A 72089-nucleotide genomic window follows, 5' to 3' on the forward strand; every position below is an offset into this window, starting at 1 on the left:
GGCAGTGGGCAGTGTTTTACCTTGGGTACCTAGAACCAGCCTGGCCTCCCGTAAAGCCGAAGACTTCTGCTGAATTTGTAGGCTGGAAAATGGAACCCAGGATAAAGGGTGCAGTCTGAGGCTTTGGGGCATGGTGTAAGGTGTGCTAGCAGGCAATGGATGGTGTATTATCTTGGGTTATTAGAAACAGCCTGACCTCCAGTAAAACATCAAGAGTTGTGGCAAACTCAGGAACCAGCATGTAGACTTATCATCATCCAAAAACCCGATGCCAAAATGCCAGTATAAGGACACAATCAACATCAGAAAGGGCAACATGGTACCACTGGAGCCCAGCTATCTTACAATAGCAAGACCTAAACATTCCAAGCCAGGGGAAGCATAAGAAAATGACCTCAAAATCAAATTTATGAAGATGATAGCAGTCGCTAAAGAGGAAATTTTTAAAAATCCCTCAAGTAAATTGAAGAAAAGACAAATAAAAATTGGATGAAATAAATAAATCTCATAAATAATGCCAAGAAAATTAACAAAAAACCCAGATGAATGAAACCATTCAAGACATGAAAATGGAAATAGAATCAAAAAAGAAACACAACAGCAGGGAAATCTGGAAATAGAAAATCTGGGGAAGTAAACAGGAACTACATATGTAAGCATCACAAACAGAATATAAGAGATGGAAGAGAGAATCTCAGACATAGTGGAAATAATAGAGGAAATAGATTAATCAGTCAGTCAAGAAAATGTTAAGTCTAAAACATTCTGAACACAAAACATCCAGGAAATCTGGGGTACTATGAAAGTGCCAAACCTAAGAATCATACAGTTGAATATCCTGCCCTGCACAGCATACACACTGAAAATGGTAGCTACAAAAACTACTGAGAGTAGGGCTAGTGAAATGGCTCATGAGTTAAGGGTGCTTGTGATGTAGAAGAGGACCTGTGTTCAGTTCCTGTCACCCATGTGTGATTGCTCACAACCAACTTTAATTCCATTTCCAGAGGATCTAATGCATATGTGAACATACAAATATACATGCACATTGATATAATTAAAACTGATATGTTGAAATTTTTCTGAAAATAAAAACCTGATCTGAGAAGGAAAAAATGATGTAGTAAAGATCAGTAATAACTCCTTGGTGTGTACCTAAAGGTATCTAATACTGAAAGCTGATAATACTTGCACACACATGTCGATTGCCACTGTGTTCACAGTATCCAAGACAGGGAACCAGGCTAGATGCCTGTCAACACATGAGTGAGTTAAGAAATGTGGTGTACATATCTCACATGGATTTTTATGCAGCCATAAAGAATAATGAAGTGATGCCATTTGAAGGATAGTGGATAGCACTGGGGGTCATCAAGATAAATAAAATAAGTTAGGAAAAGAAAGATAAATATGACAATTTCTTCGATATGCATAATCTAGATTTAAATGTGAGTGGATGTTTGTGTGTGTGTGTGTGTGTGACATGAAATGTATATTTACTTTCTTATGGTGAATTCACCCAATCTGTCTTTATGTGTTTTTGTTATAAAAGCAGAAGAAATGGGAGAAGTTTGGGGATAGGAACTGAGTTCTGTGGTAAGAAAGAGGAACAGAGAAGATAGTAGGGGAGGAGATATAAGCAAGGGACAGTATGTATGTATGAAAATATCATGGTGCCATTATTTTATACACTAAAAATATCTTAATGTCAAAAAAGAAAAAACTCAGATGTATAAAACACACACAACAGAAAGACAGAAATTGTCAAAATCTTACTGTATTAAACTGATCTAAAAATAAGTAACAATACTTTTTATTCCAAAAAAGCAATACTTTGTGGAACAAAAAAGTATAAATGCTCAAACTGGTGAAGCTCTAAACAAAACCAGGCCCATAAGACCATAATTCTGTAAGTAATTCTAATAAATACAGTAGTTCAGCAAAATAGACCTAAAAGGATCATTTATTTGACCTGTCATTGGTACCATATTGGGATCAACAGATGAATGCACTTATCTTCTGAAAAGGAGTCACACAACTTATGTACACACTACCAATCTTATATATGGTTTCCATTTACTGTGATAAAACCCCATGACCAAAAGCTCATTGAGGTAAGAGCTTATTTGGATGACATATCTTACATATCCCTGGTCACAATCCCCTGAGGGAAGCCAAGGCAGAAATTTGAAGGCAGGAATAGCAGCAGATGCAATGAAAATTCACCACATACTGGATTGTTCCTCATGCCTTGCTCAGCCTACTTTCTTGTACAATTTAGGATGACCTGCTGAGAAGTGGTGACACCCACAGCGGTCTAGGCCATCCTACATCAACCATGAATTAAAACAATGGCCAACAGACTTGCCTAGGGGTAATGATGTGGAAGAGTTTTCTCAGTTGAGTGTACCACTTCCCAAATGGCTATAGCTTGTTTCAAACTGAAAAACCAAAAACCAAACCAAAACAAAGCACAAGTAGGATACTATGCCATATGTTCTTTTTGCATTTTCATACTGTGACTGTGAGATACATCTGTGTGTGTGTGCGTGTGTGTGTGTGCGCGTGTGTGTGTGCGTGTGTGTGTGTGTATGTGTGTGTGTGTGTGTGTGTGTGTGTGTGTGTGTACCTGCCTGCCAGCCTGCCTGTCTGTCTGTTATTTGATAAAGGGACTCACTAAGTATCCTCCAACTTGTGCACATCCTGCTTCAGCTTCAATGTCCCAAGCGTTAAGGATACAGGAACTGTGAGAACCTGAAGATGGAATTTTATTTGAAGTCTCTTTAATCCAAGTAGCCTTCCATGAAAGCAGCAGAGAAGGGTTTTCAAAGGCCATGGGACTTAAAAATTTTATGCACTCTAAATCAAATGCAAGAATACGGATGCAACATGAAATCATTATGTTTAGCAAAATAAGTCAGATTCAGAAAGATAAACACTGCATATTTTTATATGTGTAAAATATATTTAAAAGTAATATTTTAGATTTTTATTAACTTTTTAAGTTAGCATACTATGTATTGTGTTTCATTATAACATCTGTACACATATGTGTCAATCTGTATATGTCTGTGAGAGAGAGTAAGGGATGATATGTGTGTTTTGTTTTGTGTGTGTGTGTGTGTGTGTGTGTGTGTGTGTGTGTAAGAGAGAGAAAACTAGAAAAAAGTCATTGGAAGGAAAGTAGAAATCTTCTTAATATAAGAATTTTTAATTGGAAAGAAATTTTATATATGTGTACATTGTATTTGGGTCATATTCAATGCTCCCTCATTTCCCTAACCTCTCAGAAGAACAGTAACCTTGAAACATCTTCATAAACCTCTTCCAGGACTCAGAAACAACACAAAAGAGGACCCAGTGAAAAGAATGTAAGATCCAGACTATGGGGAAGAGTGTTGAGAAAGTCTGGTTTCTAAACATGACATGACTATTATGCAAATAAACTCACAATGGCTGTGATTACCTAGTAAATCAATAAACATGAATATGCAACTGTATCCATGGTGTGCTGAAGACTAACAGTCCTTTTTCACATGTATTCTCATGATTGGTTGATATAGTTAGATAAAGTGGTAAGACTTGGGTCCAAATATTTTAGGCAATTTTAATTGGTAGTGTTATCTTAATTTTTCTGCTATTGTTATATATATTTTAAAAGTCAACTTGCCATAATCCAGAATCACTTCAAAATAGAGTCTGACAGAGAATTGGTCTAAATCACAAAGATTTGGTCTATGAGCATGTCTGGGGAAATTTTACCTGTTTAGTTTAATTGGTGTGAGAAGACCTTCCCACTATTTAAAGAATAAGAGAATTCCCTAAGTGGGATATCCTGAACTGTTTAAAAGTGAAGAAAACAAGCTGAACATAAGCATGAACTAATTAGTCTCTGTTTTTTAACTGTGGATTAATGTGACCAGTTGCCTGTCTCTAGGGAATATCTCTGTGACTCACTCACAATGATGGAACTGTGAGTCAAATAAACATTGTTTTAATTAAAAATATAGTAAAAGTGGTTAAATAAAATTGTGTTGATGTACACGAATATTCCCAGCATTTGGCAGGCTGAAGGGGAAGAAACTTGAGTGTAAGGCCAGTCTGTGCTTAATAAACTGGATGGAAACTGAACTGCATAATAAAGCCTGCCAGAAAAAAATTAAAAAGAAATTTAAGGTGAAAAAGAATCAGAAATTTGAGCACTGAAAGACATGCTTTGAGGAAAACCTTCATAAATGTCAGAAATAGAAAATGAAGGACTCTTCTGTCTCTCCTAAGACTCCAGTCAGGATCAATTGAGAACTAAATATTTCAAGAAGGAACTGTTCTTTTGCCTTTGGATTAACAGATACAGAAATATGTGGTCAGGTTATCAGAACTCACCATCCTGTGCATTCTACTCTATCACAAATATCTATTGTTTTGAACACACAGACAGGAAGCTAAGTGGGCTGAGGCCATATTAACATCATGGCCACACAGGACACCACATTCTTGCCTCTCAGTGAGTCCTGAAATGAAAGTAAGTTAGCAAGTAAAACAGGGCTCCCACAAAAGCTAGACCTGCTATTAGCACCAAGACTATCTAACTGTAGTAGCATCCAAGGATATAGAGTGATCTCCTTAGTGTTCTGCTGTAGTTGCTGAACCTGGGTCTTGAGCGGTGGGGTTTGGTTGTCTCTATTCAACCTATGACATACCGTCTGGGATTCATAGTGACCACTGGGATTCTGGAAAGAAAGTATTGAGAGCAAAAAACTTAAGAGTGGTTCTCAAGACTGTGCTTATTTTGGAAATAAATGCTGATGGATATACAGATCAATATGAGAGCTAGACCTAGATAAAAAAAAGGATACACACACAAAAATAGATGACCTATAGAAGAAAGATAACTGATAAATAAATAATGGAGAGATTTATAAATAAATACATAAATGAATGAATGGCAGGTTTGTTGATAGACTGAAGATAATAGATAAAACATGATCAATTAATAAATAACTATATAGGTAGGTAGACAGAGACCATAGATGGACAGTGTTTCAATCCATAAGCCATCTCCCTAATATCCAAGTAATTACTTTTAAAACTAGTCACTGTGGACACACTGAGCCATTTATGGTGAAGAAGAAATACCAGGAAGCTATTGCTGATGTTTCGGCATTTCTAAAGGTAAAGGATGGAAACTGTGTTTAGTTTCTTCATGACCACCATGGCACAGTGACCTTAAGTGTGCAACAGTGGCACATGTATCTTAGTGGCAGATCACAGCTGTCTAACTGGACTCAAGTTTTGCTCAAACACACGGGAATGTGGCCTGGTTCTGGAAATCTACCCAACTATCTGGAGCTAGTGAGGCCTTTGACCTTGGAAAAATCTACAACTGCCACTTTACTAAATAAGCTAATTCCTAATTGCATTCCGAATATCTTAATATTTTTCTTTATACCCACGGATAAATCTAGCTCCAACTCAAAAAAAACCTTTGATTAGTCTCAAAAAACATCATTATAAAAGTAGAAATAAATACAAATATAGAGAACATGTGATTGTATGTTGTACACCTCCAGCAGATCCATTTATAACAGATTTCATGCAACTAAGGCCGAGTGAACATCTTGTAGGAAGGAGTGGATGAGTTGTGAGAACCAGAGGAAAAGGAAGAAATGAAGTTTGCTGTGAGATTGCACTTCCTAGGAATGTGTTCAACACTAAAATTATATACACATAAGTAACATCATACAGGTTAATCAGATTATGGTTTAGATTTAGGAATATGTGTGTGCATCTGTGTGTGTGCAGATACATAGATGTAATTAAAGATAAAACTATATTTGAGAAAACAAAATAGCTATACAGGAAAGACTGAGAGCAGCAAAAGCAAGAGAAATGATAGAATTTTAATTTATTTGGAAAAAATTGTCAACAAAATTTTTAAGTTTAAAAATGTAGAGAAATATATAAAAAGCATAACAATGTAATAAAATATAGAAAATAATTAATATTACATATACATAGTACATTCCCAGAGTGAGTGTAGTGAGTTATTCCTGTTTCAAAATCCCATTTCCTTGCAATGTCTTTCAGGTTCTTGTCCTCTGACAGATTCTTCTAGAAATACATCACTACAATATTGATGTTTCTCATCTAGGTTCACTGTTGTGTATTTAATATGTCCTATGGAATTGGAGAATAAGTGCTATGGGATGCCTTTCGGTATGCAATGAATATGTGGAGTCTCCCTTTGGATAATAAATAAAGCTCTTGGCCACTGGCCAGAAAGCTTACAGTAGGGTGGGAAATCCATGCAGAGACACAAAGAGAAGAAGGGCAGAATCGGGGGCGGTGGGGAGAGACAACAGCCTGTTGCCCAATGAGCAACAAGATGCCAGCAGACCACGAATGCCATGGTTGTGTGGCAACATGTAGATTAATAGGAATGGGTTAATTTAAGATGAAAGAGTAAGCTAGCGAGAAGCCTGACCCATAGGCCATATAGTTTGTAAATAATATAAGCCTCTGTGTGTTTACTTGGGACCAAGAAGCTGCAGGACATGGGTGGGAGAGATGTCTCCCAACTGTGAGGCTGGGCAGGACTGGAGAAACTTTCAGCTACATTTGTCACCCAACATGGTAGCAAGAATTTCTACCTAAACCCTGAGAAAGCTTTTTTAAAAAGATTCTAAAAGAGAGCTAAAAGCAGCTTCCTAGTTGTATCTCTCAGGCAAGCCATGATACAGAGATGCTGCAGCTTGCAGGCTTGAGCTACAGAATGGTGGGTTCTCCATGTGTGGGCTTAACCTACAGCATGGCACATTCCTGCTGCAGTACAGAGGGGTGTTTCCAAGCCATGTAGTGTACTACATAGTGGTTTTAGCTTTTGCTAGTACAGAAAAAATGGTTCCTGGGCTACATGCTGCTGGATGGAGGCATAGACCCACTGCTTCCCAGAGTCAGCAGTGAGCATGGTTCCCCCAGAGCTGGCAGTAAACATACCTGTCCCATGTTAAGAAGCTGAGATGGTTGGAGCCAGCAGCCAGCTCCTGCTTCTGTCCTAGCCACACTCCAGTTTAAACCAATGGTCAAAAATTATTACAGATTCACAATAAGACAGATGCAGATGGAATAAAACTCTAAACAGTTTACAGTATGTGTAGAAATGTATGTAGGCTTGGAAGAGTGAGGAAAAAGAATATAGACAGTTATATAATGAAATAGTTTTAAAAAATAAAATCTTTAAAGAAACAATCAGAATAATATGAAAGTTAAGCCACATAAAGATGGAAATTACACAAAGAATCTGGATAAAACATTATTATATTGTTTTGAGGATTTATAACTAGAGAGAGATATTTGATTGTAAAGGCTACTCAGTTAAACCCATATGTATATTTTAAATATATCTTGACTTCAAAATTCATATCTAAGAATATGTTGCTTTGGAAAAGAGGTTCTGATTTTGTTTCCACAGAAGATGAGAAACTATGAATTACTTCCAGGCTAAAATACTTTGATCAAACAAGACCCCTTGAAAGGTTGATACAGCCTCACAGACTACTATAGTCAAGATTTAACTATAATTTTTAAGTATTTCAGGATCCCCATAAGATTGCCAACTCCCCCAACCAGCAGCAAGTAGTATGAGAAGCTATGCCTAAATTCACAAAATACTGTTTATAAATGTTTATTTTTATTTAAAGGGGGTTGATTTTAATGCAGTCTCTTTCTAAAGAAAAAGAAGAGGATATAGATATGATAGGATGAAAGGGTAGATTTTTCAATCTACTTTTAAAGAGCAAACACTTATTTGAAATGTTTTACATTGCTATGGATTTTGGTTTATTGATACAAATTTAAAGTTGACCTTGTTATACTATAGATATATTTTACTCTTGTTTAAGGTGTTATGTTTATGCAACTCATTTAAAATTGTAATCTATTATTAAAAATACAGAATAATTAGTCATTTATGATAACAAAACTTACAATCATGTTAGTTAAGTTTTCTAGATATATAGAGATATATTATCAATTAGGTAGATAATATTCAAACACTTCAAAGACCTACAGAATATGGCATTTAAAATGTTTTAAGAACTTAGACTTTTCTGGACAGTGAGACACATCTGCTACTGGAAGCACCAATTACCTCAAAGAAAATCATGGGCACCAAAGAAACTAATTATGTATGGAGTTTGCTTTCTTTGTGGCAAAAGTTATTCACTGGGCAAAAAAATTCTCTTTCATTGACTGCTTGATAGGATGATATATAAACTGGACATGCAGGACACATAGGAAGGTGACCACTGAACTTTGCAAGTTAAGATTCCTGCTTTCAAACTTTCCCAGAATGGGCACAACAGTCATTAAAATTTCTTGTTTCACTGGAAGATATGCCAGAGACTCTAGGACTATAGGATGAAAATAGATGCCCCAACATTACAGAGGAACTTTGGATGACTGTCCACACAGCCAGATGTCTCTGTCATTTCTAGAATTTTGGAAGTTGCTGACAATGCACTTCCTGTTTTCTTAGGTAATATATCCTTCTGGGGTCGTTGATGGAGTTGAAGATTAGAAAGTTATAATTATAGTTTTCCTTAGTCATGTTAAAGATAAATTACATATGAAACTTTAGACTCACAAAAATAGGATAGATGATAGAATATTTTCTTTAATTTTGCCAAATACAAATAGACTAGATATTGTAACTGTAATTCTTGCTTGGTAACGGTTTTGTTATATGTAATTTTACTATGTTAAAGTTAAAAACTTGCCTTTTGATTAGACAGAAAAGAAGAAGCTTCATGAGATCTTTCTGTGTGCTGTAAATATGTGTAGCTCCCATTGGATAATAAATAAAGCTGTTTTGGTCTATGGCAAGAAAGCTTGCAGCCAGGTATGAAATCCAAGGAGAGATACAGAGAGATGAAGGGTGGAGTGGGGGGAGATACCAGACTGCTGCCCAAGGAACAATAAGATGCCAGCAGACCAGTAATGTCACTGCCATGTGGCAACATGTAGATTAATCAAAACGGGTTCATTTAAGATGAGAGTTAACTAACCAGAAGCATGACCATAGCCCATACAGTTGGTAATAATATAAGTCTCTCTGTGTTTACTTGTGACCAAGTAGCTATAGGACACAGGTGGGAGAGATTTGTCCTGACCCCAGGGCCAGGCAGGACTGGAGAATCTTCCAGCTACAAATAAGTCCTACAGAGTCAGGAACCAACCTTGTAATATAATAATGCCTGAGAATGCAAAGCAACACGTCAAATTGTACATATTAAACATTCTAAGGTATTTCTATGTCAACCATTCAACATTGAAGTGAAAAAACACAGCACAAGAAACATGTATCTGCGGATTTGGGCTAAATTATAGCAAGAAGGATCACTCAGAGATCAAAAATATCTTCTGCACTTGCAGAGGACCCAGTGTTGGCTTCTAATGTCTACACAAGAGGATGTTGGGTTTAACCCAGTTGTGGTCAAGGTAAATGCTGTGTGTGGGTGAAGAGTTGAAGTGTGAAAAATTTCCAAGAAGCTATGGTCCTCCAAGGCCATGGTAAAAGGTTGAGCAATTATGAACCCTCATATGTGAACATACACCATTAATCCAAGCAACTGGGTGATACTATTAGGTAAACTTTGGAATTCAAAGACAACCTGGCCTACAAAGTGCATTTCAGGATAGCCAGGGTTGCACAGAAACACTTTTGGAAAAATATCAATAAACATGGGGGTGAGGACGGATGTGCTCTGTTGGTAAGCTTTCCTTGCTGTGGTCAGGTAAATTCTTCAAGCCTCTCACAACATCCTGTATGCTTTATTCTGGCTCTGCCTCTTGTCAGCTGAAGGAATACCATGTTGTCTGCTCTCCTAAACCTTGTGTGCACTGGTGAGTAATGCTGGGAATGAAGGGTGTGGAATAACAAGGTAGAAATATCATCCTAGGAGGCCGGATCTGCCTACAGCAGAAACACTGGCATCCATGTTTATATTAGAACATGAGTTCATCTTAACTACGTAAACTCTGATTCTAATGTACAGAGGTCCAACAGAAATAAGGATGTCAGATGGCCAGGCTACTGAAAAAGAAAGATGAGTTCAACATGAGTTTTCCTTTCCAGGCCTCTTCCTAGTCCTCAGGACATTGGCCCAAGCAGGTGAGTCCATTTTTAACATTGAGATACTATCCTTTGCAATAGATAGGTTTCATTCTAACAGGAGAGCAGGCAACATAGGGTGTTGGCTGGTGGCTTCTGTGAGTGACTTGTTGGTGAGCCTTCTGAATTGTGAAGTTAGGACTCTGAACCCTGTCCATCAGCTCTCTCCCAGATTGTCCCAGACACAGCCCTTGGCTGAGTCAGGCATCAACGTATATTGGATAAACTTTTAATTTCTGGTTGTTCAACACAGAGTTTCTCTGTGTTGCCCTGACTCTCCTAGGATTTACTTTGTAGACCAGGCTACCCATGAACTCAGATATTCACGTGCCTCTGCCTCTCAAGTGGTGCAGTTAAAAGTGTAGACCACAACAACTGGTGGATAATCAATTTTTGAAATAAAAAATATCTTCCTTTATTACAATCTCACCTGACCACCTTAAAATGTATTAAGATTTTGATGTTATAATTTATGACTTCTTACATATATGTGTCACCAGACAAATCATTTGGGGTTTTTTTTCTTTAGACATCTACACTACAGATAATATTTGTGTACTACCAGCAAACTATTGTAACATCTTATTTTGGATTGCTTTTAGCAAGCTATTTTACTTTTTCTATATGAAGATATTTTTCATGTAACTCATAACTAGCCTTTTCTTTCAGCTTGAGGAATTCCACAGACTTTCCTGAGCTTATTGTGATGAACATCTGTCTGCTGCAGTTTCTCTGATAAAAATCTTTATATACTTCATCTCTGAAGGAGATTGTTGTAAACATTTATAGACAGAGTTATTTATTTCCACTCATCTGGTCATCCTGGTCTCCTGTGTCTTCTAGGTATTTGCTCAGAAGCCTGACATTAGCTGTCCTGGAAGTCAACCATGTTCTTTCCCTCTTTCATCATTCTGATGTCAGGATCTCTTACGATAATTATATGCTCAGTGATCTTGATGATTTGATTTGAAATTGTTTCATGTCATCTAACGATCTTGTACCTGACCATTTTCAATTTTTTTCATGTCCTAAGAGTGTTGTACAATATTTTCTCTAAATAAATTTTTTCTCCTTACTTTTCTAAGCTTTATTTTGTTGTCTTTATGTAAATATTTTATAATTTTTTGTGAATTTCATAAAATATTTAATATTGTTCATCATCCTCCCTAAACTCAATGTTCCTTTCCCCTTTCTTGAATTTTAATAACTTATAATTTGGTATTAGTATGGTTTCAAATTTTCTGTTCATTCTCTCATGGCATTTTTATTCAGTTTCTGTATTTACATGTCAAATCACATAATGCCTGATCAAAACTTGCTCATTCTCCTATTTTATAATCAATGATACTATTGAAATATTCTCTTAACTCTTTAAAATTTACATTTATTTGGTAAGTCTCTCTCTCTCTCTCTCTCTCTCTCTCTCTCTCTCTCTCTCTCTCTCTCTCTCTCTCTCTCTGTGTGTGTGTGTGTGTGTGTGTGTGTGTACATGTACATGCACCATGGCACAAGTGTGGAGGTATAGGAAAACCTGCTAGAATCAATTTTCTCTTCTCACCATGTGAGTCCTGGCAATGGTTTTCAGAGTGTCAAGCTTGGCAGAAAGAGCCGTTACCCACTTAGACATCAAACTGGCCCATATATTCTTCTAATTCTGTAGATGATTCATTTCTCTATGGGGGTGGTTTCCAAAAATTTTTATGTTGCTTGATGCTTCATTTCAAAAATTCATAACATTTTCTACCCACAGTGTTTTTTTAATAGTTACATTGCACCTTTTTAAGATAAAAGATGTTTTTCTTTGTAAATGTAATATATTGGAGACTTCCATACATGACTATTATATTTACATCATTTCCACCCTTTGACATATATCCAAAAAACTTGACATTCTATGCCATGGATGCTTCTCAGTCATGTTTTTTGCTGTTCTATTTTCAGAAGCCAGGAAAAGGAAACAACCTGGTGTCTTTCAGCTGATGAATGGATAATGAAATTGTGACACATGTACACTGTCGAATACTATTTGGTAGTAAATAGCAATGCCATTAGCAGTGAAATAGACAGAAGTAGAAAATGTCACACTGACCAAGGCAACCCAGACACAGAAAAACAAATGTCATATTCTCTCTTTTGTCTGTGGCTGATAGCTCTAAAGCTTTATTCATGTATGTTTTTTCGTAATAACTGACAGAGATTTTTTTATTCCTCTCTCATATATTATATTATGACTACAGTTTCTCTTGCTTCCGCTTATGCAGCCCTCTACACACACACACACACACACACACACACACACACACACACACACACACACACACACACACATGCATGCTTCTCATCTTCTCCAGATCCACCCCTCCTTCATTTCCCTTCAGAAAAGAGCAAGCTTCCCTGGGATATCAACAGAGGAAAGCATAACAAGTAACACTAAGCCTAGGCACATATACTTGTATCAATGCTGGACAAAGAAACCCAATAGGAGGAACAGGGTCCCAAATGTAGGTATAAAAATCACAGATAGCACCAAATCCCAATTATGGGAGTCCCAGAAGAACACCAAGCTACACAACCATATCATATATGCATAGGACCTAGCTTAGATCCATATAGTTTCCCTGATAGACTCTTCAGTCTCTGTAACTGAAGGCCATGAGCCCATCCTTGCTGAATCCTTGGGTCATGTTCTGGTGATGCCTTTGACCACTTTGGCTCCTACAATCCTTCCTTCCTCCTCTTATTTGGGCTTCCTGGAGCACTGCCTAATGTTTGGCTGTGGATCTCTGCATTTGATGCTATCTGTTGACAGCATATGGTTTGATGTTGAGGTCTTTGATCCACTTGGACTTTAGTTTTGTGAAGGAGGATAGATGTGCATCTATTTGCATTCTTCTACATGTAAACATGCAGGTAGATCCACATCATTTGTTGAATATGTTTTCTTTTTTCTATTGTATATTTCTGTCTTCTTTATCAAAAATCCGGTATCCTTAGCTTTGCAGATTGATATTTTGGGTCTTAAATTTGATTCTATTTATCACCCTTTCTGTTTTTAAGCCAATACAGTTTGGATTTTCTTACTATAGTTATGTAGTACAGCTTGAAATCAAGTATAGTGATACCTCTAGAAGTTCTTTTATTGTTCAATATTGTTTTAGCTATCCTGGTTTATTATTTTTCCATATGAAGTTGACTATTATCCTTTCAAGGTATGTAAAGAATTTTGTTGGAATTTTGAAGGGAATTACAAGGAATTTGTCGATTGTTTTTGTACTGTGGCCATATTTAACATGTAAATCCTACTGATTTGTGAGTATGGGAGATTATTTCATACTCAATATCAAATGATATTTATTTGTTTCCTTATAAAAATACTTGAGGTTATTGACATACAAGACTTTCACTTACTTGGTTGGAGTTATTCAAAAGATAAATTATATTATTTGTGGCTATTGTGAAGTTTATTGTGTCTCTGATTTCTTTCTCAGCCAGTTTATCATTTGTATATATGAGGACCAATGACTTTTTTTAAAAATAATCTTGTATTTTGACATTTAGATGAAGGTATCTTTTGGGTATAGGTGTTTCCTGGTAGAATATTTTGGGATTGCTTTTGTATACTATAATTTCATCTGCCAATGAGGATACTTTGACTTCTTCCTTTCCAGTTTATACACTAGATCTCCTTCAGTTCTCTTATTCCTGCACTCAGAACTTGAAGTACTAAATTGCATAAATACAGAGAAAGTGGACAGCTTTGTGTTTTTCCTGATTTTAGTGCAATTGCTTTGGGTTTCTCACCTTATAATTTGATGTTGACTAAAGGCCTTCTGCATACTGCTTTTGTTATATTTATGTATATTACTTGAATCCCTGATATCTCTTTAACATGAAGCTATGCTAGATTATTTTCAAAGGCTTTTTCATCATCTAATTAGAAAATTATGTGGGTTTCTTTTTCTTTCAGATGGTATATGGTGCATTACATTGACAGACTTTCATATGTTGAAACACACGTACATCTCTGTGATGGAGCCTATTTTATCATGGTGGATGATCTTTTTGATGTGTCCTTGGATGCATTTTGCAAGTCTTTAATTGAATATTTTTGCATTGATATTCATGAGGGAGATTGGTCTGTAATTGTATTTTTATTGAATCTGTGTTTGGTTTGGGTATCAGAGTGACTGTGGTCTCATAAAACGTTTCTAGAAATAATTTGAAGAATATTGGCATTAGCTCTTCATAAGTCTGGAAGAATTCTTCCCTAGAATCAACTGGCTCCGTAATTTCTTCTTTGGGAAACTTTCATTCACAGCTTCTGTTTCCTTAGTGGTTATAGTGTTATTTAAATTGTTTGTCTAGTCTTAATTTAAATTTGGAAAGTGGTAGCTATTGAGAAAATTTTCCATTTCTTTTAGATTTTCCAATTTTGTGGATTACAGGTTTTGATTTTTCTCTTTTTTAAAGGAATTTTTTATTCACTTTACATACAAACCACTGATCCCCCTTCTCTTCCCTCCTCCCACCCCTCCACAATTCCTCTCTAATCTACCCCCATTTCCTCCTCCAACAAGGTATGGCTTCCCATGGGGAGGCATTAGAGCTTTCTACATACATATAGTAGAGGCAGGTCCAAGCCCCCCCCCCTGCATCAAGGCTGTACAAGGTGTCCCACCATAGGTAGTTGGCAATAAAAAGCCAGCTAAGACAGTTGTGTAGCTTGATCCATCCCTAGATTACAGGTCTTTAAAGTATGGCCTAGTGATGCTTTTGGTATCTTTGGTGTCTGTTGTTATGTCCTACTTTTCATTTCTGAATATGTTAATTTGGATATTCTCTCTCTGCCTTTTTGTTAGTTTGAATAAGGCATTGTCCACCCTGTTGATTGTCTCAAAGAACCAACTCTTTGTTTTATTGATTCTTTATATTGTTCTCTTTGTTTCTCTTTTATTGATTTCTGCCCTCAGTTTATTTCCTCCTGCCTTGGGTGTGTTTGCTTCTTTTTGTTCTAAAGCTTTCAGGTGTGCTGTTAAGTTGCTAATATGAGATCATTTCAATTTATTTATGTAAGCATTTAGTGTTACGAACTTTTAGCACTGATCTCATTGTGTCCCATAAGTTTTGGTATGTTGTGCATTAATTTTCAATGAATTCTATAATGTTATTAATTTCTTTCTTATTTCTGTCTTAACCCAGTTTTCATTCAGTAGAGTGTTCTTAAGTTTTGATGAGTTTGTAGGCCTTCTTTTGTTTCTGTTTCCTAGAATTCCAGCTTCAATCTGTAGTGGTCTGTTATGATACAGGGGTTATTTCAATTTTCTTGTATCTGGTGAGACTTGTTCTGTGACTGTGTATGTGGTCAATTTTAGAAAAAAATTTCATGAGGTACTGAGAAGAAGGTATAATCTTCTGCATTTGGGTGATATGTTTTGTAGATAGCTATTAGTTTCATTTGGGATGTCATGTCTGTTAGCTCCAGTAATTTTCTGTTTATTTTTTTTTCTGGATGACCTATTGGTAAGAGTGGAGAATTGAAGTCTCCAACTATTAATGTGTTTGGGCCCATATGTGATGTAAGCTTTAGTAATGTTTCTTTTGAAAATGTAGTCGTCCTTGTGTTTGGGTCATAGATGTAAAGAATTGAAACTTTATCTTCATTGATTTTTCCATTGGTTATTTTTGTGGTTGTAGTGGTAGTGTTTCTCTCTCTTTCTCTTTCTTTCTCTGAGTGTGTGTATGGATGGCCATCTATATGAGCATGCGTGTTCTTCCATTATTTGCTTTTGCTAGTGTGAGATTATTTATTTCCTGTTTTTACAAAGGTATAGTTGATCTCATTGGGTTGGAGCTGTCTTTCTAGTTTCTGATGTAAGATTGGATCTGTAGACAGATATTGTTTGAATTTGACTTTATCACGGAGTATCTTGTTTTTCCACTTATGGTAAAAAAAAATCCAGTTTTTCTAGATGGTAGGGCAAGAAGGGGAGGCAGCATGTTGAGTCTGTGAGAACTGAACCTATTGAGTTGGAGAGTTACACATGCTGGAGGGCAGCCTATCTTTCTTCTTGTTGTTATGTCCTTAACCTGATCTTCTGACTGTTCTGGCCTGTCCATGAGCAGGAGATATCTGCCTAGGTTTTGTTGGTGGTTTCTTATACTTCTGTAACTTAATTAAAAACTCTGGCAATTATTCATCATGGGGTTTATAGGTCTCCCTTTTTTTGTGTTTACTTCTTGGGCCTCACCATTGTTCTCTGTAATGTTTTACTTCTCTAATTTTTACGCTTATGCTCTTATATGTGGATAGCAGTACACTAGTAATAAGGAACTCCTCTGCCATGTAGAGGAGTTCACTGTTGGTAAACAGACCTTTGCTATTTAGTATAACTGAGGATAGTAGTCAGGTCATCTGGTTGCAACCATGGATGACCTTGGTGTCAGCTTCTACAGTTTGGTATCATTCCTGTGTTGGAGATAAGCTGCTGTTGCTGGATGTACTTCCTGGCTGTTTAAGAGGCATGAAAACACTCTGCAATCAGGGACAGTCTCTGGCTAGGGTCTATGATGGCTGCTGTGTGGCCAGTGTTGCAAGATGTCCACCATGGCTAACTGATAGTATAGCTTGGAGTCTACATGGTCTTCACTACAGAGACCAGCTATTGTCACATTCCTCAGGAATATCCACCAAATAGATATAGATAAATGACTAAGATTCATGGGCTGGCCATCATGTGTCCAAATCCATTCTAAATACAAGTAAACAAGTTATTGAGCTATGCTGTACTCCAAATGTTTCACATGGAAGGAGCCTTGCAATGATGAAGTAACTATATGCCAGCCTGCAACTTGTCACTCTTAATGTAGAAACATGAGACTGTTTAACCTCTGTGAATGAAAATATGTATGAAAGTTCATAAGGGACAAAGTAATTCAAAAAATTTCCCCCTAAGTATATATGTATATGTGTGTATACATATACACATACACACACACACACACACACACACACACACACACACACACACACACACACACACATATATATATATATATATATATATATATATATATATATATATATATATATATAATAACTGTGCTGTCACTCTGGGGCAAAGGTGTCCTGACTATTTGAGGAGTCAGTCGACACCTTGAGCTACTAAGACATCTCTGACAACTGGAAACCTTGAGCTGCTGGACAGCTCAGCCCTGGAGGTATCCCGGATACCTCAAGATGCTAAGACAGCTCCAACGGCTGGAGCTGCAATAAGACAGCTCAGCACTAGATGAGGTGGTATTCTGAATGCTCAGGAGAGTCAGGCCTGGAACTGCTTCAACAGGGAAGGGTATCCTGACTGTTTGAAAGAGTCAGGTTATACCTGCTGTGGTGAGGGATGGTCTCCCCGTAGGATAGAGAATTCCGTTCCTCTCCTAGCGAGCTGCTAAAGGTGAGCCTTGCTCAGCCCCCACTTAAGGGGGCTTCTTAGCAGAGCTCCACTTCTTTGCTTCTTTTCCTTCACTCTGCAAAAGGCGAAACCCCTGCAGAAATGTAGCAATCTCCTCTGGCTCTAGCAAAATGTGTTATTTTTCAGCTCCCCTTGCTCAGCCCCCTGAGGGACATCTCAGCAAGTTTCTTCTGTTCAGCTCCCCCTTGCTCAGTACCCAGAGAGACATTTCAGCAAGGTTTTTTCCTACTCAGTCCACTGTGGGATAACTTACCAATCTTCTTCTCTGTGCTGATGAATGAAGATCTTCACACCCAAAACTCTTTTGAGGAAGACATTAATTTGAGAAGGAGGAGTCCAGGAGAGGGGCTGCCTCTACCAGGGTGGAGTGGATACTCTACACCTGACCAAGCAGGGTGATTTATATAGGATCTCTTGGGTGTGGAGTCAACCAGGGATTGGTTAGTTTTTTTTGCTCATGGATTAGTTAGTCTTGTGGGTTAGGGGTGAAGATGGCCCTGATTTCAGGGCAAACTGTGTTTCTTTCTCTGGTCTTTATTTGCATTTTGACTCAATTCTAAGGCCAAGGCATATTTCTTTCACTGGCTCTGATTCTAGGGAACAAGAGTGTTTCTTTGGCACTGGTTTCAGAGTCAAGGCTTGTTTCTTGGGTTCTGGGTTTGGGAATAAAATGTTTCTTTTCTCTGGATCAAGTCCCAAACCCATGCTGTGTTTCTCTTTCTGGTTCTGGGTTCCAGGGTCAGGGTGGGTTTCTTTAGCCAGCCCCTTTTTCCTACAGAAATTTTCAATTCTTTGGTCCAATGGGCTATCTCTCCATCACCCACAAGTTTTAGAATGATCACAATGTACTTCTTATCTGAGTATTGGTAGATTTCTAGAGTTGGTGAATCAAGAGCATTTCTTTTCTGCTTCCTTGGTGGCATCAATTCTGATCTATCATCTCATTCTCATTAGCCTTTTCCTCTACACTTATTGTGTAATTTCTCTTTAGATTACAATATATTCACAATGAAATCTACTTCATTATTCAAAACTCAACATTCTCAGCTAGCATATTTTAGCGTGAAAGATGTGTGTGTGTGTGTGTGTGTGTGTGTGTGTGTGTGTGTGTGTGTGTGGTAGTTGAGGAGTACTTACATTCTTTGACTGGGGCTTTCTATTGCTATGAAGTGACACCATGACCATGGGAATTCTAATAAAGAAAATTGTTAGATTGAGGCTGACTTATAGTTCAGAGGTTTAGTTCAGTATCATCATGGTAGGAAACCTGGCAGTGTGCAGGCAGACATGATGCTGGAAAAGGAGTAGTAGTTCTTCATTTTGATCCACTGGCAGTAGAAGGGGACTGTATTCACACTGTTAATAGCCTGAGCATAGGAAACCTCACAGCATACCTCCACAATGACACACTTTCTCCAACAAGGCCACATCTATTTCAAAGAGGTCATACCTCATATTAGTGTCATTCCCTATGTGCCATGCATTCAAACAAATGTGTCTATTGGGACCATAACTATTCAAACAGCCACAATCTTTCACACCCATCACTTCAAAATGACCCTATTGTGTATGAGACTTTCCTTGGGGAAATACAAGACATATAAATATGCTTAACTCATAAATGAAACCAATGACAGACCAAACAATGATTGCACCAAAGCACAACTCTGTGAATATGTGTGAAAGAGGTTACTAATAATAGTATGGATTAGGTGTTACTTACAGAAGCAATCGATTACTCAAAAGCATTACTATAAGCACACCTCAATGTGGGTGATTATCATGAAACCAAAACCATGAAGCACTGTATTCAACTTGTATGCAACTAAACAGGTATTAGATATTAACACTTAGAGCTGAACTAGTTCAGTATCCTACTGTTTGTCTAGAGCTAGAAAGGGCTACTGTTTAATCTTGGATATTTCTGCTTTCCAGGACATAGGAAGTTTGTTTACTTTCTGAGTCTCCTGAGCCTCTCAACTCCTCACATTGAGGCAGGAATGTTTCAATTCAGGGAAAAATGTTATACAAAGGACCCAAATAAATGAAAATTGGAAGCTCAGCTATCAGGGATGAAGGAGCATCATTAATTTTTTCTCTGCATCTCTCTGCAGGAAGTCATGTCAAGCCTTCACTCTCTGCCTGGCCAAGCCATGTTGTGCCTCAGGGACATTATGTGAAATTTCGATGTGATTATCATAGTGCCTCTTACATATTCAAGTTGTAAAAAGAACAAGGGGATCCTATCCCTCAAGTCTATGAAAGACTATTCCAGAAGAAACATGTCTTGGGTCCTGTGACACCAGCTTATGCAGGAACATACAGATGATATGGTTTGAAGTATCAGTCTCTCTATGTACTCACATCCCACAGTGACCCTCTGACCATCATAATTTCAGATCAGAGATGATGTTTGAAGTGTTTTTTCATTCCCCCAAATCTCCCACCCCAGGAATTTTCAGAAAGAGTGTTATTCAGAGGCTTGGATTTATAAAGGAATATTCAATTCAGAAAAATAGATAATGTTCTGGGCATAATATAATACACTAGGACATGTACTTTCTAGTTCCTAATGCTTCCTGTGTGTTAAATGATTCAAGGAAAAATGGGCTATAAAATGAAAATCAGATTGTAACAAGTTGATATGAGGATGGGAGAACATCCTGAATTATCCTGGGTCTTTCTAAATACAAGGGTTATTATAACAAAATAAGGAAAAATTTAGTTGTGAACAAAAAATGCATTATAAGGGAGATACCCTAGAGTTAACTCTGACACTGGAGGAAGGGTCCAAGTGCCAAGGAATGCATGAGTCTCTAGTAGCTGGAAGGCAACAAGAAATGAACACTTCCCAAGAATTATAGTAGTTACTATCCTGGAGGACACCTGACTTATGCCGCTTTGAGTTTTTCAGAATTCTAATCTCTGTAACACTTATATTCTTTTCAAGAATCACATCAGTGGTAAATTGTTAGGTTAGCATGTGGAAAGTAATACATGGGCCCCATGTCAAGGGAAAAGTAAGAAGCATGGAAAGAATGCTCTGAGAGCAGTGAAGCCCGGGTACTAATTCGTCAACATGTTGGGAGGAAAAAATGTTCATTATTCTGGATCAGGAATGCCCTGCAGCAGTTTGAACCATGCAGAGGGCTGAATGTTTCTCTGATAATCATGTTCAATACCAATTCCTTTATCCTTCCAATGATTATACGTAATCAAAACTAGCATTAAAAGGACACATAAAGCTGCATGGTGTGAAGCTTGCCATGTTTCCTGCACTCCCCAATCTTAGTCAAGGACAATAGGGTCTATCTATGAAAGAAGGGTTAAAAAGACACAGTTAATAGCAAGTCAGTGGAGAAATATTGTGTTGCTCGTAGAGTCAGATAAGTAGGAAATGGTCACAGAAAGATAGAGGAGTCTGTGTCTAGAGTTGAAATAGACAAAAACAAGTTGCACTGGAGCACTAATAGGAAGAATAGACTAATTGAGGGAGAACCATAGGTCTTCAAAGACACAGAGATTTTTATCACATTCATACATTTTTTTTATTCTTAGGAATCTACAGGAAGCCTTTCCTCTTGGCCTTACAACCTCCCCTGGTGGATTTAGGAGAGAAGGTGACACTGGAGTGTCGATCAGAGATTATGTTTGACACCTTCATTTTGACTTCACTAAGAAAAGGAATAATCAAGGACTCCTTCCAGATTTCTGCAGAATCTAATCTTGGGGGGTCCCATGCCAACTTTGAAATAGGTCCTATGACACCTGACCATGCTGGGAATTACACATGTTATGGTTCTTACAATCACACACCATATGAGTGGTCCAAATCCAGTGATCCTATTGATATAAAGATCACAGGTAAGAGGGTGTTATCTGCTCATCATCCTATCCGTGAGACAGAACAGATATTGTATAGACTGGAAGTCCTGGGAGGTTCAGAGGAAGATGATTGTGGGGAAACCTAGAGAAAGGAAGCCTTGGTGAGTATATTACTGACAAAGACAAGGAAGACAGAGACACAAGAACAGATCATTGGTTATAACATAAACCACAGATACAGGACCATCAAAGGAGTCACAGATAGAGATAAAGAGAAAGGTGAGACAAGGTGAACTTGATATGAATTACACAAAATGATATCCATCCACTAATGCTCAAAGGCCTAGATAGTTTAGAATTTTGTTTGCCCTCCACCTCTACAAGTCTCCCAGAAGTGCCAGATATATCATGTTTGACCTAAGTTCAAGTGCTGAGTAGGGCTGATTCTTCATGAGTCCTAAGACCTTCGTACAGATGACATCCATAGAATATCTGTCAAGACTGATATTCTTCCTTTCTTGTGGTTGACCAATTATTTGTCCTTGAATAGCATTGCCTTGGGTAATCGAGTAAAACACCAAACACTCTTCTCTACATCCTCAAACTGTTTGCCATCCATGTTCAAAGCATTCAGACATTCTAGAATGGCTGAAAAATTCTACAGGAGTTCCCCCAGTGATATGCTGATCCAAATAAAGCAAAAACATGGAAATATATTCACACAATGGGTCAGTGCAGGAAAACTGAGAGGAAAACTCAGAGATGGAAAGTACTAGGGAAATAGTAAGCAAGCATGAGTGGTAAAAGAAAACCTGCAAAAAATATTTAAGCTTGCATAGAAACTTTGAACATAGAGATGGAGAAATAATAGCAGATGTTAAATATTTCAAAACAGAGCTATGGAAGAAGATGATAGATCTCACTTAAGCAGTACACACACAGTATAGAAACAAGAGAGAGAAGATGATCATAGCTTCTGTTCAAGGGATGCAAACAGATTCATTGAGTATTCTGTGCTTTATAAAGAGAGATTAATTAACACAGATATCTAAAAAGAGATCAGATTCAAAATAACTTAGAATGCAGTCAGACTCTAGGTATTTAATATACATAGGATGGGGGAGTTAGAGGTCATTGATTTGGAAATTGGCCATGAGAAGGGAAGGAGATTAAGAGAGGTACGGGGAAAGGAGTAGAATACACATGCTTTGGAAGAGGAAATGACGGGGACGGGAAGGACCAGCAAAGTTGGTACAGGAGATAGGAGTGGGAAAAAAATGAACAAAATAATAATTAACTCCAATTAAACACATTGATTTAAAAAATACTTAAAATAAATGAAAGTATAATGAAGACCAATTAGGAAAATGAATGAAATCAGAAGTGAGAGACAATAGAAAATAGTACCATTAATATGATCAATAATAAACATAAAGATTTGTGTAAGAACAGTAGAACACAAAGAGGGCGTGAAATAGTAGAACTGTATTTTTATTTCAGAAAGTAAAAAAAAATTTAAAACTATGAAATTACATGATATATGAATGAATATTTCAAAATGAAGTCAATTGATAGCTATTATTAATATATGTAAATAAAAGTATACTTTACAAAGACAAAGGGAATAAACCAATGTGGCTAGACACAGAACGTATCCAAAAGCAAAAGCTGGGTTACAATGTTTGTGTACTGGTGTGAGATCAGAGACTCAGGATGATAATGAAAAGAAAAGAAGGAGAGAGAAAGAAAGATGGGCAGGGATAAATAAAGAGAGAGAGATAGTGAAAGAGAGAGAGATCACAGATATGGAAGGAGGAGACAGAAATGAGGAAGGAACGAACACTGGGAAGGAGCTGACCCTCTAACTGTCTCTGCCTCTTTTCTTCCAGGTTTGTACAAGAAACCTTCTCTGTCAGCCATGGTGGCCCCTGTGGTGATGTCAGGAGAGAACGTGACCTTGTCCTGCATCTCTGACCATCAGTTTGACATGTTCCATCTGTCCAGGGAAGAGGTGCCTCAGGGGCAAGGGCTGCCTGCAGTGCAGAGCCACAATGGGACATTCAAGGCCAACTTTTTTCTTGGTCCTCTTACTCAGAAAGCGACCTATAGATGTTATGGCTCTTTCAGTAACTCTTCCCATGACTGGTCATCACCAAGTGACCCCTTTTACATTTCTGTCACAGGTGAGAAAGCCTCATAGATAGAGATAGAGATAGAGATAGAGATAGAGATAGAGATAGAGATAGAGATAGAGATAGAGATAGAGATAGACAGAGATAGAGATAGATATATGATGTCTTGTGGCTAATAAAATCCTGCATCCATGTCTTAGAACCATCCTACTAATAATAGAGAGAAAATCTCATAGAGTGCTAGAAAGAAGAACCATGAGTATTTTTGTTTATATATATATATATATATATATATATATATATATATATATATGTGTGTGTGTGTGTGTGTGTGTGCGTGTGTGCAAACATATATATATATATACATGTGTATATTCAAGATATAATATACATATGTATGTGTGTATTAAAATACTATACTCAGCAAGATATATATATATATATATATATATATATATATATATGAAAATATATAACACATACAAAAGTAATAATCAAAGAATATGGGAAGCTTGGAGGAAAGATACCTGGAAAGTGCTTGAGAGATGAAAGGGAGAGGGAAGGGATATAATTATATATCAATTAAAACTTTTTTAAAAAACAGATAAAGTTTGAGTAAGGGTAGCAGATTATATAATAAGAGACAGGGAACACCTGAAACAATGCTGACCTTACTTGCCAGACAGACTGGGACATTGTATGTACACACAGATATAGAAAGTGGTCAGGAAAGACTCATAATAAATGAGATTGGGATCAATTGGGCAGAGGAGAGATGGAGCATCCCTCCTGACATCTCTATCACATAGATCTCTCCACAGTATTCCTATTGTCTCATCACAACTTGAAATCCAAGGACAGAGTGCCATCCTCTAAGCAAACCATATAAAGGCCTCCTATAACACTGACACTCAGAACTAAGGGTAAAGTGGGTGCTGGTCACTGACCAACCTGAAAGAACTTTCCATAAGAAGAAGACAGCAGGGCTGGAGAGATGGCTCAGAGGTTAAGAGCACTGACTGCTCCTCCAGAGGTCCTGAGTTCAATTCCCAGCAACCACATGGTGGCTTACAACCATCCGTAATGAGACCTGGTGCCCTCTTCTGTCCTGCAGGGGTACATGCAAACAGAACACTGTATACATAATAAGTAAATAAATCTTAAAAAAAAGAAGAAGAAGACAGCAACATTGACCGCCTCTCTCTCCCTCTCCTGTTCCCATTACATAGTAAACACATCCAGAAATGACACTTCATGCACAGAACCAGACTCCAAAACTAGTGAGTAAATTATTCTTTTTTATGTAAAACTGTAGGTAAACAAATCTCTTGAGATCATGTGCTGTTTCAGCTGCCTCACAGCTCTGTAATATTTGCCTAGTCATCTCTCTTCTCTGATTCTCAAACTCTGCAAAATCAGAAGTTATTCATGGGCAGCATGGGATACATGGGGGCGTTTGATCCCTAATTTCTGCACCTGAGTCCCCTGTAAGTGAACAGAAGGGGAAATTTGATTCCCTTCCAAAGATTGTACTTTCAGGGATCATTTCTATAGATGCTTATTTCTTATTATTTAATTTGTATTTGTTTTTTGAGAATTTCAAACAATGTGCTGATATCGGTAAAATTATTAAGGCCACTTCACATAGTTAAAAGGGAGGTTTATTTTGTGGGGTAACTTACAAGTGAAGGGATAAGTAAAAGGGTCTGGGAAAGGTGTGGCGCAGTCCAACTGTGTTCTCTGGAGAACTCTGCTTGGTCTACCTCCAGAGTTCAAGGTTCAGGAACCAAGAGAGCTGGCCCATCCAGATCTTGGGTCTTCAGGGTCCTCTCTTGGCCCTGCCTGGTAGGCATGACAGTTACCGAAGCCTCAATGGGGGTTGGACCTTCCAGATCAAAGCTGGCATGGCTCCCCACTACATATACACCACCTTACTCAAGTCCTCCTAGACCTACCCACCCAATGCTGTTATCTTTTTTATCCATGAAGTTCAATTTCTGATGTCCATATATTCATGAATGTGTCCTCTCACTGGAGCATGGTCAACATATTCATCACAACTCTCTTGAAACTGATTCTCCCAACAGCTTTCATTTGCCTATAGCCCCTTGACTAAGGGTGGGACTTCATGTCCTCAGCCTCAATGCATGCTGGGATTTGGTCTAGCTTGCACGTGTACTGATCATTTGCATGCTGTCACATCTGCTTTTGAGTTCATATATACAACTGACATCTTGGGTCCAGGAGACCCTATTTCTTTTTTGTTATCATAAACCTCAATCAGTCATTTTTAATCCATCATTTTCACAATTAACACTGAGACTTGTAGAAGTCGATATCATGTAAATGTCATATTTAGAGCCAAGCATCCACAGTCCTTTATTCTCTGCACTTTGGCTAGTTGTGAGTACCTGTATTGATCACCATTTATTGCAAATATATGCTTCCCTGCTGAAGGTTGAGAGATGCATTAATATAGGGATTATTATAAGGAAATTTCCAAAGGAAAGTCATCAGGAGCCAATTTATACTGTGTGCTTTAGCAGAATGAGAATAGTAGCTTCTTCACCAAGAACATTGTCCTAAAGATTAATAGTCCATTAACTATCCATCTATCAATAAATGATAGGTAATCTATTACAGGGATCCTAAGATTGTCATCTTATTTATTGCATTCATATGTTCCATCAGATAATCATGGGCTCCTGCATATTCTGGTTAGACTCTCATTCTACACGATGGTTAGCTTCCTCATTTTCCTCATCCATTCTCAGTGCTGTGCAAAAAGGAATGCATATCAAGAAGAAGGAGGAAGTGAGTATCATCTGAGTAGCATGAGAAACTGAACCTGGAGGAATACAGGTGTGTGGTATTCATTTACTTGGCCTAGGACAGGGACACTGATGTGGGTCTTTGCAGAGAGAACTGCTGAGCCCTTGTTATTTCCTCAGCTCTTAGACCAGTGACTAATTCTTCACATATCCAAAGCAGACTAATATCTAGAAGAAGGTTTTTTTTTTAAGGGAGAGCACTAAAGAGAGAACTAGGAGCATACAGCATTAATGAGATGGGGTTGAAACATAGAGATGCAGGACATATGACTTGGCTGTGTGGGAGAAGAGAAACCTTGGGTTTGACCATATCTCTCATTAATCCTTGATATTTGAAAGAAGCATGCACAAGTTCTTTCTTAGGTGTTAATAACTACTTCTCTCCTCCAAAAATGCAGCACCAATGAACAAGGGTTTGAAGTGAAAAGAATATGGAAGAGATAGGTCGTCATGAACTCACCATTTTTTAGAGTGTGGGTCCTACATCCCCTCATCCTCCACAAGAATATGTGCATACAAAAGCACTCAACATTTACCTCTTTCTAGGACCCTGAAGGAAAACAAATGCAGAATGTGACATACACAGAATTTGATCAGTGGATCTTCAAACAGCAATTTATCAGGACCAGTTCACAGCAGCCCAAGGAATCCTTCCACATGTATCAGTGTGTGCCTGGGAGCAATGGAATGATAAGCTGAGATCAAAGATTTTTAGTACCCTATGAGTTCTCAAAGAAAGATATCAGGAATTCATCTGTAAAGACCAAAGCCCTTTTGGAAGCAAAAATGAATAGATGCAGTGAAACAATTGCTGTAATCATAGGATAGAAGTCTCTAACTTTGGGGCCATCTGTCATTATTCTTATATGGATCTGAATGTGGATTTCCTATACTTAAAATGTTATGGTTCTCACTTTTCCTTTGGAGAGAAATCAAACTATAAAGTGATATAAGACTTAAAATGTTAAAGCCTGCTAAGGGTTCATTTTTTTAAATACCTAGTCTTGCACAACTTTAACAAAATTTCTTTGCATGTTTCTGTAAATTAAAGCTTGCTGTGTACCAGATGACCTTCTGTTTGCCTGAACAGAAGCCTGAACTTTGGCTTTTAGATCCCCTGATTGAGGTGTCTTGGGGCTGCCTTTGGGAACTCCAAGTCCCAGGTATATACCTACTATCAGTATGTGAATAAAAACCTTTGCTTTCTTAAAATTTATTAATGATCAGAGAGATGAATCTCTGAATGAGGCCACACCCATAACACCATGATCTTGTAAGTAATTATAATAACCTTCTTATTTCAATAATATAGACCTGTCTGGATCATTTATTGGATCTGTCATGGATGTCCCATCTGCTAGAATCAAGAGATTCTCATGTTTTACTAAAAAGATTCACACAACCTTTATACATACTACCAATTTTAAATATGATTTTTATTGCTGTGATAATAACCATGACCAAAAGCTAATTGAGGTAAAGAATTTCTTTGGCTTACATATATTAAATATCCCAGGTCACAATGCATTGAGTGAAACCAAGGCAGGTACAGGGATGAAAGAACTGAAGCAAACGCAATGATGAGTCACCACATACTTGAATGTTCTTCATAACTTGGTCACCCTGCATTACTCTGAATTTTATGATGACCTGTCAAGAAGTGAAACTACCCACAGAGGTCTAGGCCTTCCCACATCAACCTTGAAACAAGAAAATTCCCAACAGATTGCCTCCAGGCAATTTGTGTGGATGCATCTTCTCAATTGATAGTCCCACTTCCCTAATGACTATATCTTCTTTCAAATTAGCAAAAATAAATAAATAAATAGGACACAACCCCATATGGTCTCTTTTGCATTTTATTGGTTTTAATATATGATAAAATATATTTGTTAAATCAAAAAGAAAAGCTGAGCTATTCAACAGATTGTCTTCCTGTCCTATATTATACTGATTTGAGGATCATTCAACTAATATGTCTCCTAGAACCAGACATCAAAGCCTTAGTAAGAGCTTAATTTCTAACAGGCCGTTGTATACAGAGGTGTTGATGAATGATCCCAACTTATGCATGGCTGCTCTACAATCATCTTTTTATATGCTGTAAAGATGAGTTGCTCTCATTGGTTTAATAAAGAGCCAACAGTTCAATAGCTAGGCAGGAAGAGGTTAGGCAGGAGATCCAGAATGAGAGAACACTGGGAAGAAGGCCAGGGTCACCAGCCAGACAGAGAGAAAGCAGGATAGAAAGTAGAGAATTGGGGAAACAAAGCCACTTAAAAGAATGTGGATTTAAAAATATGGGTAAATTTAAGCTATAAGAACTAGTTAAAACAAACTTAAGCTATCTGCTGAGGTTTCATAATTATCAAGTCTCCATTTGATTATTAGGGAGTTGGCTGGTGGGACAGAAACTTCTTCCTGCACATGGCAGAGCATAAGCATGATAAAGCAAAAACAGTACAACCTAGTCTTATCTAAGTGTTGAGAATATAAGCTAGATTCCCAGGTGTGATGTTTCTAGGTATATGCTCCAGGGTAATTTTCTGAGACTCAGGTTTTGCATTTATCATTTTGGGACCATAACATTTAACTGTGGTTATTGATGTGGGGAAAATATTCACAGTACTTGATTTTTTGTTATAGTAAAGCCCTTTATTAAAGGACTTTGAGCAAAATGTTGAAATTTATTCAGGTCTTAAAATTAAGAGTGAATCTACATTAAAAACTAGTGGCTCATATCTGCACATTGTTTTCCATAATTAGAAGTTTTCAATAACCCAAATCAAATAAGTAATCCGTTGTCAATCCATCCATTTATTTACTAGTAATAAGCACATGTCACAGTAGGTGATCTTTTCTAAAACTGTTTTAAATTTAAGAAATTTAACAGAAGACACTTAAGTTTATGACTCAGACATTAGTTTGTTCAATGCAGATAGAAAGAAGTATGATGTGCTCCATACAATCCTATGATGACCAAAGGGATAAGAAGCCCTGTCATTTTATTTTATTTTATTGCTATAAATTTTCTAATTTATTTTTTCCTATCAACAACAGTTTCCCCTTCTTCTCTCCTCCTAGTCCCCTGTGACTTCCCATCTAGCCCTGACTTCCACTCCTCCTCCATATCCATTCAGAAATGGGCTAGCCTCCCACTACTTTGAACAAAACATGGCACATCAAGTAGAGACAGATCCAAGCTACTCCCCTTTCATCAAATCTCAGCAAGGTTAATCGAGCATGGGGAATGGATTTCCAAAATCCAGCCAAGCACCAGGGACAGGTCCTGATCTCACTGCTAGGATCCTTAAAAAGAGCTGGAGCTACACAACTATCACACATATGCAGTGGGCCTATGTCTGTCCCATGGAATTTCCCTAATTTGTAGACCAGAATCAATGAGCTCACACCAGCTCAGGTCAGCTATCTCTGTGGGTTTCCCATCATGACTCCAATGGCTCCAACAATTCCTCCTCCCTTTCTTCATCAAATTTCCTGAAGCTCAGCCCAATGCTTTCCTGTGGATCATAAATCTGCCTCCATCAGTCACTAAATAGAGTATGTATGATGACAATTAACATTAGATGGTCAGGTCAGGCATTCTCTCCACTACTGCTAAGATTGTTAGCAGTGGTTATCTTTGTGAATTCCTGGGGATTCTCTGGGGCCAGGTTTCTCTGTAACCCCAAAACGCCCCCATTATGACATCTCTTTTATTACACTCCCTTTTGTCCTGCCTCCTTCCTGCATCCAGCACCCAGCCCACCAAACTCACTCCTTCAAATTGCCATCTGGAGGGACCTCACCTGCCCTCCCCCCAGTTTACCCAGGAGATCTCCTTTATTTTGCCTCCCCAGGGATATCCAAGCATCCCTCTTTGGGCCCTCCTTGTTGTCTAGCCTCTCTGGTGCTGTGGATTGTAGGTTCCTTATCCTATACTTACTCCAAATATTCAATTATCAGTGAATATACACTGGTGAATATATAAAAGGGGACTGGTTAGAGAAACCCACCCTGACCCTGGAGGCCAGGATTAGGGAAGGATTTTTCAGATAAAGCCAGTGAGGGAAACACAGTTTAGCTCAGATCAGAGCCATCTCTGCCCCTGTCCAACTGACTTGTGAAAACAACCAATTACAGAGCAGAACAGTAGAATACTGGCCCTAGGTCCCAGGACCAGGGAAAGAAACACAGCCTGTGTTTGGGACCTGAGGCAGAGAAGTGAACACTTTATCCCCAAATCCAGAACCTAGGAAATATGCCCTGACTCTGAAACTAGTACCAAAATGTAACACTCTTGGCCCCTAGAATCAGAGTCAGTGAAAGAAATGTGCCCTGGCCTTAGAGGTAGTGTCAAAAAGCCAAGAAAGGCCAGTGAAAGAAACACAGTTTGGCCCTGAAATCAGGGCCATCTCTGCCCCTTGCTCACAAAACTGGCCAATCCCTGGGCATAAAATAAACTAACCAAACACAGTTGACTCTGCCCCCTAGACATCCTATATAAACCGCACTGTCTGGTCAGTTGTGAGCTGTTCTCTCCACCCTGGTAGAGGCAGCTACTCTCCTGGACTCCTCCTTCCCAAATAAACCTCTTTTTCAAAACAGTATTGGGTGAAGACCTTCATTGACAGCTGAACAGAACCTTGCTGGGACGTCCCATAGTGGACTGAGCAAGGGGGAGCTGAACAGAAGAACCTTGCTGTGATGTCCCATAGTGGACTGAGCGACTAAGAGCTGGTAACACTGAGCCAGAGATTGTGGTTCTCCAGGAGAGGAGCAGGATTGCTGTGTCCTGTGGGGAAACCATCCCCCATCATACCATCATACCAGGTATATCTTGACCTTCCGGAAGAGTCAAGATAATCTTCCTTGCTGAAGAAGTTCCAGGCTTGACTCTCCTGAGAAGTCAGAAAACCTTCCTTTCCAAGATTGAGCTGTTTTGTTAGTCTCAGCCATCAGAGCTGTGCTAAACAGCTCCAGGTATCCAGGACACCTTCAGGGCAGAGCTCGTGTCCTAAGTAGCTCTGAGGTGTCTGGGATACCTCGCCTTCTAGGGTTGAACTGTCTCCTCGCAGTTTCAGCCATCAGTTTACCTACATTTGGTGCCGAAACCCAGGACACCAAACCCAGAGTTTTTGCAGTTTACTAACATTGGTGCCAAAACCCGGAATACCAAATGCAGAGCTTTTGCAATTTACTAACATATACCATGTTTATTTTTCTAGATCTGGGATACCTCACTCAGAAACATTTTTTTTCAAGTTCCATCCATTTGCCTGCAAATTTCAGGATCTCATTGTTTTTAAATGTACCACATTCTCTTTATCCATTCTTTGGTTGAGGGGAATCTAAGATGTTTCCAGGTTCTGGGTATTATGAACAATGCTACTATGAATGTAGTTGAGCAAGTATCCATGTGGTATCATTGAGCATCATTTGGGCATATACCCAAGAGTGGTATAACTACGTCTTGAGGAAGATTGATTCCCAATTTTCTAAGAAACTTCTATATTGATTTCCAAAGTGACTGTACAAGTTTGCAATCCCACCAACAATGGAGGAGTGTTCCCCTTACTCCACTTCTCTCCAACATGAGCTATCATCAGTGTTTTCTATCTTAGCCATTCCAACAGTTGTAAGATGATATCTAAGAGTCATTTTGATTTGCATTTACCTAATGACTAAGGATGTTGAGCAACTCCTTCAATGTCTTTTGGCCATCTGAGATTCTTCTGTTGAGAATTCTCTGTTTAGATTTGTGTCCCACATTTTGATCAGATTACTTAGTATTTTGATGTCTAGTTGCTTGAGTTCTTTATATATTTTGGAGATCAGCCCTTTGTCAGATGTGGGGTTGGTGAAGATCTTTTCCCATTCTATAGGCTGTCATTTTATCTTATTGACCATATCATTTGCCTTACAAGAACTTTTCAGTTTCAGGAGGTCCCATTTATTAATTATTGATCTCAGTGTCTGAGAATATAAGTGTCTGGGAATATTAAAGTGATAAGTGGGAATATAAAAATGATAAGTGTCTGAGAATATAAGTGTCTGGGAATATAAAAGTGATAAGATAAAAATGCAGGTTATTTAATCTCATTTTAAAAGAACAACTACTAGCTTTAAATATTTACATTGATATGGATCTCTGCATATTGGTAAGAATTTATGGTTATTTTTGTTAGAACATGTCTACTCTTGTTCAAGCATTATACCCATATAACTCATTTAGCAATGTAATGAAAATTTCCATTCCTTGAAAATTATTTTAGCAACTAAGTATGATATAAAGAGATGCAAGTTAGTAGTTATTTATAACAATCAAACTTGTAGTCATATAAAGTATGTTTTGAAGATCAAACAGAGACATATTTTAGATAGACAGGTTGTCTTCAAACACTTCAGAGATTTACAGAATATGATATTTAAGATATTTTAATAATGTAGGCATTTTTTTTGACAAGGAGTCATGTCTGCTCCTGGCAGTACCAATATACATCAGAGAAGATGATGGGCATTGAAGAAAATCCACATGAGCTTACTATCATTGTGGCAAAAGAGAGCCACTGGACAAGAAAGTGCTCTTGCCTCAACTGGTGGCACTTTGTGTCCAAACTGGACAAGCGGGACACAAAAGAAAGCAGCTGCCAAAATTTTGCCAAGACTAAGTAGAACAGCCCTTCAGAACAATCTGCATCACAGAAAAGTCAGTCAGATATTCTGGGCCTTTAGTCTGAAGATGGATGCCCCAATATTACAGATGAACTTTGGCTGACTATCTAGGCAGCTAGCTGTTGCTGTCATTTCTCACAATTTTTGGAAGTCACTTGCACTCCTTGCATATGGAGGAAATATTATTCCTTTCTCCAATCTCTGAGGAAGTTGAAGATTTTACAGCTATAGTTATAGTTTTCTTTGTTACACCACAGAAAATAAACTCACTATGACAGGTAAAGTGAATAAGATTGAGCGACATTAAAAGATAATTTTGATAATGCAAATTAGGGTAGAAAATGAATTAGGTACAACTTTTGGAATCACCAAAATCGGATAGATAATGGAATCTTTTCTCTGAATTTGTCAAATGTTTATTGACTAGACATTTTTGATGTATTTATTTCCTATATATTGTATTTAGTCATGTACCTATTGTATATAGTTTTTCTATATTATTTTACCCTACTTTCTTTAAATTTAGACAAAAAGGAGAAATGTGGTAATATTTTGCTTGTGCTCTAAAAATAAAGCTTACCTGGAAATCAGAGGGCAGTGCTAGTCATGAGTTAACCATAGAGGCCAAGCAATGCTGTCACATACCTTTAATCCTAGCACTTGGGTGAAGGAAACAGGAAATGATGTGGCTGGGCAGAGAGAGGAAGTGATAAGATGGGGTGTAGACAGGAACTTGACTCCCTTTCCAGGCTGGTGAGATAAGATTTGGTGAGATTTCATAGATTTGGTGAGATAAGAGGTGATGTGGCTAGCTCCTTTGTCTCTCTGATCTTTCAGCATCTAGGCTGATATCTAGCTCTGAGTCTTTATTTTACTACCCATCAGAATTCAAGCTACAATGGAAACGTGTTCTAACCTTCACTGAGGACTTAGCCCTTCACACTGGTTGTCAGCTGTGGGGATCCTTGCAAATGCTATGGGTGGCACAGAAATAAACATTGAAAGACAAGAAGGAAACACAGTTCAGCATGACTTAGTTGTCCTGGCTGGTACAAACTTCTGGAGTCTGAAAACAAACAGTTTGTTTTAAGCATATTGAAACAGTACACTTTGAAGGGAAAAAAAGTATCCCAATATAATGCAGTCCCTAATGCAAAAGGAAGTATAATGACATTCAGAATCAAAACAGTGTACATGTAATTTTTTGCAAAAGATAGACTGTAGAGATCGGCTACCCGTATTAGTTTAAGGGTCTAGGGAAATTTCTTATGTGTTCTCTATCACAAATAGCTTAGTGGTCATTGGCTATTAACCAAATCTGGTCCTGGTTTTCAGAGCCTGAGGGAGTACCTGGCTATGCAGATAATTTACACAAAGACTATTAAGCATCTTCGGTCCTTATTTTGGGAGCTTGATATAGCCTGGCCTTTCAGAGAAAAACAGTGGTTATATAGACTACTAGCTACTTCTAGACCTGCTTATAGGAGATTGATAGAATCTGACCCTTCAGACAACAGAGATCACCAGGCTATTGATCACTTTTAATTTCCATCTCTCTAGGAAAAAATTAGGCTCTATGCCTGTTTATTGAAAAGACAACCATGGATTATTGATTTTCCTGGCTTCCCTAGTGGTCATTGAGCACAAATATTTTGTTTTCCTAACAAGTATTCATAATGAAAAATTAAATAGAAAGTTTTCAGGAAAATGGAATCAACTGAAAATCAGAGTTTATCATAATGAGCAAGTTTCAGAAAGATAAAATACTACATATTTCATTATGTAGTATTAAATAAAAATTGTTTCTATAATTTTATTTTTTATTAGTTTTTATTTTAGAAAACAAAATATAACGTTTCTTTTTTGCATATACACGTATGTTATACTGTGTGTGTGTGTGTGTGTGTGTGTGTGTGAGAGAGAGAGAGAGAGAGAGAGAGAGAGAGAGAGAGAGAGACAATGCCATCTCTTATGATAATCCATGAGACTTGTAGACTCAGATGTGACAGATAAGAAGAGGAGAATGAAAAGGGTTGGAGAATAAAGGATGGTGCATAAGAAGTTCATGTACAGTGAGAGGCTGGTCCCTGAACATGACAAGGTTGTTATACAAATGAAAGCGCCACAACTGTAAAACTACCTAGTCAATCAACAGACATGAATATGCAACTGTATCCATGCTGAGCTGATGACTAACAGTCCTTCATAAATATTCTCAAGAGAGGTGTAGCTCTTGTTTCTAAATATTTTAGGCAATTGTAAATGGCAGTATTATCTTGATATATCTGCTAGTGTGAATTTTAATGTAAAATGTCAACTTGCCAGAATCCAGAATCTTTTCTAGAATCTAAGAGTTGTGTAAATCACAGAGAGTTTGCATATGGGCTTGTCTGGAGGGAAATTTTCTGGTTTAGTAGAATTGGTGTGAAGAGCCCTGCCCAATATTTAGTGAGTGGCATCATTTCCTAAGTAGGAAGTCCTTAAATCTTTAGGAGTGAAGTAAACAAGTTGAGTATAAGCATACATTCCTTGATCTGATTTTTGTTTGTAGATACAATTTGACCACTGTCTCTTGAGTGACACTACTTTTGATTCACCCACAATGATGAAACTGCAAGTGAAACAAACCTTTTATCCTCCAAAAATAAAGATAAAGATAAAAATTATTACAGGCAAGTGTGGTAGTAAACATCGATATTCCCAGAAATGGGCAGGATGGAAGAGAATTAACTCAAGTTAGAGGCCAGTCTTGGCGTCATGACTGAAATCTGGTATAACCTGGGCTGCATAATATAGGCTGTCAGGAAAAAATATAAAAAGAAATTTAGCATGAAAAGAGAGATAGGAATTTGAGCAACTTTAGACTTTTTTAGGAAAACTCTCCTTTCGTGTTGGAAATATAAACAAAAGGATTCTTTGTTTCTTCTGCAATTCCCCACAAGCCCAACTAAGTATTTCAAAAAGGAACTGCTTATTTTGCATTTGAGGTAACAAATTTAGAAATGTGTGGTCAGTAACTGAGACCTCACACATCCTGTGGGTCCTACTGCCTCACAAGTACCTGTGGTTTTGAATGCACACTAACAAGAAGCTAACTGGACTACAGCTATATCAGCATTTAAACCCACAAAAAACATCTTCCTATGTCCCAGTGAGTCCTTAATGAAAGTCAGTTATCAAGGAAGACAGAGCTCCCACAAAATCTAAACTTCTCTTAACAGGGAGACTAACTTATTTTAGTGGCAGGCAAGGATAACCTCCTAAGCATTCTGCTAATGTGACTGTAACTGTCTGGAGCTGTGGGGTTTGGCTGCCTCTCTTCAACCAATGACAAACTGTCTGGGTTTCAGGGTGAATGAAAATTACTGAGAGGAGACTGAGGGAAAGAAAACTGCATGGAAACCCTCAAGACTGTACTTATTTTGAAAAGAAAAATGTGTTATGAATATACAGAAAGACATGTGAGAGTTAGAGATATTTATAAGAAATGATAGACTGGGGGGCACATGCCTTTAATCCCAGCACTTGGGAGGCAGAGTAAGGCAAATATCTGTGAGTTCAAGGCCAGCCTGGTCTATAGAAAAGACCCAGGACAGGCACAAAATTACACAGAGAAATCTGTCTCAAAAAAAAAAGAAGAAGAAATGATAGACAGAATGACAAACAGAGGTAAATAGATAATGAGTAGAATAAAGTTGTGTAAAAAGAGATGATTGAAAAATAGATTAATAAATCACAAATACATTAATAATTGACAGATCATTTTACTGATAGAATGAAGAGGATAGAAAAAAAGATGATTGATAGCTAATGCATATATATGAATGTAAACAGGTAATAGATAGATAGATGATAGATAGATACATACATATAGATACATAGAAATAACCAAACTGACTAGATACATGACAGATAAATAATAGATTCATAGATGAGAGATAGATAATAATTGCTAGAAAGATAGCTACCAACATGATTACAGGTCACAGTGACATACATAGTTGATATACCCAAACTTATTGTCAGATCATTAAGTACATAAATAAAATATTGTAGAGGTATAATACAAGGAAGTTAACAGCACACCAGAAAGCTCTAGAACTAAAAGAAGAAATCACACCCCAGCAGGAGGATAGGGCAAGAAATAATCAAACTCATGGTTGAACTTAACATGATACCAACTTAATAAATACAAAGAATCTATAAAACAACTTATTCATCAGAAAAATCAATAAGATTTACAAACCCTTAGTCAACTTAACTAAATCATGGGAAGAATAACTAAATTAAGAAATAAGACATGAACATAGGACATAAAAAAAGACAAAGGTAAATCAAAGGAATCATACTTTACAAACCTGTACTGCACCAAATTGGAAAATCTGAAAGAAATGGATAATTTTATCTATGTACAACACTTATAAAGGATAAAGATTAAATGAAGATTACATAAGAATTTAAGCAGACCTGTAATACTTATTGAAATCAAAGCACTCAATAAAACATATTCCTAGGCAAAAAAAAAAATTGATTTAGCACAAAATTCTGCCATAATGCCAATATTCCTCCAGTTATTCCACAAAATACAAAAAGGGTATTCTATGAGGCCACAGTTACCCTGATACACAAACCAAGCTATGGTCCTTGGTAAAAGGCAAAAGGCAATTGTAAAACGGGAGTCTCTTTCGCATCACATGAGAGCACACACTGATTAAATGGTGGGTGAATCTGTGCATGGGAGTTCTGGTGCTTGTAAGGGCAGAAGAGGGCATTGATTGGATCCCCTGGAGCTGGAGTCACAGGCAGTTGAGAGCCTCCTTCTGTGAGCACTGGGAACTGAAGTTGGGTCCTCTGCAAGTTCAGAACACACTCTTAATGGATAAGTGATTTCTCTAGCACGGTACACTCACCATTCTTTACCAAGACACCAGAAATGAATTTTTATATCGTGTTGTTTCACTTCATTGTTGAATGGTTGACATGGAAATATCTGAGAATGTTTAATATGTAAAATTTGACAACTTGTCTTTGCATATTTTCAGACATTTTTATTTTACCAGGCTCTTTCCTGACTCTACAGCACTTTATTTCACTAGGACATACACTATTCTCGACAATGAACCTAGATAAGAAACATCAATATTCTCCTGATGTATTTCTAGTAGATTCTGTCAGAGGCCATGAAGCTGCAAAACACTGCAAAGAACTGGGAACATTTGAAACTGGAGTGACTATTGGCCACAGAAATCCTAGAAGTAGAGTATGCATATGTAATATTTAAGACCTGCAACATTTTATTATATTGTTAGGCTTATTGTTTCAAATAAATTATACTTAAACAATTTTTCCTTTCCTTACTCCCCTCAACCTCTCAAATATGGCCATTTTCTTCTCTCAAATTTAACTTTATTTTTAATTACCATTAAATATCTATATATGTATTCCTAATTTTATGAATGTAATCATATTGATGTGTATAATGTTATTTATATTTACATGATTTTATATTTACACTTCTAACAGATGCCACCTCACAGCAAACATCTTCTTGCTCTATTTATTACAATCTTTCTTTCCCTTCTTGCATGATGTTGCCTGTGCCTTAGGTACAGGAGTTCTGCTGTACTAGATCAGCTAGACCTGGACACCTCATAATCACCTGTTCTCTCTATTTTTTGTTTTGGGGTTTGTATTGGTGTTTGTTTGATGCTAATCAATGGATTTTTTCCATTCATGTGTTTCCCCCTTCATTTCCATGTATCTATAAGGAGAATATTTAGATATCTAGAATGCAATTAGGGGTTACACTTGCTTTGAGTTTGTTGCAGTTGATAAGTATGAAGCTATTTGCTTTCTTATACAAGCAGTGATTCAGTCTGAACAAAACCATTTGTTGAAGATTCTGTCTTGTTTTCCAGTGAATGTTTTGGGTTTCTTTAGCAAAGATCAGCTATGCATATATGTCTGGAATTATGTCTGTGTTTTCAAATTCATTCTGTTGATGAACCTATCTGTCTTTTCACATACACTGTGGTGTGTTTATTCACATAGGTCTATAGTAGGACTTGAAGTTAGGAGTGGTGAGACCTCCAGCAGTTCTGTTAGTGTTCATGATGGTTTAACTATCCTGTTAGTTTCTCTGTGTGTTTACATTAAAGCCAGAAATTGTCTTTTTAAGAGCTGTGTAGCATTGTGTTGAAATTTTGATGTGACTGTGTAAATGGGATTCTTTAGATTACTTTTGATAGGATGGGCTTTTTTTCTATGCTATTCCTACTGATACATGAACATGAGAGATTCTCCATCTTTTGATATTTTTTCAACTTCTTAAAACAAATTTCAAATACAGCAAAACTTACTTGCTTTGTTTGTTTGATTTTAAAAGAGTGTAATTTTATTATTCTAAAAACCTACATGATTAATTAAGAAAATGAATAACTATAACCTGAAACTGGAATAATAGCAGTATAGTCATTTTAACTGACACATTAGGACTGTTCTTACAATATGAAAAATAATTGTTGAACATGTATAGAATGCCAGAGGAAACACTGAGTCTCAAATTTAAAAAGCAAAGGAACACATCAAAACTTTAGTACAATAATCAGATATAACCATTTTGAATAAAGGAAGTGGGTTCAAGATGCAACTCAGTTGTAGTCATGATAAATACTTTTGATGAAAAGCTAAAGTCTGAACAATTTCCAAGAAGTTATGATCCACAAAGTCAATGACAAAAGAGATTTTTTTAACTTAGTATGAGAACATACACTTTAATCAAAGCACTTGGGAGCCAAATGAATTCCAAGTCGACCTAGCTTGGTCTACAAAGTGCATTCCAGTATAGCCAGGGCAACAGAGAAAGCCTGTCACACACAAAAAATAATGAATGTAGCAGCGAGGGCGGATGTTTCTCTTGTTATGCCCTCCGTGTTGTGGTCAGGTAGACACTGCAAGCCTCTTACGACACCCAATATGTTTTATTCTGGTTCTGCCTCTTGCCATCCAAAGCAGCACCATGCTGTCTGTGCTCCTAAACCTGATCTGCACTGGTGAGTCCTGCTGGGAATAGATGGTGAGCAATAACAGGGTGGAAATATCATCTTGGGAGGCTGAATCTGCATACAGCAGAAACACTGGGCTTCCATGTTTTATATTTAGTGCATGAGTTCATCTTAACTAAGTAAACCCTCATTCTAATGTACAGAGGCCGAACAAGACAGGGATGTTAGATGGCCAGGCTAATGAAAAAAGAAAGATGAGATAATCATGAGTTTTTCTTTCCAGGTCTCTTGCTATTCCTGAGGACAGTGGCACAAGAAGGTGAGTCCATCTTTAAATATGGAGATACACAGAGATCTGCCTACCTCTGCCTCCTGAGTGCTGAGATTAAAGGCGTTGGCCAAACTGGGCTACAGAGAAAGTTCCAGGAAAGGAGCAAAGCTACACAGAGAAACCCTGTGTCAAAAAACCAAAAAAAAATTAAATATTGAGATACTATCCATTACAATAGATAGGTTTCATTCTAACAGGAGAGCAGGCATCACAGGGTGTTGGCTGGTGGCTTCTGTGAGTGACTTGTTGGTGAGCCTTCTGAATTTTTAAATTAGGACTCTGAAAACCTGTCACTCAGTTCTTTCATAGATTGTCCCACACACTGTTCTTGGCTGAATCAGACTTCAACTTTTATTGGATACACTTTTAATTTCTGGTTGTTCAACACAGGGTTTCTCTGTGTTGCCTTGACTATCCTAGAATTTACTTCGTAGACCAGGCTACCCATGAACTCAGATATTCACCTGCCTCTGTCTCCCAAGTGCTGCAATTAAAAGTGTGGGCCATAACACCCTGTAACTCATGACCAGACACTCTTTCAGCTTGAGGGATTCCACACACTTCCCTGAGCTTATTGTCAGAAACTCTGTCTGTTACAGTTTTTCTGAGAAAATTTTTATTATCTCTGCAGGAGAGTATTGTTGACATTTGTAGGCAGAGTTTTTCTTTTTTCCACTCAGCTGGTCGTCCTGTCTCCTGTGTACTGTAGGTGTTCGCTCAGAAGTCTGACATTAGCTGTACTGGAAGTCACTCATGTTCTTTTCTTCTTTTGTCAATCTGATATCAGGATCTCTCATGACAACTATATGCTCGGTGATCTTGATGATTCGATTTGAATTTGTTTCATGTCATTTGACTGTCTTTACCTGACCATTTTCAGTTTTCTTCATGTCTCAAGAGAGTTGTACAGTATTTTCTCTAAGTAAATTTTTCTCTCCTTTTTCTAAGCTTTATTTTTCTGTCTTTCTGTAAACATTATAAAATTTCTTTGTGAATTCATATAATATTTTAATAATATTCATTCTGCTCCCCAAACTCATTCTAAATGGCACCTCCATCCTCCCAAGTAAAACTCAATGTTCGTTTTCCTTTCTTGAAATTTTATGACTTACAATTTGGTATTTGGATGATTTCAATTTATTTTCATTCAGGTTTTGTATTTACATTTCAGATCATGATCTAAGCTTACTCACTCTCCTATATTATAATCAAGTAAACTGTTGGAATGTTCTCTTAACTTTTTAATGTTTATATTTATTTGGTGAATGTGTGAGTGTGAGTAAGTGATTGAGTGAGTGTGTATGTGTGTGTGTGTGTGTGTGTGTGTGTGTGTGTGTGTGTGTGTGTGTGCATGCAGCATGCACCATGGCACAAGTGTGGAGGTAGAGGAAAACCTGCTGGAATCAATTTTCTCTTTTTACTATGTGCATCCTGGCAATGGTTTTCAGAGAGTCAAGATTGGCAGAAAGAGCATTTGCCCACTTAGACATCAAGCTGGCCCATATATTCTTCCAATTCAATAGCTGATTTTTTTGTCTGTGGGGGTGGTTTACAAAATTTTTATGTTGTTGGTGATTCATTTCAAAATTTCAAAACATTTTCTACCCAGAGTTTCTTTTTTCATAGTTAGATTGCATCTTTTTACTTTTATAAAAGATGTTTTTCATTGTAAATTATATGGAGATTTCCATACATAACTATTCTATTTACATCATTTCCACCCTTGGAATGTATCCAAAGAATGTGATGAACTATGGAATAAATGCTTATTCAGTCATGTTCTTTGCTGCTCTATTTGCAATAGCCAGGACAAGTAAACAACCTGAATGTCCTTCAGCTGATGAATGGATAATGAAATTTTAACACATGTTACTGTGGAATTCTGTTCAAAGGTAAAAACAATGGAATTAGCATTGACATAGATAGAACTAGGAAATCTCATACTGAACAAGATAACCCAGGCACAGAAAAACAAATGGCATATTTTCTCTTTTGTATGTGACTGATAGCTCCAATGCTTTATTTGTGTGTTTTATTCTCCTAACAATTGACAAGGATTTTTTTTATTCTTCTTTCATATATTATATTCCTACCACAGTTTCTCCTACTTCCACTTCACCAGCGAGCGTGCGTGCGTGCACACACACACACACACACACTCTCTCAAACACACACTACTTATCTTCCCCATATCCACCCTTCCTTCATACCCCTTCAGAAAAGAGCAAGGCTCCCTGGGATATCAACAGATCAAAGCACAAAAAGTAACACTCAGTCTAGCACATATGCTTGTATCAACACTAAACAAGGAAACTCTATAGGAGGAACAGGATACCAAGTGTAGGTATAAGAATCAGAGACAGCACCAAGTCCCAATTCTAGGAGTCCAAGAAGAACACCAAGCTAAACATCCATAACACATGTGCAGAGTACCTATCTTAGACTCATACAGGTTCCTTGATGAACTCTTCAGTCTCTGTAACTGAAGGCCATGAGCTCATCCTAATTGAATCTTTGGGTCATGTTCTGATGATGCCCTTGACCCCTCTGGCTTCTTCAACCCTTCTTCCCATCTTCCATGGGCTTCCAGAAATACTGCCTAATGTTTGGTTGTGGATCTCTGTATGAGCTGCCATCTGTTGATATATCTGTTTTGATTTTGATTTTGAGGTCTTACATCCACTTAGACAATGGTTTTGAATGGTGAAAGAGAGCCATCTATTTGCATTCTTCTGCGTGTAGACATCCAGTTATACCACTTGTTGAAGATACTTTGTTTTTTCCATTGTATATTTCTGTCTTCTTTATCAACAATCAGGTATTCATAGCTTTGCAGATTGACATTTGGGTCTTCAATTACATTGTATTGATCAACCTCTTTGTTTTCTGGGTTTTTTGGTTTGGTTTGGTTTGGTTTTTTAAGACAGTGTTTATCTGTGCAGTTGTGGTGCCAAATTTCATACATACAGAGAAAGCCGACAGACTTGTGTTATTCCTGATTTTAGTGGAATTGCTTTGAGTTTCTCTCCTTTTTGTTTGATGTTGACTAAAGAGCTTCTGTATATTGCTTTTGTTATGTTTAAGTATGTTCCTTGTATCCCTCATATCCCTTTATCATTAAGCCATGTTAGATTAAGTTCAAAGCCTTTTTCAGGCTAATCTAAAAAAAATTATGTGAATTTTTTTCAGGAGTATATGGTGGATTGCCTTTACAGATTTTCATATATTGAAATACCCGTACATCTCTATGATGGAGTCTCCTTGATCACTTTGGAAATCCTTTAATGTGTTCTTGGATGTATTTTTGCAAGTGTTTAATGGAATATGTTTGCATCAGTGTTCATGAGAGAGATTGGCCTGTAATTATATTTTTATTGAACCATTGCATGATTTGGGTATCAGGTAACTGTGCTTTCATAAAATGAAGCAATGTTACTTCTGTTTCTAAGAATAATTTGAGAAATATTGGCATTATCTCTTCTTAAGTCTGGAAGAATTGTTTACTAGAATCTACTGACTCTACTTTTTTCCTTGGGAAACTTTTATGGAGAACTCCTGTTTCCTTAGGGGTTATAGGGCTGTTTATATTGTTTATCTGACCTTGATTTACTTTGGAAAGTGGTAGCTAATGAGAAAATTATTCATTTTCTTAGATTTTTCAGTTTTGTGGATTACAGGTTTTAAATGTGTGCCCTAGTGATGCATTTGTTGTCTTAGATGTGTCTTGTTATGTCCCACATTTCATTTCTGACTTTGTTAATTTGTGTATTTTCTGCCAGCCTTTTAGTTAATATGAATTAGGAGGTGTAGCTGAAAGTTTTCCCTGGTCTTGCCCAAACCCACAGATCCCACAGCAGATTCTAAAATAATCATTTAAACTAAGCCCATTTCTGTTCATCTTTTTGTTGTCATGTGCTCTGTGGCTTTACCTGTGTGCCATTACATGCTGCTTCCCAGACAGCAGGCCATCATCTCCTGACTCAGCTTTCCTGTTCCCAAAAATATCATTGTCTGCTTATCCTGCCTATACTTCCTGCCTGGCTACTGGCCAATCAGCATTTTATCAACCAGTTGGAGCAACACATATTCACAGCATATAGAACATCACACAGCAAGTTGGTGTCCATTCTGTTGATTTTCTCAAAGAACAAACTTTTCATTTTAATGATTCTTTATATTATTTTCTTTGTTTCTCCTTTGTTGATGTCAACCCTCAGTTAGATTATTCCCTCCTGTCTTGGATGTGTTTGCTATTTTTTCTAGATCTTTCAGGTGTGCTGTTAAGTTGCTAATATGCAATCTCTTTAATTTATATATGTAGGCACGTAAAGTTATGAACTTTTCTCTTAGCACTGTTCTCATTGTGTCCCATTGGTGTGGGTATGTTTTGCATTCATTTTCATTGAACTGTGTAATGTTTTTCATTTCTTTCTTACTTTGGTCTTGGCCCAGTTTTCTTTCAGTATAGCATTCTTAACTTTCTTTGAGTTTGCAGGCTTTCTTTTGATTCTGTTTCCTAGAATTCCAGCTTCAAACTATAGTGGTCTGATATAATTCAGGGGTTATTTAAAGTTTCTTGTATCTGTAGAAACTTGTTCTGTGAAAGTGTATGTGGTCAATTTTTGAAAAAAAAATCATGAGGTGCTGAGAAGAAGGTATATTCTTTAGCATTTGGGTGATATGTGATGTGGATAGCTATTATGTTCATTTGGGACACCATGTCTGTTAGGTCCAGTGTTTCTCTGTTTTCTTTCCTCCAACAAGACCACAGCAACCCCAACAAGGCCACTCCTCCTAATAGCCCACTCCCTTTCAGGCCATTGCCTTTCAAATCACCACAGAAGTCTATTTTGTTAGATATTAGTATGGAAAAACCAACCTGCTTCTTATATCCATTTGCTTAGAAATTCTTGGACCAGTGCTTTATTCTGAGATAATGAGGTGATGTTTACCTTCAATATTAGGGGTGTTTCTAGTATGGAACAAAAGGATGGGTCCTGTTTTCACACTATTTTGCTAGTCTGGATCTTTTTATTAAGGAATTGTGTCCATTGATATTGAAAAATATTAATGACCGATGATTGTTAATTCCTGCTATTTTGGTGGGGGTAGTGGTAGTCTCTCTCTCTGTCTCTCTCTTTGTGTATGTGTGTACGTGTGTGTGTGTGTGTGTGTGTGTGTGTGTATGTGTGTGTGTATATGTTGGCAAGTACATGAACATACATGTTCTTCCATTATTTGCCTTTACTAGTGTGAAATTATTTATTTCCTGTTTTTACATGAGTGTCGTTAATATTATTGGGGTGAAGATGTCTTTCTAGTATACCTGTGGGGCTGGATCTCAAGACAGATATTGTTCAAATTTGACTTTATCTTGGAATACGTTGCTTTTCCCATATATGGTGATTGAAAGATTTGCTGGATGGTGGGTCAAGAACTGTGGCAGCATATTGACTCTTGGGAAACTGAACCTACTGATTCAGAGAGCTACATGTGGTGGAGGGCAGCCTATCTGCTCTTCATGCTGGTGGAGCCTTCACCTGTTCTTCTGACTGTTCTGGCCTGTTCATGAGCAGCAGCTATCTGCCCATGTTTTGTTGGTGGTTTCTTATACTTCTGTAAACTAATTAAAAACACTCTGGGAATTATTCATCATGGGGTTTATAGGTCTCCCTTTTTTGTGTTTACTTCTTGAGTCTCACCATTGTTCTCTGTAATGTTTTACGTCTCTGATTTCCATGCTTATGCTCTTACACTTGTGTGCCTGTGCACTAATAATAATGAACTCCTCTGCCATGTAGAGGAGTTCAGTGTTGCTACATAGTCCTTTACTATTTAGTATAACTGGTGATAGTAGTCAGGTCAACTTGTTGCAACCCTGGATTGACTGAATTTGGTGTGAGCTTCTATAGTTTGGCTGGGTACCTTCCTGTATTTTGAGATCAGATGCTGTTGCTGGATGTACTTCCTGGTGCTTTAAAAGGCCTGAAAACACTCTGAAATAAAGAACAGTCTCTGGCTAGGGTCTATGATGTTTGCTGGGTGGCCAGTGTTGCAAGATATCCACCAGAGCTGACTGGTAGTATAGCTTGGAGTCTACATAGTCGTGAATACAGAGAGTTGCTGTTGTCTCCTTCCTCAGGATGCAGATAAATGAACAAGATTCATGAGCTGGCCATTATGAGTCCAAATCGATTCTAAATATACATAAACAAGATGCTGAGCAATACTAGACTCCCAACATTTCACATAAAAGGAGCCTTGAAATGATGGAGGAACTATGTATATATCAGCCTCTAGTTTATCACACTTAGTATAGAAACATGAGCCTGTATAAACTCTGTGAATGAAAATTTTTACAAAAGTACACGAGGGCAAATTAGTTCAAAAGACTCATTCCTCATCATTGTTCTAGATCTTCTCACTTCTGTGGTCCTGTTGGCTATCTCTCCCTCATCCATGAGTTTAAGAACATTCACGATATACTTCTCACTGGAATATTGTTAGAATTCTGAAGTTGGTGCATCCAGAACTGTCATTTTCTGCTCCCTTGGTGGCATCAATTCTGATCTATCATCTCAATCACATTAACCTTTCCTTCTACACTTCTGGTGTAATTTCTTTTTAAATTATATTATTGTCATTATGAAATTTGCTTCATTATTCAAAACTCAAAATTCTCAGCTAGAATATCTTAACATGAAAGATATAGCATATATATGGTATGTTGGATAACACTTACAGTCTTTGTCTTAGGGTTTTTATTGCTCTGAAGAGACACCATGACCATGGAAATTCTAAGAAAGAAAAACATCTGATTGAGGTTGACTTACAGTTCAGAGTTTTTGTCCTTTAAAATCACAGTAGAAAACCTAGCAGTGTGTAGGTAGTCAGGATGATGATGCTAGAGAAGGAGCAGAGATTTCTTCGTTTTGATCCACTGGCAGAAGAAGGCGACTGTGTTTCAGACTGCTAATAGCTTGAGTTAACAGACTACAAAGTGTGCCTCCACAGTGACACACTTCCTCCAATAAGGCCACACCTACTCCAATGAGGCCATATCTCCTATTAGTGATATTCCCTATGTGCCATGTAATTAAACAGAAGTGTCTATGTGGACCACAACTATTCAAAAAGCCACAGTCTTTTACACTCATCATTTCAAAATGACACTATTGTGTACAACACATACAAATCTACTCAACTCATGAAAGAAATCCATGGCAGACCAAACACTAATTGCACCAAAGCACAACTCTGTGAATCTATAGATTTACTCTGTTACTGACAGCATCGTGGATTAGGGGTTACTCATAGAAGCAACGGTGACTCAAACCTTACTTAAAGCACACCCCAGTATGAGTGATTATCATGCAGCCAAAACCCTGGAGCTCAGTGCACAACTTGCAAGCAGCCCAACAGGTCTTAGACATTAGCACTCAGAGCTCAGCTGGTCCAGTATCTTACTCCTTCTATAGAGCTGGGAAGGGCCACTGATGAATTGAATGTTTCACCTTTCCATGACAGAGAAAGTTTGTTTCCTTTCTGTATCTCCTGAAAATTTCAGCCTCTTACATTGAAGCGGGGATGTTTCAATTCAGAGAAAAGTGTTATACAAAGGACCCCAAAGAAGAGAAAAATGGAGACTCAGATCTCAGGGATGAAGGAGCATCATTAAATATTTTCTCTGTGCATTCCTCTGCAGGATATCATGACAAGCCTTCACTCTCTGCCTGGCCAAGCCATATTGTTCCTTTGGGACAGCGTGTGGAACTTCGATGTGACTCTCATAGTGCCTATTACAAATTCAAGGTGTACAAAGAAAATGGTAATCCTATCCCTCAGATCCAGGGAAGATCATTCCAGAAGAAAATTTTATTGGATCCTGTGACATCAGCACATGCAGGGACATACAGATGCTATGGTTTGAATTTTCATTACCCTATTAAAATTTCAGAAAAAAGTGACCCTGTGAAGATCATAATTTCAGGTGAGAAATGATGTTTGAGTTCCTTTCATTTCCCCAAATCTCCCAACCCTGAAATTTTCAGAAACAGTGTTAGTAAGAGGTTTGGACTTATAAAGGAATATTCAACACAGAGAAATAGATAATGCTCTGGGCATAATAAAATGTAAAGGTCATACATTTTTTCTAGTCCCTATGGCTTCCTGTGTGTTAAATATGTCAAGGAAAAAATGGGCTGGAGGATGGAACTCAGATCTTAACAAGTTGATATCAGGATGCAAGAATATCCTGAATTATTCCAGGTCTGTAGAACTACAAGGGTTGATATAACAAAATAGGAAAAAATCCATTCGTGGGAAAAACAAGCATCATGAAGGAGACACTGTGTCCCAAACTCTGAACATGGAGGAAATGTACAAGTGCCAAGGAATGCATGAGGCTCTAGAAGCTAGAAGACAAAAAATGGATACTTTCCTAGTGATTTCAGTAGTTACTATCCCTGAAGAAACCTGATTTATGCCATTTGGGCTTTTCAGAATTCTGATCTCCACAATACTTGTATTCATTTTAAGAATGAAATTTGTGGTAATTTTTATGATAGCACTTGGAAAATAATATAGGAACCCATGTCAAGAGCAATTTTAGAAGCATGGTTTGGATGCTCTGAGAGCAGTAAGTTCAGGATGCTAATTCATCAACATATTGGGAGGAAACAATGCTTTTGATTCTGGATCAGGAATGTCTTACAGAAGTTTGAACCAAGCATAGGGCTAGAAGTGTTTCTCTGATAACCATGTTCAATACTAATTCCTTCATTCTGCCAAGGATTATACTTTATCCAAAGTTGCATTAAAAAGGACACATAGAGCTGCCTGGTGTGAAAATTGCCATGTTTCCTGCACGTTCCAGTCTTAGAAAAAGACAATAGGGCCTATGGAATTAGGGTTCAAAAGACACATTGTCACAAAAAGCCAGTATGAAAATATTGTGATAATCCTAGTGTCAGATAAGGAGGAAATGGACACAAAGTTTGAGGAGTCTGTGTCTAGAGTTGAAATAGACAAGAGCAAGTGCACTGGAGCACTCATAGGAAGAACAGACCAATTGAGGGAGAACCATAGGTCTTCAAGGACACAGAGATTTTGATCAGGTTCATACAATTACTTTATTGTTAGGAATCTACAAGAAGCCTTTCCTTTTGGCCTTACCAACTCCCCTGGTGGATTTAGGAGAGAAGGTGACACTGGAATGTCGATCAGAGATTATGTTTGAAATCTTCATTTTGACTTCATATAAAAATGGAACAATCAAGGACTCTTTCAAACTTTCTGCAGAACATCATCGTTGGAATCTCAAGGCCAAATTCTCAATAGGTCCTGTGACACCTGACCATGCTGGAACTTACAAATGCTATGGTTCTTACAATCACTCACCATATGAGTGGTCAGACTCTAGTGACCCCATTGATATAAAGATCACAGGTAAGAGGGTGCATACACACTTGTCATTCTCTTTGTGATACAGAAAAATATTCTCTACACTAAAAGCTGTGGGAAGCCACAAGAAAATGAGTGTGGGAAATTTACATGAAGGCAACCTTGGTGAGTATTTTATTGATATAGAGAATGAAAAGAAATACACAAGAACAGACCCTTGGTTATAACATCAAGCATAGATACAGAGAGGTACAAATGAGTCATAAGTAGAGGTACACAAAAAATGGCAATTAGGTGAGCATAATATGAACCAGAGAGAATGAAGTCTTTCTACTAACATTCAGATTTTTTTTTACTTCTACCTCAATAAGAAGTCTGTCAAGAGAGCCAGAGAGATCATGTGTCTGACCTGACTCCAAATACATAATTGGGCTGGTTATTAATGAATCCTTATGCCTTCACACAGGTGGAAACCAGAAAAGGCTGTGAATTAGTAAACATGGAATGTGTGCTAAGAGAAAAACTACAAAAAGACAGAAGCCTGAATGGAAACGTCGAAAGCAGAGATGGAATAATTATAGCAGATATTAAATATGTCAAGACAGAGCTTGTCTGACATATGATATGCCTGGCTCTCTTGGTAGAAGTCTTATAAAGGTAGAAGCAAAAAACAAATTCTGAACTAAGTGCTTGGGAAGTAGATGACAGATCACACTTGAGCAGTACACACACTAAGAGGAACAAGAGAGGGAAGATCACCATGGCCATTGTTCAAGAGAAATATAGATATTTATGGAATATTCTGTACTTTGAAAGAGAGATTAATTAACACACATGTAAACAGATACAACACCTACAAAGAAAAATAGAAAGATATTAGATTCTAGATTTTTATTATATATAGGATGGCAATGTTATAGGTCATGAATTTAACAAGTGACCATGAGAGGAAGAAATATTTAATGTTGAGGGATGGGAAATAAATGAAAGATGTATGACCATGGAGTAGGAAATGAGGGGAGTAAAGAGATCAGCCAATCTGGTCCAAGGGAGAGAAGAGAGGAAAAAATGAACAAAAGGAGCTGTATGAGAATGTTATAATGAAGACTGTTACTTGGTATGCTAATTAAAACAAAATCATGATTAATTCTAATTGAACCCATTGACTTGCAAAACATTTGGAAAAATTGAAATATAGAGAAGAGAAATTGGTAAAATGAATGTGATTATTGGAAGTAGAAGGTCAATAAAGAATACTATCCTTAATATGGTTAATATTGTACATCTATAATTATATATGTAACAACAATTTTTTAAAATATTAAATGATATATAGTTCAATTTCAAAACTTAAAACAAGCATAAAATATATTATGTTTGCATAGGAATATTTCATAATGAAATTGAGTGCTAGATAAAATTAATTATGCTCACAAAAACAAACTTTAAAAGACAGATGGAATGAACCCAAGCAAATAGAGGGAGAAAAAGTCATTAAGCAAAAATTGGAAAAAATAGTCTATGACAGAGTGAGGTCATAGACTAAAGATGGTAACATAGAAATAAAGAGAGAGAAGGAGCAAAAGAGAGGAGAAGAGAAAGGGAGAAATAGAGAGGGGGAGATGGTAAGAGGCAGAGAGAAATCAAAGAAATAGAAGCATGTAGCGGGAACACTGAGGATGAATGAACACTGGTAACTAACTGTCTCTTCCTCTTTTCTTCCAGGTTTATACAAGAATCCTTCTCTGTCAGCCCTGATGGGCCCTGTGGTAATCTCAGGAGAGAACATGACCTTGTCCTGTGTCTCTGCCCTTCAGTTTGACATGTTCCATTTGTCCAGGGAAGGGGTACCTGAGGGAAATGGTCTGCCTGCAGTGCAGAACCAAAATGAGACATTCCAGGCAGATTTCCTTCTTGGTCCTGTGGTCCCAGCAGGGAACTATAGATGCTATGGATCTTTCAGGAACTCTTCCCATGTGTGGTCCACTCCAAGCGACCCCTTGTACCTTCTTGTCACTGGTAAGAGAACTTCATTTATATATCATATACTGAAGCCATGTCTCAGAATCCTCCAATTGATGATAGAGAGAAAATAGCATTGGGAACTACAAAGAAGGACCGCACTGTGTTCTAATGCCGTGTTTGTGTGTGTGTGTGTGTGTGTGTGTGTGTGTGTGTTACATTTATACATGTGTGTATACATATATGATATATATGTACATGTATTATATATGTATGGGTATATACAACATGTGTACATATATATGTGATTATGCATAGCTTTAGACATACACATAATAATAGTTTTCAATGAAAAAGAGGATATCAATTTAAGAGTGTTGTGAGGATATGAGAAACTTGGAGGAAGGGTTGCTGGGAGCGTCTGGAGAGAGGAAAGGGAGGGGAAAGGGAAAGAATTATATTTCAACTAAAAACCTTTTGTAAAAAAAAAACAACATAGAATTTGGGATTTGGTAGCAGATTACAAAATAACAGAAAGGAGTCTACCAAAAACGATTTATATGACTTTGCATCCACACTGGGATGTCTGTGTATAGAGGTGTACATAAAAAGGGGTCAGGACAGACTCATTAGGCATGAGCTTCATATCAGTTTGGGCAGAGCAGAGATGGAGCAGCCCTCCTGAAGTCTTGCTCACATAGATCTTCCCACAGCATTTCTATGAATCATCAAAACTTGAAATCCAAAGAGAGAGCCAACACCTAGAAGTAAACCACTAAATGTCATCCTATAACTCTACAGGCTCAGCACTAAGATATGGAGTGGGTGGTGGTCACTGTCCAAATTAAAAGCTTTCCTTAAGGGGAAGGCAGACAGCCTCTCAGGAACTTTCTCCCTCTCCTGTCCCCTTCTCTAGTTAACTCAACAAGAAACTGTACTTCTTACACAGAACAAGACTCCAAAACTAGTGAGTAACTGATTCCTCTTCTAATGTGGAAACTTAGGGACCAAAAGCTCTTTGTTTTGTTTTGTTTTTGTCTCAGCTCCTTCTTGACTCTGTATTATTATCATCATTGTCTCCCCTCTCTGATTCTTGATCACATCAACATTAGATGTTATTTAGAGCAGCATGGGAAATTTAATGACTATTCATCTCTAATTTCTGTACCTGAGACCTTGGTGAGTGAAAAGGAGAGTAAATTTTCTCCCTCCCCAGGAGCAATGAAGTGCTCATTCTAGCTCTGTTCCTCCTGGAGAGGAGGTGATGGGGACTGAAGAAGGAAACAAGTGAGCAGAAGGGAGGATTTTATATATAAAAAAAAATACTACTTCTGACAGATTGGACTTGACTTCCCTTTTTCCCGACAAGAGAATTAAATGTTTAGTTCAAGGTGTCACAGAAGCAAAGCAGATCTAATGAGCACTGATATCAATCTCAGATTGAGCTACTGAACATGTGATTTGAACCTAGGGTCCTGCGGTTTTCTGCCACTTGCATAACACCAATATATTCCTGGATGTGTGGACCTCTGCTGGAGCATAGTCAATTTACTAATAACAACACTCCTGAAACTGAAACTCATTCTCCCAACATTCACAAATAGCCTATAGACCCTTGACTAGGGATGAGACCTCATGTCCAACTCCACTCTCCATGATGACATTTGGCCATGCTTGAACTTGCACCAGTCTTGGGCAGGCTATCTCAACCTCCTGTGAAGTTCATTTTTCACCTGCCCTCAGTGTACAGAAGACAGATTTCTTATAGTTACTCATAGCCTCTTTTTGCAATCTCTTCCCCCATATCTTTAAAAATGATGCTAGACATTTGGAGACCGATTTGAGATGTAAACATCTCATTTAGTGCCATAATTCTATAGTCTCTTCATCTCCACAATTTGCCCAGTTGTGGGTATCTGTATTAATCACCATCTATACCAAATATAGATTCCTCTAATGAGAGTTGAGAAATATAGTCATATCTGGGTATAATGATATTTAATTAGAAGTCCATTTAATACTGTTTCCATTGAGCAGATATTATTAGTGGGTTCTCCATCAAGACTCTTGTCCTAAAGCAATATTTTATCAGTTACCTATTAATCAATAACTACTATGTAATCTGTCAAAATGGGGGTACTGAGATATACCTCTTATTCGGTTGACATCTTCCTCCAGAGAACCACAGAAACCTGCATATTCTGATTGGACTGTCAGTGACCATGATCATTGTCTTCCTCATCATCCTCCTTTATTCTTGGTGCTCTGCCAAAAAGAGTAAGTCTCTGGACCAAGCCAGTGAATGTCATCTGAGTAGTGTGAGAAAACAAGACCAGAGAAGTAGAGGTATGTTTTCTTAATTTATAAGAAAATACTTTGACCAAGACAGGGAAACTGAGACAGAGCTTTCTAGAGAAAATCCACAGCCCTTGCTCTTCCCAACAGTTTTCAGACCACTGAATAATTCCTCAATGCATCTTCTGCATCTTCGCATCCAAAGCATGCACTAATATCAAGGAGAAGGTTTAACGAGAGAGAGAGAGAGAGAGAGAGAGAGAGAGAGAGAGAGAGAGAGAGAGAGAGAGAGAGAGAGATTGGGAGGCAGGCAGAGAAGGAGGAAGAGAAGGAGGGAGGGTGGAAAGGAGGAAGAGGGCAGAGAGTATGTGCTGAAGAAAGAATTTCTAGGGTACAGCATTGTAGAAAATCTAGTTCTAATTTGCAGTGGGTGAGCAACCTTGGGTTTTACCATATCTCTCACTAGTATCTTGCATTTGAAATGAGAGTGCAGAAGTACTTTATTACATGGGTTTGATTAATTCTGTCTTCTAAAATGCAGCCATTATGGGTCAAGACTCTGAAGTAAGAGCAACACTGAACAGACAGGTAGGTCGTCCTGAGTCTTCTCTCTTCCATACAGTCTAATATACCTTTATTCTCTGCAAGATTATGTGTACACAATATCACTTAATGTTTACCTCTTTCTGGGACCCTGAAAGAGAAGAAGTGCAGGAGGTGACATACTTAAAATTTGATCAGATGATCTTCAAACAAAAATTGACCAATCCCAATTCCCAGATTCCCAAGGAATTTTCCACAGATCCCAGTTTATACATGGAAGTCAGGAAATGTTAAACTGAGAAGAAAGATGGTCATCCCATGAATTCTCAAAGAAAGTTCTGAGGAAGACCACAGTCCCTTCTCCAGTAAAGACCAATAGATGCAGTGAAACAAGAGCTGGAATGTGAAGACAGAGGTCTCTAATTTTGGGACTATGCTTCATCATTGTAATATGGTTCTGAAAGTGGCTTTCCTTTACTTACAAAGGTTATGGTCCTTGCAACCCACTCAACAGAAATGAAACTCTTTTCCTTAGTTCATGGGTCTCTATTTAATTTCTCTCTGGCAGACCTCTATAACCTGACTGGCTCTAAGTTCTTGATGTACTTGAAGCTGTAACCATGTTGAGTATCTCACAACTGCAGATCAACAAGAGGCTCACTCTTTATTAGTGTATGTTACTAATATGTAATCATGTTATACAACACAATGGGTTTCAAAACAATTTCATATATATCTTATTCACACTCAGTAACCCCATCTTGTCTTTCTAACTCTGCTCTTAGAGTTATCATTCTGAAAGCCTACGGTTAACATTGGGTTTTACCATTTGCTATACTGTATACCCCAATTGCTGTATGTCAAAGTCTTCTCTAACCAGAACCATCCTCATATTTTTTAAATATTTCAATGTATACATCCCCATTATCGAAACATTTTCTAAGGTGTGGTTGAATAAGCACCTCATTCTCTTCTTTTTCAATTACTTTCCTGTTGAAAAGTTAGTTCCTCAGAATTGGAACATTGCCTTTTGGGAGAAAAATAATTAAGTCACAAGAACTAAATTAAACTTCAAAAGGCTCCGGAAGATTGTGAAATATACAGAATGCAGAAGGGTCCTCCCTAATTTCATATGAGTAATAACAAAAGCTGAGGAGATCCTCCAGTTAACCAAGCTGCACAATATGTAGGGATGCAGGTTTCCTTTATCTTCACCCACACTAACATTGGTTTTTGGGGGTGCACCAAATTTTGTGTCACCCATGTTCCCATAAGTATCTCTTCATACATTGGGATGGCTAATGTCACATTGACGGCTAACTATGTGTTTAAAAGTTTAAAATTTCTGTGATTAAGATAACTAGATATTGGGGTTGGGGATTTAGCTCAGTGGTAGAGCACTTGCCTAGCAAGCTCAATCCCTGTGTTCAATCCTCAGCTCTGGAAAAAAAGGTAACTACATATCAAAATTGAATTTGCAAATGTTAAAGTCTACTTAGTGATTATTTTTGTCACTACCTGGTATTATATAAATTTAATAATTTATATAATACCAAGAGGACATTGCAATTCTTCACATCTATGCCCCAGACACAGGGGCACATACATTTGTAAGAGAAACATACCTAAAGCTTAAATTACACATTGAACCTCACACATTAATTATGGAAGACTTCAGTACCCCACTATCCCCAATGAAAAGGTCATCAGGACAAAACAAGAAGAGGCATAATAGTGCTAACAGGCTTTATGAATCAAATGGGTCTAACAGATATCTACAGAACATTTGACCCAAACACAAAAGGATATACCTTCTTCCCATCAAATCTTTCCAAAATTAAACTTAATAGTGAGTCACAAAGCAACTCTCAACAGATACAGGAGAATTTAAATAAGCTCCTGCATCCTCTCAGAAAACTATGAATTAAAGATGTATTTCAACAATAACAAAAACAACAGTAAGCCTACAAAGTTATGGAAACTGAATAACTGTCTGCCTAATCACAACTGAGTCTAAGAATAAATGAAGAAAGGAATTAAAGACTTCCTAGAATGAATGAAAATGAATATACATACTACCCAAACTTATGGGACATAATAAAAGCAGTGTTAAGAGGAAAGTTTTAAGTGTCTTCATAAAGAAATTAGAAAGATGTCATACTAGCAACATAACAAGATACCTGAAAGCTCTAGAAAAAAAACAAGCAAACACACCCAACCCACATCTAACAGAAGGCTGATTTCAGGCATCAAAATAATCAAATAATCCTGTGATGATATATTGTATACCAAATAAAGCTTTAGCTTTCCTGGGGTTCAGAAGGCAGAAACAGGCACTAGATTAAACATAGAAGCCAGGCAGTGATAGCATACACCGTAAGTCCTAGCACTCAGGAGGCAGAGAACTGTTTAGATCTCTGTGAGTTCAAAGCCACATGGACTACATGAAATTGATTCAGTCTAGCAGAGAAAGAGAGCAGGCAGTGGTGGCACATACCTTTAATCCTAGTACTAGAGAGTCAAGCCTTTAATCCCAATTCTTGAGATCTCATGTCTTTGCTATCAGTATTTGGGAAGGGCACATGACATTAATCCCAGCATTAGGGAAGAAGTATGGGCAGAGGAAGGCATAGAAGATTTGAGGATACAGGAACTAGAGCGTTTTGGCTGAGGACTCAGAGGAATTCAGTCGGAGGATTCATGGGGACAGGATGAGCTGAGGAGTTGACACGGTGACAAGTGGCTGTGGCTTGTTTCCTCTAATATTTCAGGATTTACCCCAATATCTAGCAATGAGTTTTTATTATATGACCAATTAGAATTCATAAAATATAATCCAATTAAAAATGGGATGTAGATCTAAATAAAGAACTCTAAACAGAGGAACCTCAAATGGCTGAGAAGCACATAAAAAATAATCAACACCATTAGCCATCAGGGAAATTAAAATCAAAATGACTTTGAGATTCCATCTTACACCTGTCAGAATGGCTAAGATCAAAAACACAAATGACAGTTTATGCTGAAGAGGATGTGGCACAAGGGGAACACCGCTCCACTGCAGGTGGAAGTGCAAACTTGCACAGGCACTTTGGAAGTCAATAGGGTGGTTTTGCAGAAAATTGGGAACTGACCTACCTCAAGACCCAGCTATACCACTCCTGTGCATATACCCAGAGGACCCTCTATCATACCACAAGGACACTTGCTTAACTATGTTCATAGCAGCATTATTCACAATATCCAGAAAATGGAAACAACCTAGATGTCTATCAAATTAAGAATAGATGAAGAAAATGTGTTATATTTACACAGTATAGTATTACTCAGCTGTTAAATTAATGACACCAAGGCCGGGCGGTGGTGGCGCACGCCTTTAATCCCAGCACTCGGGAGGCAGAGCCAGGCGGATCTCTGTGAGTTCGAGGCCAGCCTGGTCTCCAAAGCGAGTTCCAGGAAAGGCGCAAAGCTACACAGAGAAACCCTGTCTCGAAAAGCCAAAAAAAAAAAATTAATGACACCAAGAAATTTGTTAGCAAATGGATGGAACTAGAAAAGATCACCCTGAGTGAGGTAACCCAGACCCAGAAAGACAAAAATGATATTTACTCACTTTTTTTTGGTTTTTCGAGACAGGGTTTCTCTGTGTAGCTTTGCACCTTTCCTGGAACTCACTTGGTAGTCCAGGCTGGCCTCGAACTCACAGAGATCCACCTGGCTCTGCCTTCCAAGTGCTGGGATTAAAGGCGTGTGCCACCACCGCCCGGCTGATATTTACTCACTTCTAAGTGTGTAGTAGTCATAAAGTAAAGGGAAAGCATGCTATAATCTACAAACCCAAAGGAGTAACCATCAGTGCTCAAGGGAGACACATAAATCTCACTGTGAAGGGTAAATAGAATGGACATCATAGGTAAATGGGGGTGGTGGATTATGAGTGTGTTCGTGGGAACAGAAGGGATCCAGTGAGAAGAAAATGGAGAGAAAGAGTGTTTGGAGAGACATTTGGATTCATGGGGATCTCTGGAATGATCTATAAAACCTTGTGCAATGGAAACACCCAGGAATCTATGAGGGTGACATTATATAAGACTTCAAAGAATGGGGGATTCAGAGCCTGAACCAGCCATCTCCTTAACAAGGGAAGACTTCCAGTAGAAGAACAGGGGTGCCCATACAGCTACGTAACTTCTAACCTACAATTTTCTCTGCCATCATGATGAGCTGGGGTAAAGGTGGCACAAAAATTATGGGAGTGGTCAACCCATTACTGACGTAGCTTGTGACTCATACCATGAGAGGGAGCCCACATCCTGCATTGCCTGAAAGACCAGAATGTGGAGGCCTAATACACCACAAACTTAGTATAAAATTAAATATGACTTGCAAAAAAGTCAATGAAATGGTTCCTAATGATATTCTACTCTACTCATAGACTGGTGCCTAGGCCAGTTGTCATCAGAGAGGCATCACCCAGAAACCGATGGAAACACACTTGGTGATATTTTATTTGTATGTTAATAAATAAAGTTTGCCTGGAGATCAGAGGAAATAGCAAGCCATTTTAAGTAAACACAATAGTCAGGAAGTGGTAGCACATGCCCTTAAACCTATCACTTAGCAGGCAGTTATTCTGTGTGTTCAAAACCACACTAGGGAATAGAGCCTGGCATGGTGACACATACCTTTCATTTCAGTACCAACCATAGAGATCTGGAGGTCTGTGCAGATGGACAGAAAGTAACAGAGCTGTGTAGGAAGAGGGAATGAGGTATCTGGGCTAGATAGCCAATGAGAAGGCACAACAGCAAGGCAATAAAAGCCTGGGTAGACAGGAAGTCGTGGCATTTGGAAGCTGCAGAGTAGGTGAGGTAGGTTGCCTGGTGGCTCTCACTATTTCCCTGATCTAAGGCTTTCACTCCTATATTTGTCTCCACATTTTTAATTTAATAAGATCTGCTGTGGGATGTTCTGTATGTCCTGTGGGAGCCCTTCTTGGGTTCTTTGTGGCGTTACCCAGCAGGTCCGCATAGAGGATGATTAGGACCATGGGCCTTAGTGCAGGTGTCTGAGATGGTCTGCATTTGGCTGTGCTGGGGGATGGTCTGTATGTCAAGTTGTTCTGATTGATCAATAAATAAAACCTGATTGGCTGTGGCTAGGCAGGAAGGATAGGCGGGAATAACAGAGAGGAGAAATAAAAGGACAGGAAGTCAGAAAGACTGACTGCAGATGCCGCCATGACCAGCAGCATGTGAAGATGCCGGTGGGCCACCAGCCACGTGGCAAGGTATAGATTTATGGAAATGGATTAATTTAAGCTATAAGCACAGTTAGCAAGAAGCCTGCCATGGCCATACAGTTTGTAAGCAATATAAGTCTCTGTGTTTACTTGGTTGGGTCTGAGCGGCTGTGGGACTGGCGGGTGACAGAGATTTGTCCTGACAGTGGGCAAGGCAGGAAAACTCTAGCAACAAAGATCATTTAGAAATTTGTCAACACACAGACACAGAGGTCCACAGACAAAACATTAGACAGATCTGAGGGAATCCTGTTGCAGAAGGGGAGGAAGAATTGTGGGAGTAAGAGAGCTAAAGGACACCACGAGAAAGCCCACGATATGAACTAACCTGGACTCAGAGAGACCTGTAGAGCCTGAACTGACAACCAGAGAGCTTGCATGGTACTGATCTAGGCCCTCTGCATATATGTGACAGTTCTATAACTTGATCTTCTTGTGGGACTCCTTACAATGGGATCGGGGCTGTCTCCCATTCTGTTACGTACTATTGGAACCCTTTCCTCCTACTATGTTGCCAATCAGGCTTTAACAGGAAGGAGATACATAGGCTTGATGCAACTTGATGTGCCATGTCCGGCTGATATACATGGAAAACCTACCCTTTTCTGAAGAGACTGGAGAAGTGGATGGAAGGAAGAAGGAAGGTTAGATAAATGAACAATAGAAAAGAGGGAGGAGAGACTGTGATTGGCTGGAAAAGCTAGTGAATGAATTTAAAAATATAAATAAGAGTGTAGGTATCCTCAAGTGATGAGAGTGTCAGGTAAGATGCAAGGGAGAAGAGAAGGGATTGAAAGAGAAAGACCCTCTACTCACCTGCTCTGTCCAATAAGTTCAGGGTTTTTAGCACAAACAAAAATAATTTTACCCATCCAAGTAAAACTCTAACCCCTATGTTACGACTGACCCCAAGTGTCTTCATTTTGAGAATAATTTTAAATTAAGAAGATATGTATTTATTTTGAGAATAATTTGGTAATATTAAATTAAAAATATTTTGCTTATAAAAAAGTTGTTTGAGGGATTGGAGAATAGCCCAGTGGGAAAAAGCACTGGATACTCTTCCATGGGACCTGGAATAAATTCCCAGCAAAACATGGCAGCTCACAACCACCTGTAATTCCAACTCCAGAGAATCAAGTGCTGTCTTCTGGAGTCTACAGGTACCAGATGTCCCCACTGTACACAGACATACATTCAGGTAAAACACCCATATACAAAAAATAAAAATTTGAAACATAAGTTGGTGAGCATCTAATAAAAGGAAATAACTCATTCCAACTATATTAGAAAGGACTTTAGGCAATTTAGCTTTTATATGTTTATATTTATAAGGCACATGCATGTGTATATACAGGTAAATAGGAGGGACAGAATTGTGTAGGTGGATGAAAGGTTAGTAGATAATTTCTTAGATAGGGTTTCTATTGTTGCAATGAAACAACATGACCAAAGAACAAGTTTAGGAGGATAGGGTTTATTTCACATATACTTCTATATTGATGCTCATCTTCAAAGGTATCATGACAGGAACTCAAACAGGGCAGGAATATGGAGGCAGGAGTTGATGCAGAGGCCATGAATGAGTGCTGCTTACTGGTTTGATCCTCATGGCTTGCTCAACCTGCTTTGTTATAGAGCCCATGACCACCAGCTCTTGAGCAGCATCATCCACCAAGGATTGGGCCCATCACCATCAATAAGCAATTTAGAACAGGCCGTAAAGCTGGATCTTGTGGAGGCATTTTCTCATTTAAGGTTTCCTACTTTCAGACAACTCTAGTTTGTGGTGATACTTTATTTGTGCTGAACTGTGGTGATATTTTATTTGTATGTTAATAAGTAAAATTTGTCTGGGGATCAGAGGAAATAGCAAGCCATTAATACAAAAGTCAGGCAGCAGTACCACACTACAGTGTGGTAAGTTTAGATTATGTGGTGGCTCTCATTATTTCCCTAAAATCTAAAGCTTTCACCCCTACATTTGGCTCCATGTTTCTTATTAAATAAGACCGATTTGAAATTTGCCTACACTAGTTTGTGTGTCAATTTGACATAGAATAGACAGTACAAATGATGGTAGATATTGGACAGATATTACATAGATAGGAAATAGATAAATAGATGAAAGATAGAGAGATAGATAGATGATAGATACATAGATGATAGATAGAAAGATAGATAGATAGATAGATACATACATACATACATACATACATACATACATACATACGTACATACAAATAGATAGTTTATAGATATAGAGAGAAAGATGGAGAGATGGATGATAGAAAAAAAGAGAAATCAAACAACCAAATAGAACATTATGCCTCACATTGTGAGTTCTATACTTATTTTTTATCACACTCACCTGATGGCCATAAAAGATAAGGTGTCATAGATAAGGGGAGATTTAGAAGGCTTAAATTCTAGTTCAACATCTCTTTCAGTTTGAAAAAATGCTGGGACAATGTCAAAGGTCCCATCCAGCTCTAAGATTATCTAGTGATTTTGTCTTGCTGCTGGAGAATTAGACATTATCAGAGCCACCGCCCTGCTCTGAAGGCCTTGGGAGTTTCTAGACATTCAGACCATCTTGATGCATTTGCCCATCTGAATTTAATAAGTTGATATTGAATTAATTTGGGAAGTCCATAATGTATTTACATGATAATAGAGGAACATGGTACCAAAAAACACCACCTGTATATTGGTTTTCTTTGTTCCTATTTAATCTCTTTTCAGATACACCACATTTGCTGATTGAACTTGGTAGGTTGGCATTAAAAATATATTTAAGACACACAGACTATTTCCAGGCATTAAGCAATAGACAACTTTGAATACACAGACCAGACTTTGCTACAGAGAAGGTGATGTCTTCTAAAAAGTGCTGGGGATGTGGTTCATTTGTAGAGTGCTCAGATAAATTATACAAGACCCAGGGTTTAATTTTAAGCTGTGCAAAACATGAAGACTAAAAGTGATGGCTTCAAAACTACTGAGAACAGGGCTAAAGAGATGGCTCAACAGTTAAGGGTGCTTTGCTATAGCAGAGGGCCTGAGTTCGGTTCTTGTCACTCATGAGTGCTGGATCACAACAACCTACAACTCCCACTTCAGGGTATCTAACACACATGTGAGCGTACAGACACACATGCACATGGATAAAAATAAAAAAGTATAGCCCTGGGGATCCTCAAGGTAAATGAAACAAATTAGGATATTAAAGAAGAATTAGACATTTTCTTTCAAAGGCATAATCATGATCTAAATATGAATGTGTGACATGAAATATATGTTTTCTCATGGTGAAATTAGACAATTGTATTTATATGCCTGTGGTGTAAAATCAGATGAACACAGGAGATATTTTGGGAAAAGGCAGCAGAAAACTGAGGTGCAAAAGAAGAGTGAAGAAGAAATTAGAGGGAGAAGACAAGAACATGGTACAATGTGTACTATGAAAATATCAAGATCCCATTATTTTGTACACTAAGAAAATAACTTGATTTCAAAAAAGAAAAATTCATATGTATAAAAATTATACAAACTTCTAGGACACCAATTGTAGGACATAACCAGTCTTAGGGAACCCCCACCCAAATCTGCCTCACAAGCTGGTCAGCAGGGATATCTCCTACAGGCAGGCTTCTCCACCAAAACTACCCATTGGACCCAGCAATCTACAAGACCCACACCCTAAACCCTAAACCAATACTCATCACCCTGCAACATCATTGGCTTATGAGACACAGAATCTGCCAGCTCTCTTTGGACCAAGAGAGGCTTCTTGAGACAAAGAATCTGCCAGCTCTGACTGGAACAAGAACCCTGATAAGACCAAGAGCAATTCCAAGAGCTACAGAATCAGCTAGCTTGAATTGGACCAAGAACAGCTCCCTGGGATACAGAATCTGCCAACTCCAATTAGACCAAGAGCTAAGAATGGACCCCAGTGGCCCCTGAGACACAGAAACAGCAAGCACAGATTGGACAAATAGCAGCTCAGTCAGACATAGGCACATCTTACACCTATTGGAGGAAGAGATGGGTAGACGTCAATGCAAACATACATACAACAACACAAAGAGCAATATGGCATCAACTTCTACAACAGCAAGACCTCAACATCACAAAGTAGAAGCAGAGAAAATCAGCCTTTAAAAGAACTTAATGAAGATGCCAGAAGCTTTATAGAAGCAATGAAAAATTCTGTTGAAGAAATTGAGGAAAAGAAAAATAAAAAATTGGAAGAAACCCTTAAAGAAAGCCAAGAAATCAATGAATAAGCAGTTAAACATGTGAAGAAAACAGTTCAAGACCTGAAAGTGAAATAGAAACAATGAAGGAGACACAAATGGTATGCTGGAAATAGAAAATCAGAGTAAATGAACAGGAAACTCAAATGCAAGCATAACCAAAATAATACAAGAGATGGAAGTGAAATTTTCTAGTGTAGATGATACAATAGAGGAAAGAGACTCATCAGTCAAAGAACATACCAAAGCCGAAAACAGTCATAACAAAATTTCCAGGAAAACTGGGACACCATGAAAAGGCCAAACCTAAGAATAATAGAGATAGAAGAAGGAGGAAAATTCCAACTCAAAGTCACAGAAAATATATTCAACAAAATCATGGAGGAAAACTTTCCCAACCTAAAGAAGGAAACACCCATGAAGATACAAGAAGCTTATACAACACCAAATAGACTAGATGTTCCAAAAAAGTCCCCTTGCCATATAATAATTAAACAACTAAACCTACATAAAAAAGGAAGAAAATTAAGAGCAGCAAAGGAAAAAGGCCAAGTTATATAAAGTTATACCAATCATAATAACACCCAAATTCTCCATGGAGACTTTAAAAGCCAGAAGTTCTTCGACAGATGTAATGCAGACACTAAGAGATGCCAGCCTAGACTAATATACTCAGCAAAATTTTCAATCACCATAGACAGAGTGAATTAGACATTCCAAGATAAAATGAGATTTAAACAATACCTATCCACAAATCCAGCCCTACAGAAAATACTAGTATGAAAATTCCAACCTAAAGAAGGCAGATACATCCATGAAAACACAGGCAATAGATAACCCCACAGCAGTAAATCCCAAAGAAGGGAAATACACACAAACTACCACCAAAAGTTAGCAGAAATTAACAATAACTTGTCATTAATATCCCTTAATATCAATGGAATTATTTCACCTATAAAAAGACAGAGGATAAAAGTAGGGATAAGAAATCATGACTCATCCTTCTGCTGAATACAAGAAACACAGCTCAACTGCAAAGACAGATACTACTGCAGAGTAAAAGACTGGGAAAAGACTTTCCAATCAAATGTACTTAAGAAGCAAGCAGGTATAACTATCCTAATATCTAACAAAATAGATTTCAAACTGAAATCAATCAAAAGAGCTAGAGAAAGACATTACATATTCATCACAGGAAAAATCCACCAAGATGAAGTTTCAATTCTGAACATTTATGGCCCAAATACAAGGGTACCTACACATGTAAAGAAACATTGCTAAAGCTTAATCACATATCAAAGCCCACACATTAATAATGGGAGACTTCAAGACTCAACTCTCAACACTAGACAGATCTGCCAGATCAAAACTTGACAGATAAATAAGGGACTTAACAGATGTTATGAGTCTAATGCCCTTACATATATACAGAATATTCCACCCTAACAAAAAGTATATACCTTCTTCTCAGCACTACATAGAACCTTCTCTATAATCGAACACATACTCAATCACAAGGCAAATCTTAACAAATACAAAAAAATGGAATAACCTCGTGTATTTTATCGAAACACCATGGCTTAAAGTTAGATTTCAACAACAAAAATAACAGAAAGCATACATTCTTATGGAAACTGAACAATGTTCAGCTGAATCACCAACAGGTCAAGAAGAAAGAAAGTAAGAAAGGAGGGAGGGAAGGAGGGAGTGAGGGAGGGAGGGAAGGAGGGAGGGAGGGAGGGAGGGAGGGAAGGAAGGAAGGAAGGAAGGAAGGAAGGAAGGAAGGAAGGAAGGAAGGAAGGAAGGAAAATTAAAGAATTCCTAGAATGCAATGATAATGAAGACACCACATACCCAAACTTATGGGACACTATGAAAGCAGTGCTAAGAGGAAAATTCATAGCACTAAATGCCCACATAAAGAAGTTGGAGAAATCTCACACTAGTGACTTAACAGCACAGCTAAAAACTCTACAACAAAAAGAAGCAAAGTCACTCAGGAGGAATAGATACAAGAAAAAATCAAAATGAGAGCTGAAATCAATAAAATAGAAACAATGAGAACAAAACAAAAAATCAATGAAACGAAGAGTTGGTTCTTTGAGAAAACCAACAAGATAGACAAGCCCTTATCCAAACTAACCAAAAGGCAAATAGAACATCCAAATTAACAAAATCAGAAATGCAAAGGGAGACATAACAGCAGACAATGAGGAAACCCAAAAAATCAACAGGTCATATTTCAAACACCTGTACTCCACAAAATTGGAAAATCTAAAAGAAATGGACAATATTCTGGACAGATACCACATACCAAAGCTAAATTAAGACCAGACAAACAATATAAATAGACCAATAACCCCTAAGGAATTAGAAAGAGTCATTAAAAGTCTCCCTACCACAAAAAGAAAAAGCCCAGGAGTTGACAATTTCAACACAGAATTCGACCAGGTTTTCAAAGAAGAGTTAATACCAATACTCTTCAAATTGTACCACATAATAGAAACAAGAAATGTTACCACACTCCTTTTATGGGGCTACAGTTACTCTGATTCCCAAGACACGCAAAAATGCAACAAAGAAAGAGAATTACACACCAATCTCCTTCTTGAACATTGATGCAAAAGTATTCAATAAAATATTGGCAAACTGAATCCAAGAACACATCAAAAAAATTATCCACCGTGATCAAGTAGGCTTCTCCAGAGATATAAAAGTGGTTCAACATATGAAAATCTGTCAATGTAATACACCATATAAACAAAGTGAAAGACAAAAACCACAAAATCATTTTCTTAGATGGTAGAAAGGCCTTTGACAAAATCCGACACCTCTTCATGATGAAGGTCTTAGAGAGATCAAGATTACAAGGAACATACCTAAACATAATAAAGACATTTTATAGCAAGCCTACCACCAACATCAAATTAAATGGTGAGAAACTCAAGGCAATTCCATTAAAAACCAGAAATAAGACAAGGCTGTCCCCTCTCCCCATAGTTATTTAAAATAGTATTTGAAGTGCCGGGCGGTGGTGGCGCACGCCTTTAATCCCAGCACTCGGGAGGCAGAGCCAGGCGGATCTCTGTGAGTTCGAGGCCAGCCTGGGCTACCAAGTGAGTTCCAGGAAAGGCGCAAAGCTACACAGAGAAACCCTGTCTCGAAAAAAAACCTAAAAAAAAAAAAAAATTGTATTTGAAGTCCTAGCTAGAGCAATAAGAAACCAAAAGGAGATAAAAGAGACAGAAATGGGAAAAGAAGAATTCAAGAGGACATTATTTGCAGATGACATGATAGTGTACATAAGTGACCCCCAAAATTCTACCAGGGAACTCCTACAGCTGACAAACACCTTTAATAATTTGTCAGGATACATGATTAACTCAAAAAATCAGTAGCCCTCCTATATACAAATGATAAATGGGCTGAGAATGAAATCAGAGAAACATCACGCTATACAATAGCCACAAATAATCTAAAATACCTTGGGGTAACCCTGACTAAGCAAGTGAAAAACCTGTATGACAAGCACATTAAGTCTCTGAAGAAAGAAATTAAAGAAGATACCACAAAATGGAAAGATCTCCCATGCTCATGTATAGGTAGGATGAACAGAGTAAAAATGGCAATCTTGCCAAAAGCAATCTACAGATTCAATGCAATCCCCATCAAAATTCCAACACAATTCTTCACAGACCTGGAAAGAACAATATTCAAATTCATTTGGAAAAACAGAAAACCCAGAATAGCTAAAAGAATCCTGTACAACAAAGCCACTTCTGGTGGTATCAGCATCCCTGACCTCAAGCTCTACTATAGAGCTATAGTAATAAAAACAGCTTGGTATTGGCATAAAAACCAACACGTGGAAAAATGGAACAGAATTGAAGACCTTGGTATTTACCCACACACTTATGAACACCTGATTTTTGACAAAGAAGTCAAAACTGGACAAACTATAATAGAAAGCATCTTCAACAAATGGTGCTGACCTAAATGGATGTCAACATGTAGAAGATGGCAAATAGATCCATATCTATTGCCATGCACAAAATTCAAGTACATTTGGATCAAAGACTTCAATATAAAACCAGTTACACTAAACCTGACAGAAGAGAAAGTAGGAAGTAGTCTTGAAAGCATTGGCACAGGAGACTACTTCCTATATATAACACCAGTAGCAAAGACACTGAGAGAAACAATTAATAAATGGGACCTCCTGAATCTGAGAAGCTTCTGTAAGGCAAAGGACACAGTAAATAAGACAAAAGGACAGCCTACAGAATGGGAAAAGATCTTCACCAACTCCACATCTGACATAAGACTGATCTCCAAAATATATAAAGAATTCAAGAAACTGGGCTTCAAAATAACAAACAATCCAATTAAGAAATGGGCTATAGAGCTACACACAGAGAATGCTCAAAGGAAGAATTTCAAATGGCCGAAAGGCATTTAATTAATTGCTCAGCATCCTTAATCATCAGGAAGATGAAAATTAAAACAACTCTGAGATATCATTTTACACCTGTCAGCATGGCTAAAAGCAAAAGCACTGAAGACAGCTTATGTTGGAGAGGATGGGAAAAAAGGGAACACTACTCCTCCACTGATGGTTGGAATATAAACTTGTAAAGCTACTTTTGAAATCAGTGTGGCGTTTTCTCAGAAATTGGCAATCAACCTTCCTCAAAACCCAGCTATACCACTCTTGGACATATATCCAAGGAATACTCAATCATACCACAGGGATACATGCTCAACTATGTTCATAGCATTATAGGATTTGCCCTACACTAGAAAAGTGTTTTACCCTTCACTGAGGACTGAGCACTTCACACTGGTTGTCAGCTGTGGGGATCCTTGCAAATGTTATGGGTGGCAAAGAAATTAAACTTGAAAGGCAAGAAGGAAACACGTTTCAGCATGACTTAGTTGTCCCCGCTGGTACAAACTTCAGAGGTCTGACACCAAGCAGTTTAAGTATATTGAAACACGGTACACTTTGAGGGGAAAATCCTGATATAATACAATCCCTAGTGCAAAAGGAAGTACAATGGCATCTAATGTCAGAACATGGTTTGTTCCAAAAGATAGACTGTAGAGACAGGCTACCTGTGTTGGGTTAAGGGCCTTGGGTAGACTCTTGTGTGTTCTCTATCACACAAATAGCTTAGTGGTCATTTGAACTATGAGCTAACTCTGGTCCTGGTTCTTGGAGCCTGAGGGAGTATCTGGCTGTGCAGATAATGTAAGGTAAACAAAGACTATTAACTTTCTGCAGTCCTCATTTTGGGAGCTTGATATGTCCTAATCTTTCAGAGAAAACAGTGATTATATAGAATATTAGCTGCTTCTGAAGAGCTTGTAGGAGATTGATAGGACCTGAACCTTCAGGCAACACAGATCACCAAGGTATTAATCACATTTAATTCCCATATCTCCAGGAAAAATTCAGGCTATACATCTGTTTTTTGAAAAGACAAGCATGGATGGTTAACATTCCTGGTTTCTCTAGTGATCTGTGGGCACAAATATTTTGTTTTCACATGTATTCATAATGAAAACTTAAATAGAAAGTTTACAAGAAAATGGATGCAAATGGGAATCATAGTTTATCATAAGAGCACATTTCAAAAAGATAAATACCACATATTTCATTATGTGGAATAAAAATTAAAAATTATATTTCTATGTTTTTAGTTTTTATTCATTTTTAGGTTAGCTAACAAAGTATAGAGTTTCTTTATGATATATTTACACATATATGTTATACTGTGTGTGTGTTTGTGTGTCTGTGTGTGTGTGTGAAAGAGAGAGATAGACAGAGAGGACTAATGCCGTCTCTTACAATGATCCATCAGACTTGTAGTGACAGATATGAGAGAGAAGAAGAGGAGAATAAAAGGGGTGGAGAATAAAGGATGGTGGGTAAGAAGTGCATGTAACAGGAAAGCAGAAGAGAGAACCAACTAGAAGTAGAAAGGAAACCAGCAGGAGTAGGGGTGGTGGTGATCTAAAGTCTTCCAAGAAAAATTGAAACATTTCTCAGACACATCAGCCAAAGAGATCTAAAACACTATATAGAGGCAAACAGCAATCTTAGGACATCTACAACGACCCCTCCAGCTTCAGGGACCATCATAAAAGAAGACTTTGAAATGAGCTTAAGAGCTAGAAGATGGGAAGGAGTACAGTGAGAGTCTGGTCTCTTAACATGACAAGACGATACTGCAAATGAACTCACAGCAGCCAGGATTACCTAGTGGATCAACAGACATGAATATGCAACTGTATCCATGGTGTGCTGATAATAAATTCATTCAGGAATATTCTCAAGAGAGTTGTAGCACTTGGTTCTAAATATTTTAGGCAATTGTAAATGGCAGTATTATCTTGGTATATCTGCTAGTGTAAATTTAATTTAAAATATCAACTTACCAGAATACAGAATAATTTCTAGAGTCTAAGAGTTGTATAAATCACAGAGAGTTTGCATATGGGCATGTCTGGGGGGGGGCATTTTCCTGTTTAGTTTAACTGGTGTGAAGGTACCTGCCCAACATTTACAGAATGGCATCATTTCCTAAGTAGTAAACAGTTCAGTATAAGTAAATACTCCTTGATCTGATTTTTAATTGTGGGTCCAAATTGACCAACTGTTTCTCAAGTGACAGTCGCTGTGATTCACCCACAGTGATGGAACTGTAAGTGAAACAAACCTTTTCTCTTTAAAAATAAAAATAAACATAAAATGTTTACAGACAAGTGTTAGAATGAGCATCTATATTCCTAGAATTGGGCAGAATTGAAGAGAATTAACTCAAGTTTGAGGCTAGCATCTGCTCCATGACTGAATTCTGGTATAACCTAGGCTAAATATAAGGAGAAAAAAGAGACAGTAATTTGAGCAACATTAGACATTTTTAGGGAAATCCTCCTTTCATGCTGGAAATATAAACAGAAGGATTCTTTGTTTCTTCTGCAATTCCCCACAAGACCAACTTATTATTTCAAAAAAGAACTGATTATTTTGCATTTGAAGTAATGAATTTAAAAAATTGTGGTCTGTAACTGAGACCTCACACCTCCTGTGTGTCCTACTGCCTCAGAAGTACCTGTGGTTTTGAATGCACACAAACAGGAAGCTAACTGGGCTGCAGTTATATCAGCATTTGAACCCACAAAAAAAAACACCTTCCTATGTCCCAGTGAGTCCTTAATGAAAACGAGTTATCAAGGAAGAAAGGACTCCCACAAAGGCTAGACTATTTCTTAACAGGAATACTAACTTATTTTAGCAGCAGGCAAGGATAATCTAATCTCCATAGCATTCTGCTAAGGTGACTGTAATTGTGTCTGGGACTGTGAAGCTTGGTTGCCTCTCTGCAACCCATGGCATACCGTCTTGGTTGCATGATTAATGAAAATTCTTGAGAGGAGACTGGGGGACTGAACTCCATGGAAATCCTCAAGACAGTGCTTACTTTGAAAAGAAAAATATGTTGTGAATATACAGAAAAACATATGATATTTACAGCTATTTAAAAGAATATAATAGGCAGACAGAATGACAAGCAGAGGTAAATAGATAATGGGTAGAAGAAAGATGTGCAAAAATACATGATTGAAAGATAGATTAATAAATCACAAATACATAAATAATTGACAGATCATCTGATTGATAGAATGAAGAGAAGAGAAAAAAGGTGATGGATAGTTAATAGATATATATGTCCGTAGACAGACAATAGATAGATATTAATAGATAGATAGATGATAGATAGATAGATAGATAGATAGATAGATAGATAGATAGATAGATAGATAGATAGATAAAGATAGATGGATAGATAGATAGATAGATACATAATACATACATATA

The 72089-nt window shown here is 37.7% G+C and overlaps 1 protein-coding gene across 1 annotated transcript; it reads left to right on the forward strand.

Annotated features, from left to right (window-relative positions):
- The first annotated feature begins 20719 nt into the window (after positions 1 to 20719).
- LOC143273314 (killer cell immunoglobulin-like receptor 3DL1) lies at positions 20720 to 54934 on the forward strand. Its single transcript, XM_076572157.1, has 9 exons — positions 20720 to 20771; positions 21199 to 21504; positions 23355 to 23648; positions 48144 to 48428; positions 49580 to 49885; positions 51566 to 51859; positions 53981 to 54106; positions 54663 to 54684; positions 54787 to 54934. The coding sequence occupies exons 1-9, from the start codon at positions 20720 to 20722 to the stop codon at positions 54932 to 54934; spliced, it is 1833 nt and encodes a 610-aa protein (XP_076428272.1).
- Positions 54935 to 72089: the final 17155 nt, after the last annotated feature.

Source organism: Peromyscus maniculatus, chromosome 1 (assembly GCF_049852395.1).
Source record: "Peromyscus maniculatus bairdii isolate BWxNUB_F1_BW_parent chromosome 1, HU_Pman_BW_mat_3.1, whole genome shotgun sequence".
NCBI lineage: Eukaryota > Metazoa > Chordata > Mammalia > Rodentia > Cricetidae > Peromyscus > Peromyscus maniculatus.

Excerpts from the sequence above, each read along its gene's own strand:
- LOC143273314 (XM_076572157.1), top strand. The coding sequence starts at position 20,720 with ATGTTGGGAGGAAAAAATGTTCATTATTCTGGATCAGGAATGCCCTGC. Across the intron at positions 20,772-21,198 it reads ATCAGGAATGCCCTGCAGCA|GAATCTACAGGAAGCCTTTC; the intron begins GTTTGAACCATG and ends TTTTATTCTTAG. Across the intron at positions 49,886-51,565 it reads CATTGATATAAAGATCACAG|GTTTATACAAGAATCCTTCT; the intron begins GTAAGAGGGTGC and ends CTTTTCTTCCAG.